The 68,419-nt window shown below is 42.6% G+C and overlaps 2 protein-coding genes across 2 annotated transcripts; both read right to left on the reverse strand.

Moving 5' to 3' along the window:
• Positions 1-10,241: 10,241 nt before the first annotated feature.
• On the reverse strand, positions 10,242-12,467 carry LOC124012320 (transcription factor Sox-19a-like). The gene is made up of 2 exons (XM_046325841.1): positions 11,501-12,467; positions 10,242-11,213 (listed from the first exon to the last, which is right to left on the reverse strand). Exons 1-2 carry the CDS (start codon positions 12,154-12,156, stop codon positions 10,934-10,936), a joined length of 936 nt encoding a protein of 311 aa, XP_046181797.1. The 5' UTR covers positions 12,157-12,467; the 3' UTR covers positions 10,242-10,933.
• A 5,986-nt stretch (positions 12,468-18,453) lies between these two features.
• On the reverse strand, positions 18,454-50,162 carry LOC124040560 (eukaryotic initiation factor 4A-I-like). Its single transcript, XM_046357710.1, has 11 exons — positions 50,061-50,162; positions 48,754-48,811; positions 48,394-48,526; positions 47,778-47,917; positions 43,390-43,558; positions 43,113-43,222; positions 33,274-33,417; positions 32,218-32,355; positions 20,298-20,387; positions 19,807-19,886; positions 18,454-19,487 (listed from the first exon to the last, which is right to left on the reverse strand). The coding sequence occupies exons 1-11, from the start codon at positions 50,081-50,083 to the stop codon at positions 19,343-19,345; spliced, it is 1,230 nt and encodes a 409-aa protein (XP_046213666.1). The 5' UTR covers positions 50,084-50,162; the 3' UTR covers positions 18,454-19,342.
• Positions 50,163-68,419: the final 18,257 nt, after the last annotated feature.

Below are 68,419 nucleotides of genomic sequence, written 5' to 3' on the forward strand. Positions count from 1 at the left end.
AACGACATGCCACTGTTTTTGAGTAAGGCCAGTGTGTCCATGTATGCGGATGACTCAATACTATACACATCAGCTACTATAGTGACTGAAATGACTGCAACACTTAACAAAGAGCTGCAGTTAGTTTCAGAATGGGTAGCAAGGAATAAGTTAGTCCTAAATATTTCCAAAACTTAAAGAATTGTATTTGGGACAAATCATTCACTAAACCCTAAACCTCAACTACATCTCACAATGAATAATGTGGACATTGAGCTAGTTGAGGTGACTAAACTGCTTAGAGTAACCCTGGATTGTATATCTCCATGGTCAAACATATTGATACAACAGTAGCTAAGATGGGGAGAAATCTGTCCATAATAAAGCACTGCTCTGCCTTCCTCTTAACAACACTATCAACAAGGCAGGTCCTACAGACCCTGGTTTTGTCGCACCTGGACTACTGTTCAGGACTACTGTTCAGTCAAGTGCCACAAAGAGGAACTTGGGGAAATTGCAGGTGGCTTAGAACAGGGAAGCACGGCTAGCCCTTAAAAGTACACAGAGAGCTAACATTAATGAAGTGCATGTCAATCTCTCATGACTCAAAGTGGAAAAGAGATTGACTTCCTCATTATTTGTCTTTGTAAAAGCTGAAGGTACCGAGCTGTCTTTTTAAAATACTAGCACACAGCTCGGACACCCATGCATAGTCCCCAAGTCCAGACTTTGGGAGGTGCACAGTACTACATTGAGCCATGACTACATGTAACTCTATTTCACATCAGGTAACTGATGCACGCAGTGAAATCAGATTTTAAAAGTAGGTAAAAATACACCTCATGGAACAGCGGGACTGTGAAGTAACACAAACATAGGCACAGACACATGCATACACACACATGATAACATACACACTATACACACACGTACACATGGATTTTGCGCTGTAGATATGTGGTTATGATGGGATAATGGGCCCGAGGGCACACACTAGTGTGTTGAGAATTCTGTAATACATGTGTTGTAATGTTTTCATAAATTTAATACATTTCTGCAAAGAAACCACTACAAAAGGACACCAATAATAAGAAGAGACTTGCTTGGGCCAAGAAACATGCAATGGGCATTAGAAATCTGTCCTTTGGTCTGATGAGTCCAAATTAGAGATTTGTGGTTCCAACCGTCGTGTCTTTGTGAGACGCAGAGTAGGTGAATGGATGATCTCCAATGTGTGGTTCCCACCATGAAGCATGGAGGAGGAGGTGTGATGGTGTGGGGGTGCTTTTTGCTGGTAACAATGTCTGTGATTAATTTAGAAATCAAGGCACACTTAACCAGCATGGCTACCACAGCATTCTGCAGCAATACGCCATCCCATCTGGTTTGCGCTTAGTGGGGCTTTCATTTGTTTTTCAACAGGACAATGATCCAACACACCTAAATGTTGTGTAATGGATATTTAACTAAGAAGGAGAGTGATGGACTGCTGCATCAGATGATCTGGCCTCCACAATCATACAAAAATATTTCCCAAGCTTTAAACATCCCAAGGAGCACTGTGCAAGCGATAATATTGAAATGGAAGGAGTATCAGACCACTGCAAATCTACCAACACCTGGCCGTCCCTCTAACCTTTCAGCTCATACAAGGAGAAGACTGATCAGCGATGCAGTCAAGAGGCCCATGATCACTCTGGATGAACTGCAGAGATCTACAGCTGAGGTGGGACACTCTGTCCATAGGACAACAATCAGTCGTATACTGCACAAATCTGGCCTTTATGGAAGAGTGGCAAGAAGAAAGCCATTTCTTAAAGATATCCATAAAAAGTGTCGTTTAAAGTTTGCCACAAGCCACCTGGGAGACACACCAAACATGTGGAAGAAGGTGCTCTGGTCAGATGAAACCAAAATTGAACTTTTTGGCAACAATGCAAATCGTTATGTTTGGCGTAAAAGCAACACAGCTCATCACCCTGAACACATCATCCCCACTGTCAAACATGGTGGTGGCAGCATCATGGTTTGGTCCTGCTTTTCTTCAGCAGGGACAGGGAAGATGGGTAGAATTGATGGGAAGATGGATGGAGCCAAATACAGGACCATTCTGGAAGAAAACCTGATGGAGTCTGCAAAAGACCTGAGACTGGGACGGAGATTTGTCTTCCAACAAGACAATGATCCAAAACATAAAGCAAAATCTACAATGGAATGGTTCAAAATAAACATATCCAGGTGTTAGAATGGCCAAGTCAAAGTCCAGACCTGAATCCAATCGAGAATCTGTGGAAAGAACTGAAAACTGCTAATTTTCAGCCATTCTCAAACCTTAAGCAAAATTCTGGAGAAATTAGTGTTCAAAAAGCTAAATTAATTGTTAAGTGCCAACTGTATTTCTGAAATATTCCAATCTGTTTTTCGGGCCCACCACAGCACAGAGACCGCCTTAGTTAAAGTGGTAAATTATCTTAGAGCCAACACAGATGCCAAACAGCTCTCTGTCCTTGTTCTTTTGGATTAAACCTTTTCATACATGATTTCCAAATATCTCTAATGGTTGCCCCAGTGTGAGTTGTTTTATGCACGTGATGTCAGAATGCAGTCACAGTTCCAAAATGTGATTATTACGCACAGGACAGTTGACACGTGCTGCCTGCTAATTATCTATAGGCTATGTTTCAACTTGTCAATTTCAAATGATTTTCTAACAGATTGTATTTTCTAACAACACTTTGATTTGAGGTGTGTTGCACCTCCTCATTAATTCACATAGAAGTAGCCCAATTCAGCGCTGCGGACAATTTATGTTTGTGAATAAAGGGAAGTGAATGATCGCAGCCGGCACACCCCCTCCAACAGACCAAACGCATCTTGTCTCCTTTTATTATCTTTGGGTGACGGGAAAAATAAACATGACGGCGCTAATTCCTACCCATCGTCCGATTACTTTCGATTTCTAGAAAGTGTTTTACTCAATTATTTCGATCAATGTTGAGCTCACCCGTGATGTGATTAATTATAAATAGTCATTGCTATTAGCTAATTCATATTGTGGTTTCTGTCAGCCTAGAGTTATCTAAATATGACCGCTTGTGTTACGTCAATCTTTCCCCAGTTAGCGCTAAGACTAATGTACAGTATCTACATTTTCCGGTATGGATGATTGTGTATGCTGTTGCTACTTCTCTGAATGTCTTAACATTGCATCCACAAATGAACTGGTCACATTCAGGACGTAACTTTGTATGGACTGTATTTGTGCAAAAGGTTTATGTGAAAAAAAACTGTCTAGCTGAAATGCTGACTCTTGCGTCAATCGAAAATGGACGTTCTAAATATGCATTCTAATCAAACCAGTTTGAGTTTACGCTGCAGGGACCACTGTAGAATGATCATACCAGTTTGTTGGTATGTATGAAAAGGTTAAGTGCTGCATTCGACACTGTTGACCATGATGTCCTTCTGGACAGACTGGAAAGGTGGGTTGGACTCTCAGGTCCAGTTCTAAATTGGTTTAAGACTTATTTAACCTGTCAAGAGTTTGTCACCCTTTGTGAACATAACTCAGAGAAAATACATCTGTTCCACAAGTTTCCATTTTGGGTCCAATACTGTTAAGTTTATATATGTTAGCCCTTGGCAACGTGATCAGAAAGCACAGAATTGATTTTCACAACTTTACATTTGTGTCACCAGAGGATTTATCTCCACGGATAAATTATTAGATTCTAATAGTGATTTAAATACTTAGATGGCTTCCTCATACTAAATCAAGACAATACTGAGGTACTTATTTTTGGAGTCAAACCATAAGAGAGAGAATCTGGCCGCACATTTTAATTCATAGGTAATAAAGATAAACACCGGGTAAAAAAACAAGGTAAAATTTTAGATTCTAACGCAATTTCGAGTCACATATTAGGAATGTGACCAAAATAGCTTTTTATTATCTGAGGAACATTGCTAAGGTGCAGCCGTTTCTCTCTCAGGCTGATACTGTCACACCCTGATCGGTTTCTCCTGTCTTTGTGCTTGTCTCCACCCCCTCCAGGTGTCTCCCATCTCCCCCCATTATCCCCTACCTGTATTGTCTGTTTGTCTGTTGCCAGTTTGTCTTGTTCCGTTAAGTCCTACCAGCACGTTCCCGTGTTCCCTGTGCTGGGAGAACACCATGACCAAGTATTTGATACATTGCTGAAACAATTCCCAAAATTCCCAACTAGGCAGCAAGCCACAAAAGTAATCTCCCAGACTCTAAGCAACCCCGCCACCAGTGGCACCTCTTCCCAGCTTATCCCGGTACCTCATGAACCTTGCTTACCTCCTCCGGAGCTCTACCCTGTAGATTCTGGAACCTGTCGGGCGTATCTCTCCCAGTGCGCCCTCATCTTCGAGCTGTAGCTTTCTTCGTTCCCCTCGGACCACTTGAAGATAACTTATTTGATAACTCTGATCCACGGAGAACACTCCCTGGGCTACGGTGGTGTGGGAGCAACAGTCCACCGTTATCCTCAGTCTGGAGGGGTTTGTGGGGGATGTACGTGAAGTGTAAGATTCTCAGTTGTCCGGAAGAAAGGCTGCTCATAAGCTGCTCCAACTATGTCTAGACTCCCGTAAAGTGGCAAACGATACAGTGGATTTTCGCACGTTGCTGGCTGAGAGTGCCTGGAACCCGGAAGCCCTATTCGAAGCGTTCCTTTGCGGATTATGGAAGGTGATTTAAAGACAAGCTCGCAGCCCAGGAGGTATGATCAGTAGTTGTGTGGATGTGGTCAGTACAGTGCCTTGCGAAAGTATTTGGCCCCCTTGAACTTTGTGACCTTTTGCCACATTTCAGGCTTCAAACATAAAGATATAAAACTATTTTTGTGTGAAGAATCAACAACAAGTGGGACACAATCATGAAGTGGAACAACATTTATTGGATATTTCAAACTTTTTTAATAAATCAAAAACTGAAAAATTGGGCGTGCAAAATTATTCAGCCCCTTTACTTTCAGTGCAGCAAACTCTCTCCAGAAGTTCAGTGAGGATCTCTGAATGATCCAATGTTGACCTAAATGACTAATGATGATAAATACAATCCACCTGTGTGTAATCAAGTCTCCGTATAAATGCACCTGCACTGTGATAGTCTCAGAGGTCCGTTAAAAGCGCAGAGAGCATCATGAAGAACAAGGAACACACCAGGCAGGTCCGAGATACTGTTGTGAAGAAGTTTAAAGCCGGATTTGGATACAAAAATATTTCCCAAGCTTTAAACATCCCAAGGAGCACTGTGCAAGCGATAATATTGAAATGGAAGGAGTATCAGACCACTGCAAATCTAAACTTTCAGCTCATACAAGGAGAAGACTGATCAGAGATGCAGCCAAGAGACCCATGATCACTCTGGATGAACTGCAGAGATCTACAGCTGAGGTGGGACACTCTGTCCATAGGACAACAATCAGTCATATATTGCACAAATCTGGCCTTTATGAAAGAGAGGCAAGAAGAAAGCCATTTCTTAAAGATATCCATAAAAAGTGTTGTTTAAAGTTTGCCACAAGGGAGACACACCAAACATATGGAAGAAGGTGCTCTGGTCAGATGAAACCAAAATTGAACTTTTTGGCAACAATGCAAAACGTTATGTTTGGCGTAAAAGCAACACAGCTCATCACCCTGAACACACCATCCCCACTGTCAAACATGGTGGTGGCAGCATCATGGTTTGGGCCTGCTTTTCTTCAGCAGGGACAGGGAAGATGGTTAAAATTGATGGGAAGATGGATGGAGCCAAATACAGGACCATTCTGGAAGAAAACCTGATGGAGTCTTCAAAAGACCTGAGACTGGGACGGAGATTTGTCTTCCAACAAGACAATGATCCAAAACATAAAGCAAAATCTACAATGGAATGGTTCAAAAATAAACATATCCAGGTGTTAGAATGGCCAAGTCAAAGTCCAGACCTGAATCCAATCGAGAATCTGTGGAAAGAACTGAAAACTGCTGTTCACAAATGCTCTCCATCCAACCTCACTGAGCTCGAGCTGTTTTGCAAGGAGGAATGGGAAAAAAATTCAGTCTCTCGATGTGCAAAACTGATAGAGACATACCCCAAGCGACTTACAGCTGTAATCACAGCAAAAGGTGGCGCTACAAAGTATTAACTTAAAGGGGCTGAATATTTTTGCACGCCCAATTTTTCAGTTTTTGATTTGTTAAAAAAGTTTGAAATATCCAATAAATGTGGTTCCACTTCATGATTGTGTCCCATTTGTTGTTGATTCTTCACAAAAAAATACAGTTTTGTATCTTTATGTTTGAAGCCTGAAATGTGGCAAAAGGTCGCAAAGTTCAAGGGGGCCGAAAACTTTTGCAAGGCACTGTATCTAATCAATTTTAGAATATGGCTGTAAGGTAACAAAATGTGGAAAAAGGGGCCTGAATACTTTCCCAACGCACTGTATACATTTTTCTAGTCCTAGAGACAATCTGAGAATTCATATGAGAACTACATTTATGGGCTAATACAAGACAAGCATGCAATACTTTCATGGTCCTACTATGAATGCATTGAAACCCCCTGCAGGACCACTGGGGTGTTCCAGAAAACAGGATCATTATGTCGATCTGGTTCATTTAGAAAGCTGAACTTGAATATGGGTTTTGGTTGTCAAGTAACCCATACCATGTACATTTTACACATCTGTATTGCTCAAAAATATGAATTCATTTCAGGGTCATCTGGCCAACTCAATGATCTTGCATTCTGAAACAGACAGACCACATACCAACTCAGCACTGATGAGAAACACTGAGTACAATAGTAGAGAAATAACAGGCAAAACAAATGCAGGATTTTATTAGTTGTGGTCAGTAGCCGTGTGGTCAATAGTTGTGGTGAGTAGTTGTGTGGTTGTCGGTGTGGTCAGTAGTTGTGTGGTTGTTGTTGTGGTCAGTAGATGTGTGGTCAGTAGTTGTGGTCTGTGGCTGTGGTCAGTAGTTCTGTTGCTGGTTCTTTGGGCCCTATAGTATGGACGTGATCAGCAGTTGTGTTGTGGTCAGTAGTTGTGTTGTGGTCAGTGGTTGTAGTCAGTAGTTGTGTGGTTGTCGTCAGTTGTTGCGGTCTGTAGTTTGTCAGTAGTTGTGTGTCACTGGTCAGTTGTTGTGTGGTTGTGGTCAGTATTTGGGTGGTTCTGATGCTACTTTTCTGGCCCCTACATTATGGACATGGTCAGTAGTTGTGGTCAGTTGTTGTGGTTAGTAGATGTGGTTGTGGGCAGTAGTTGTGTGGTTGTGGGCAGTAGTTCTGTATTTAAATAGTTTTGTCGACAGTATTTGTGTGGTTCAGCAGTTGCGTTGTTCAGTAGTTGTGTGGTTATTGTCAGTAAACAAGCACACCATTCCAGACCGGTCTGCCTGTTTTACAGTTTGAATTGTTCTTCTAGCTAAAATGGTTGAAGACTTGTAGTGACCAGAATTTACCCATTCTAGTCTTTGGCTCCTGAAATGCATTGGGATTCATGCAAATATCGTAATAGTGTGAAAAGTATTATTAGTAGTATCAAAAAACATTTAAGCACACTGGCCAGTGGTGGTCTGGACATTTGACAGTTGTTTTGGTGTTGGTAACTTTGGCGGTTTTGGCAGCAGAATAATATTATTATTAAGTATGAACAGTTCGTAATGTTGTGCTTTGCGTTAAGCAAGCACACCTAATTATTTCAGGCCACTAATTCAGCTGATTGGCAAGGTGTGCATCAACAAGCCCAAGTTGGAGATGTGCTGCCACAAGTAGGATCCAAAACTGGTGGCTGACTTGTTGGTGGCCCTTCTGCCGAGAACTGTGCTGGCGAGCACCAACCAACCATTCAGCATAAGGAAATGTGTGTAAGGAGAAGCTGGACGATTACATTGTGGAGGCTGTCCCCGGTAACATTTTACCTCATTTTACCTCAAGTTACCAGTTTCATGTACAGCTTCTATATGCGTTCTCATTGTGCTGGAAGATTATTATCTATTGGAAAGTCTGGTAATAACTTTGTTTGAGCAGATCCCTACTCATCAGCCACTATTAATGGTCATAAATGTTATTTCTTCTTCTCTCTTCCTTTCATGGCTCCTTTCTTCTGTCTTTTATCTCTATCCTATCATTTTCTTTTTATCCTTATGTTCCATTTTTTCTCAACATTTCTCTCTTTTCCCCTTGCTCTCTTCTGTCTTTATCCTCTCACTTTCCCCTCTGTCCTACTTTCTGTCCATTTTCTCTCTTTCTATATTTTCTCAGTCTTTATCCTCTCACTTTCCCCTCTGTCCTACTTTCTGTCCATCCATTTTCTACATTTTTATATTTTTTCTCTGTCTTTATCCTCTCACTTTCCCCTCTGTCCTACTTTCTGTCCATTTTCTCTCTTTCTATATTTTCTCAGTCTTTATCCTCTCACTTTCCCCTCTGTCCTACTTTCTGTCCATCCATTTTCTATATTTTTTCTCTGTCTTTATCCTCTCACTTTCCCCTCTGTCCTACTTTCTGTCCATACATTTTCTACATTTTTTCTCTTTCTTTTTCATCCTCTTTTGCTATTGTTTCTCCTCTCTCGCTTTACCTTTCTCTCTATCCTCTCAATTTCTTCATCTCTCTTTCCCCCTTCTTTCTCTTCTCTCCTTCCCCTCTACCTCCATTCTCTTTATCCTATTTCTAACTTTCTCTATTCTCTCGCATTCTCTTTTTCTCTTTTAATACCCATTTCTTCAGCAATTCCACACCTTTTTTTTCAGGGAATATATCTTTTCCATTTTTTTTCATATGCACAGCACCTTTTGATTAAGTTTTTTGGGGTATGTTTTGTGTGCGCACAGGCTTGCTTAAGTTTGTGTGATTCTTGAGATTGTTGAGGCTTGAGCTTTTTATTGATCTAATTCAATGTTGCATTATGTCAGTACCATAAAGCATTCGTTTTTTGGTCACTTCAACCAAAAAAAGGGATGACAAAGACCATAGTATCATGGTAATAATACATTGTAAACAACTACCATGCTTTCCTGTTTACATGCTGCTAGTACTATAACACATGCAGTCACTCCACCTGTGGTAGTACCAATCAACAAAATACATTGCTTTTTGGTCACTAGCATGACAGGAACATACTATGGTATTTGCACCATGAAAAATAAGAAAGGTCCATGGTATTCTTTTCCATTGTACTACCATGGTACATGTTTGTCAGGGCTGTCTAGTTCTTAACCGTACATCCCACACACACGTTAGGTTGTGCTTTAGCATCAGTTTGAGAGGCTCACAGATCAATGCTAAGCTATCAATTGCCTGTAATAAAATTGTTGAATTGTGCTGTGTAGGCCTCTATTTGACATCTACAAAAGACTGTTGGGTGGGATGAAGGTGTTTTGTTGAGATACAAGAAGACAGTGTCTTAGTCATTTAACTGGAGGGGGTAGTTAGTCTGACAGGGGTATCCCTTGGCAACAACAACATGTGGAAGACAGCCTTTTGCTAAGAGATTTCTTCAACCAGAAAAGTGGACCGCCCTTCCTTCCTCCTAAGGAGATTATAGCTTGCAAATGCAGGTACTCTCACTCTATCCGTTAGTTTACATGTTCCGACTTGCCCTAATCAGAAAAGACCCCACCTCAAAAACAATATGAACTTTGTGAAATTGTTTCGGTAGAAACGTTTGTTGAGTTCCGTAAATATCCATCCATGGCCTGCCCTATGACATTCCCTAGCCTAGCTTGACTAGTCAGTCAGTGATAGCAGACCTTATTTCCATGAGAATGGTGAGGGGCAGGGAAAGGGTTAAGCCTGGACTGTGGGATAAGGAAGAATAGGCATTCAATGCAACGCTAATTTTCTGCCCCGTGGGACACACCAAGAAAAGAGGACAAAGCCCAGCATAAGGCATGCTGAGAACCACGGTATACTGTGTGCACCTGCATGCTCTAAAGCAGTGAGGGGAACAATGAGATTTACCGAAACGGGCAATTATGCTCTGAAGTCCACTCTCCTTTTCTGTTGGCAAAGAAGCGGGCAAAGGTCTGGAGAAAGTGAGATATTATCGGTGGATGTAGACCTATATAGGACTTTTACTTATGCCAGATTTTCTCAAGCTACAAATAAATAAAAGCAATGTATATGAAAATCTGTCTCAATTTTAATCCTAAAGCTTAGCTACATTTTATGTAAATGGTGTTTGTTTAGGAATTTGTAATAGAAAAATTGTGACGGTAAGAAAATAGAAAAATGATAAAACAAATCTTTATTTCTTTTGTTTTTACATTATTATCGTCAAGTGACTTGAAATAACAATACCCTTACTATAAGGGCATTAATAAAAACATTATTCAATACATTTCACAACTCTGAACCTTAGAAAGCAGCATTGATTTAAACTAAACGATAACAAAATCCTCAAACATTTGTTCAGTTTTGCTTCAAAAAGTTGTGAAATGAAAAAACCAACTGCTGTTAACTTGAATATAAATCAAAGTGTATAGACCCATTTAGATGTACATTTGTTTTCTGAACAGACAGAATAGGCAGTTTGAGAGAAAAACTTGGGATTGTCAGCGTCGAAGCCATTTTGTTCAGAATTCATCAAAATAAAGTCCTCTTCAACTTTTTGAGATCCCATTTCAGTCCTAAAAACTATTTTCATATGAGGGGGTTTAGAGAAAGGCCAGAATGGGACAATATCTGGGGTTTGCAATAACTCATAACCATTGAGGCGTTCCAACTAAAATGTACACTGAAATCAATCAATGACATCATCTTGCCACAAAATAGTGTTTGTGTCAGTGACCGATCTTTGTATTCACATTTTGCATCTTTGTATTAAAATTACGTTTTTCTTTCTTCAGTCCCTACACATTTACTAACCACATCAGTCTACCACCAGTCAATCCCAGCAGACCAAGTGAGATCAGGTTGTGGGTAAGAGTGAATTCAAAGGTGGGTGAGTGGAGCTGACCCTCCCAGGTAATGCTGCTGGATGTTAGCTGCCGAGGCAGAGTACCCCCTCTGGGCATCTGAGGCATCTCCCCCAGGCATGTACATGCTGATCATGTCTCTGAGATGGTCCCCCTGGACCTGGGGACCACGCTGGGCCTGGTGGTGGTTGTGGGTCCCCGTAGGGGAGGGGGACATGCTGTGGCCATCAGACTGCTGCTTCACCATGGACATCACTGGGCTGACCTGCTGGGGGCTGCTGCTGTAGGACATGGGGCTGGATGACAGAGATTGGAGAGTGAGTTACTAATCAATTTAGGCAAATAAATGAGAGGAACTATTGGACTTGAAAAAGTCACAAAATAACAGAAAACAAACCTACAACCTACATTAACAAGGTGTGAATAGGCTACCAGCATCCTTAAAACAACCTGGTCATTGGTTTGGTTGTTCCAACATATCAATGACTGTTGATTAGCAACAGTTTAGGCCTATAGCTCCCATTGGAAAGGAAATATAGAAAACACAGCAATTCCATTCACTGACAAAACCATCTAAATTCACCTGTATGCGTTAGCACCATTCATGTAGGCCTGCGCCTGGGCCACGCTGGACTGATACTGAAGTGCTGACAGGTCATAGCGGTGAAGTTGCTGGCTGTAGCCGAGCGCCTCGCTCTGCATCGCCGCTGTGTAGCCCCCGGTGTGGCCCCAGCCATAACTGTCGATTCTGGGGTTTCCACCTTGTCCCTGAGCCGTGGACGCACTCAGCAGGTGGTTACCAGCCGACATCTGATACTGCGCGGCTAGAGTATTGTTCTTCGGCATTAGTTTGGTTTTACGACGGGGTTTGTATTTATAGTCTGGATAATCCTTCATGTGCACCGCGCGGAGGCGCTTGGCCTCGTCAATGAAGGGCCTTTTCTCTGCGTCTGTCAGAGATTTCCACGCGACACCCAGTCGTTTGGATATCTCAGAATTGTGCATTTTGGGATTCTCCTGGGCCATTTTCCGTCGCTCACCGCGAGACCATACCATGAAGGCATTCATGGGCCGCTTGACTTTGTCCATCGGGTCGGGTTGGATTGCCGGTGGTTTGGATCCTGTGTGGCCGCCCCCGTGCCCCCCTCCTCCATTGGCAGGTGGCATCCCTGTTCCAAGATGATGCGAGGGACCAGAGGACTTGAGTTGGTGTTCCATAATGTTATACATATTTACCATAAACGAAATATACAATTTGTGAACAAAGTTTTAAAAGTACGCCTGCTGTCCTCGCAGTGGTTGACCAAACTTCCTTGGTAAAAAGTCGGTGAAAATGTCAACCAAGCATCCCAAGCATTAGTTGAAAACAATACAATTAAAATGTCAGCGATGTAAATAAAGTCGTAGCAAAAACATCCTGCTACCAACTCACGATTCAGATGCAGACCTTTAGGCTACTCTGAGAATTGAGATCAAGAGATACTGCTGTAGAGTTCCTTCTTGAAATCAGAACTCCCTCTCCCACTGGTAGCTTGGTGATTATAAAACGTATTCTCCAGTAAATCCGCTCTTAACTTCCCTCCCTTCCTCCACCCTACTAATTTACATCACTATAGAAGGGGTGCGGTGAATTTGGAATGCACTTGAGTGAATATGAAAAGAGGAGGAATCGCTGAGGGAGGGAAGGAGGGGGGCAGGGGGGATCCCTCACCCACCTCTCTCTTTCCAATAGCAAAGACAAACTTTAGTTTGTTACATGTATGATATAGTTCATGTTTATTTCCATAACATTGGCCACCACAGAGACATGTTTAATGCAAGGGAGGTAGGAAGGAAGGATGTGGAAGGGGTTCACCTCACCCAGTCTCTCTCCAATAAAAACTTTTAAACTATTTTAAATGTTCAGATGTATTATTTTTATTTACTGAAGATATAGAATCATTTGGTTTCCGATTTTTTGGGGGGCCTAATATTGACCACCAAACTAATGACACTTGTTGACAATAATCCAAGTTTAGGCTTTTCAAATAAATGTCATATAAGAATGAAATCTGTAGTGTTTTTGAATGACCTAATATATGACAATATTACATTCCATTGTGGAGTGCCTGGTAGACCTATGTTTTCAGAGAGAAAGGATGTCAACAAAACAGGATCCATTTCCCAATGTAGCCCATGATCTATGCCCCCTCTACACAGTAGCAGCTCCCTGCTGTTCTAAAATCAGGCTAGGCGTGATATTACTCGTAGCTACCCATTGACACCCTTTTCTAGATTACATGGTCATCACTTTACATCTCCATTGTTGGTTAGGTGTTCACCCATAGCCATCCATCAGTAAATAACAAGACTACTGGGCCGGCATCATAACCGAGTGCTAACTGGCACCTAGTTAGCACTCATCATAACTGAGTGCTAACTGGCACCTAGTTTAGCACTCATCATAACTGAGTGCTAACTGGCACCTAGTTCACTTCAAACTGAGTAGAGTGATACAAGCAAATAGCTTGATTACAATAGCTAAAAATAGACCACAATGTGCACAATAATCCCAGTCCCCCTCAGCTACGGGGAGATTTGGTTGGTTGAGAGGTCAATCTGTTGATTTGGACTTGTCTAAAAGTCCACAGAAATAGACACATTATTTTCCTAGCCACCGTGCTTTGCTTGCTGTTTGGGGTTTTAGGCTTGGGTTTCTGTATAGCACTTTCAGCTGATGTAAAAAGGGCGTTATAAATCAATTTGATTGATTTGGAAAAGGAATAGTTCCAATCGCCACAGTAATACAGCCATTATGCAATTTATTTGGACTGATTCCAATGACCAAGACAATGCAGCCATTATCCAATTCATTTGACTTTATTTGTACTTATGGAGTGAGTGTTCGTCTCCTATTGTGCCAGGGTCATTCTTATTGTGAGCATAATATAGGGGAAGTAGAGGAAACACATTTATGTCTCCTGGTGTTGTGATGGTGACAATCAATTCAGCATTAAAGTGGACAAATAAAAGACAGACAGGGAGGTTTGAAAGCCTCGAGCATTATATACAAGAAAAAAAATGATTGGTAATGACAGATTTGAGGCAATGAAAATCAAGGCAAGGAAAATGAAGTGAAGAGGTTGAGGAGAAGAAAGAGTGAAGAAAGAGAGGGAGGCAAAAAAACAGAGTTGCACAAAGAAAGGGTTGGTGATGGGGGGTTGGTGGTAAGGAGAGAAAGTCCTCAGAGACAAGCAGATTGAAAGCCGCTCTATTCATCGCTCTCTCCTCCGGCTCTTCTCATGTAAATGTCCCTGCAGTCTCCCAGCTATCCGTCACAGGGCAGGGGGACCCAGGCAGTGCCCTTTACGAGCCTCCCGCACACACAATTGCCCTGCCAACAATTGGGGTGCCAGTGGGGGGTGGGCGGTCACGGTTGGGAGGCCAATCCTAGTGAGAGAAATACTGGAGGATGGATACCGGAGGGGAGAGAAATTAGAGGAATGGCCACCGACATTGAGCCAGAGAAGCATACATTGGTTTAGGTTGATTGTGTTAAATAACATAAGGAAAAGCAATGAAATTACAAGAGAAACAGTGTGAGAAATACAAGAGGCTGCTTTGACGTCATTCTCAAGTGTAAAAAACGTTTTGGGTGAAGAATTGTTTCTTATTGAGAAAGAAATAGGACGCCGACATGCTTTTATTTCCTAATAACTGATTCATTTAAAGACTTGCTCAATTGACACGCAGAGATATTTAGAGGGGGCTACCATGCAGTGGTGCTGCTTGACTCAGCAATCCTATACTAGACATTTAGATCTTTAGAGGGGGATACCAGTCTTGGGTGCCTTCCATGCAGCGGTGCTGCTTGACTCAGCAACCCTATACTAGACATTTAGATCTTTACATTTACATTTACATTTAAGTCATTTAGCAGATGCTCTTATCCAGAGCGACTTACAAATTGGTGCATTCACCTTATGACATCCAGTGGAACAGCCACTTTACAATAGTGCATCTAAATCTTTTAAGGGGGGGGGGGGTAGAAGGATTACTTTATCCTATCCTAGGTATTCCTTAAAGAGGTGGGGTTTCAGGTGTCTCCGGAAGGTGGTGATTGACTCCACTGTCCTGGCGTCGTGAAGGAGTTTGTTCCACCATTGGGGGGCCAGAGCAGCGAACAGTTTTGACTGAGCTGAGCGGGAACTGTACTTCCTTAGTGGTAGGGAGGCGAGCAGGCCAGAGGTGGATGAACGCAGTGCCCTTGTTTGGGTGTAGGGCCTGATCAGAGCCTGGAGGTACTGAGGTGCCGTTCCCCTCACAGCTCCGTAGGCAAGCACCATGGTCTTGTAGCGGATGTGAGCTTCAACTGTAAACCAGTGGAGAGAGCGGAGGAGCGGGGTGACGTGAGAGAACTTGGGAAGGTTGAACACCAGACGGGCTGCGGCGTTCTGGATGAGTTGTAGGGGTTTAATGGCACAGGCAGGGAGCCCAGCCAACAGCGAGTTGCAGTAATCCAGACGGGAGATGACAAATGCCTGGATTAGGACCTGCGCCGCTTCCTGTGTGAGGCAGGGTCGTACTCTGCGGATGTTGTAGAGCATGAACCTACAGGAACGGGCCACCGCCTTGATGTTAGTTGAGAACGACAGGGTGTTGTCCAGGATCACGCCAAGGTTCTTAGCGCTCTGGGAGGAGGACACAATGGAGTTGTCAACCGAGGGGGCTACCAGTCTTGGGTGCCTTCCATGCAGCGGTGCTGCTTGACTCAGCAATGCTATACTAGACATTTAGATCTTTAGAGGGGGCTACCAGTCTTGGGTGCCTTCCATGCAGTGGTGTTGCTTGACTCAGCAATCCTATACTAGACATTTAGATTTAAAGAAATACAGATCACTTTTTGTTTAAATGCACCCACAAGAGTTAGAAAAGTTTTGTACAATGTGTACATTGTTTTACTCGTTACTGTGGAGTCATGAAGTGGATCAAGTTAAAAATAATCCCATGTAATCATGTTTTTTCAGATATGCTATTGGGAGTACATTTCAGTCATTTATATAATCTTTGTGTGTGTCTTTATGTTTAGTTTATTAGGATCCCCATTAGCTGTTGCACATGCAGCAGCTACTTTTCCTGTGTCCTGAAACAACTACTCTTTAGGCTATAGCCCCCTCGAAAGATATCTGTGTGTCAATTGAGCAAGTCTTAAATGATTCAGTTATTAGGGAATAAAAGCATCTCGGCATCCTAGCATTTAAACAAAAAGTGATCTGTATTTCTTCAAATCTAAATATCACTAGTATAGGATTGCTGAGTCAAGCAGCACCACCGCATGGAAGGCACCAAAGACTGGTAGCCCCCTCTAAATGTCTAGTATAGCATTGCTGAGTCAAGCAGCACCGCTGCATGGAAGGCACCCAAGACTGGTAGCCCCCTCTAAATGTCTAGTATAGCATTGCTGAGTCAAGCAGCACCACTGCATGGAAGGCACCCAAGACTGGTAGCCCCCTCTAAATGTCTAGTATAGCATTGCTGAGTCAAGCAGCACCACTGCATGGAAGGCACCCAAGACTGGTAGCCCCCTCTAAATGTCTAGTATAGCATTGCTGAGTCAAGCAGCACCACTGCATGGAAGGCACCAAAGACCGGAAAGTATTTGGAATCCATCTGGTGGTAGATAATGGTATAACAACCCAGCCATTATGTAATATATTATTTTTTCTCTGACAGGAAATGTCAAACTAACATTCTACCCCTAAAATGGGACTGGTCAAGCATAATGCATTTGCCAAATATCAACAATAAATGTTCAATTTACACAAAATGTGATTAGTAGTCTGTACTATGCTCAACTCTAATAAATGAAACACCTTATTTACATAAGCATTCATACTCTTTGCTATGAGACTCATAACTGAGCTCAGGTGCATCTGGTTTCCAATGATCATCCTTGAGATGTTTCTACAACTTGGTGTCCAGCTGTGGTAAATTCAATTGATTGGACATGATTTGGAAAGGCACACACCTGAGAGTGCATGTCAGAGCAAAAACCAAGCCATGAGATCGAAGGAATTGTACGTAGAGTTCCGAGAGAGGATTGTGTCAAGGTACAGATTTGGGGAAGGGTACCAAAACATTTCTGCAGCATTGAAGGTTCCCAAAAACATAGTGGCCTCCATTATTCTTAAATGGAAGTAGTTTTGTTACCACCAAGACTCTTCCTAGAGCTGGCCACCCGGTCAAATGGGGGAGAAGGGCCTTGGTCAGGGAGGTGACCAAGAACCTGATGGTCACGCTGACAGAGCTCCAGACTTCCTCCTTGGAAATGTTAGAACCTTCCAGAAGGACAACCATCTCTCCAGTACTCCACCAATCAGGCCTTTATGGTAGAGTGGCCAGACAGAAGCCACTCTTCAGTAAAAGGCATAACAGCCCGCTTGGAGATGGCCAAAAGGCATCTAAAGGACTCAGACAATGATTCCCTGGTCTGATGAAACCAAGATAGAACTTTTTGGCCTGAATGCTAAGCATTACGTCTGGAGGAAACCTGGCACCATCCCTACGGTGAAGCACGGTGGTGCCACCATCATGTTGTGGGGATGTTTTTCAGCAGCAGGGACTGGGAGACTAGTCAGGATCGAGGGAAAAGTGAACGGAGCAAAGTACAAAGATCCTGTTAAGGTTGACCTTACAACAGGATAACGACCCTAAGCACACAGCCAAGACAATGCATGAGCGGCTTCGGGACAAGCCTCAATGTCCTTGAGCGGCCCAGCCAGAGCCCGGACTTGAACCCAATCAAACATTTCTGGAGACCTGAAAATAGCTGTGCAGCGACACTCCCCATCCAACCTGACAGAGCTTGAGAGGATATGCAGAGAAGAACAAGAAACTCCCCAAATACAGGTGGGCCAGGCTTGTAGCATCATACCCAAGAAGAAAGGCTAATCACTGCCAAAGGTGCTTCAACGAAGTATTGAGTAAAGGGTCTGAATATTTATGCAAGTGTTTTTTTTTTTGTAAAGCATTTGCAGAAATTTCTGAACCTATTTTTGCTGTCATGGGATAGTGTGTAGATTGAAGGGAAAAAAATATTTAATCAATTTTAGAATAAGCCTGTAACGTAACAATGTGGAAAAGGGGTCTGAATACTTTCAACGCACTGTATACATTTGTCTAGTCCTAGAGACAATCCAAGAATTCATATGAGAACTACATTTATGGGCTAATACAAGACAAGCATGCAATACTTTCATGGTCCTACTATGAATGCATTGAAACCCCCTGCAGGACCACTGGGGTGTTCCAGAAAACAGGATCATTATGTCGATCTGGTTCATTTAGAAAGCTGAACTTGAATATGGGTTTTGGTTGTCAAGTAACCCATACCATGTACATTTTACACATCTGTATTGCTCAAAAATATGAATTCATTTCAGGGTCATCTGGCCAACTCAATGATCTTGCATTCTGAAACAGACAGACCACATACCAACTCAGCACTGATGAGAAACACTGAGTACAATAGGAGATAAATAACTGGCAAAACAAATGCAGGATTTTATTTGGTAACTTTATTGAAGTCATTCCCCTCCCCCAATTTGTAAAATGAAACCAAACGAATGAATAAAAAAGGGGTGGAAAATAAATAGTTTGTACTGGATGTTGATTTGCCTATAGGGTTTGTCGAGTCCAAATATCTTTGCGACCAAAAAAACCTCCCAATACCCTCTGTACACAGTCATGCTCTGCCCCCAAAATGTCAATGAACGTTTAGAACAAGGGTTCAATGTCAACCCGTGTGAAATGTCAATTATACTACACACTAGAAATATCTACCAACATGTTTGGAACACCACTAAGTGTATTCAAATAATTGCTGTACTTCCAAGGGGGCACATGGAACAAAAATAAAACGATCAAACAGATTAACAATGTCATCCCTTGTTTCTGTTTAAAAACACTCCTGCAGAAAAACTACTGCATATCAGCAATGAATAGTGATACAATATAACTTCGATGCAAATAAAGAATGGAACTGAATGATGCAATCCCCATCCCCCAAGAAGTCACCATTGCCTATTGAAATGGAGTCGCAAGGGTCCTTGTAGACCACAAGGATATCAAGTCTGCTGCTAATACAAACATAGCAAATCTCATCTGTGGCCAAGTAAAATACAATTCTTGATTTTTTATTAAGCAAGGCGATCCATAGAAAAACAAATGAGTGGGGCTGAGCTGAGGGACCGCAGAGGGCATGGAAGAGGAGGAAAACAGGAGTTCCCCTAACCCATTTAAGAGCGCAAAATTGGGATACGTGGGAGGCTTGTTTAGGTGGGTGATAGGTAGGAAACGGGAGATGTTAGAGAATGGGGGGGTAGTGGGATGATGATAGTCTGTAGAGTGTTAAGGTATCACCAGCAGGCAGGGTGCCAGGGGTAGTCTAGATCAGGTCAGCCACATTCATGGGCATCTCTTCTACTGTGGTGTTGTAGAACGTCTCAATGTCCCGGAGTGTGCGCTTGTCCTCTTCAGTCACCATGTTGATGGCAACACCCTTCCTGCCGAAACGGCCTCCTCGCCCGATCCTGGCACACAACAATTAAAGACCAGATTAATACGAACCCTGCCGATCGGAATCTAGAATCAAAACGGTAGGGAAATAAATACGATTTGAATTAACAAACCAGGAGGAACGAGACCAGGACATTATAGAACAAGTCAGAAAAAGTAGGATATTGGTTTGTGGTTAGCTAGTTACATTTCAAAGATGTATGAAATGGAGGATGTCAGAAAAGCAGAAAATTCACACCCCAATATGAACCACGTTGATTGCCATAATAAAAACAGTGACATAAGTTATTCCTATGGAGCTTTGTTTTTAATATAATTCAGGGTCCCTCCTACCTGTGAATGTAGTTCTCACGATTGGTTGGCAGGTCATAGTTGATAACCAGAGACACCTGCTGGACATCAATTCCTCGGGCCTGAAAGCAACAACATGATCAGCACCCCTGCACTGACCTCTAGCTGCCATTGCTTTATTACCCTGAACCCTGGTGCAGGCTAGCTTGGTTCCATGTGAATCCGCTAGTAAACGTGTAGCACTAGCAACGCCAAAGGTTATGGGTTCGATTCCAGAGATAACATACAACAAATGTGCCACTTGACTGAAACTTAGGCATTACTGAGAATAGGCTAATTCCATAGATCATAGAGATCACTTACACATTTAATATCACTGTAAAGGAAGTCACTTTGAATAAAAGGGTTTGCCAAGTTGATTAACATAATAAGAAAAAATGATATTTATTACGTTCAACGAATGAAAAGATTCCGGCCACAGTGTGCTCTGCCCAGGTAGTAGGGTGCTGCTTCGTCTCCTGAACTCAACTCACCAGCAGATCTGTGGTGATGAGAACACGGCTGGAGCCAGAGCGGAACTCCCTCATGATTAGGTCCCTCTCCTTCTGGTCCATGTCACCGTGCTGGGGAGGAAGGAAGGTGTCACATTTGACATTTAGTAGACTCTTATGCAGACCCACTTATAGTCAAACAAGACAGTCAGCCTGGATCTGTGAACACCACAAGCACTTCATTTCACATTACGGAAATCAAAAACCAAGAAATGCTGATCTAACCAGATCGACAGTATGTTTTCCCGCACAAATAGAGGCACTAAGAAGCAATGGAGAAACGTAAGATTCTGCAGATAATGTAAATTAATGCTGCCACCTCAATACAATTTATAACCTCTACGGGATCGGTGACACCCCCACGGGACAGTTGAGCTAACGTGCGCTAATGTGATTTGCATGAGGTTGTAAGTAACAAGAACATTTCCCAGGACATAGAGACATCTAATATGGGCAGAAAGCTTAAATTCTTGTTAACCTAACTACACTGTCCAATTTATGGTTGCTATTACAGTGAAAGAATACCATGCTATTGTTTGAGAGCACAGTTATGAACTTAAATTTATCAATAAACTAATTAGGAACATTTTTAAAAAGCTAGCCTTAGCTTTCCTGACTGAGTATATCGGTTACAGACTTTCCTGAAAAGTTGCATATCGCAGTGGCTATTCGATGCGAATGCAGAACGCCACAGGATGTTTTTGTGCTGGTCAAGGGCAGTCAGGTCTGGAGAGAACCAAGGGCTAGATCTGCTCTTAGTTGTAAATTGTTTGAACAGGGCATGCTTATTTAACCTGTTTGGGGTAGGGGGTAGCATTTTCACTTTTGGATAAATAGCATGCCAAACTGAACTGCCTCCTACTCTGTCCCAGATCCTAATATATGCATATTATTATTAGTATTGGATAGAAAACACTGAAGTTTCTAAAACTGTTTGAATCATGTTTGACTATAACATAACTTATTTAGCAGGCGAAACCCAAAGGACAAACCATTCAGATTTTTATTTTTAAGTCAGTCTTTTCAATATCTTTTCATGGGGAATCCAGAATTCTAATCAACTTTCGTGCAGTTCCTACCGCTTCCAATGGAAGTCACCAGTTTGTAGAAATTGGTTGAGGTTTTTTCTTTGTGTAATGAAGAAGTACCATAGCTCAGAACAAACGTCACTTCATGTGTACCTTTTGACAGAGGCGCGTAACCAGAAAAGTAGCGTCAGTTTGTTTTGCTCCTGTCTTGAACACAGATCATCCAGTCTTCAATTTGATCAATTATATACACGTTTAGAAATACCTAAAGCTGTATTACAAAAGTCATTTGAAATGTTTTGGCAAAGTTTACAGGTAACTTTTGAGATATTTTGTAGCGACGTTGTGTAAGTTGTAAGCAGTGTTTTTCTGGATCAAACGCGCCAAATAAATGGACATTTTTATATATATATATATATATGACGGAATTAATCAAACAAAATAACCATTTGTGATGTTTATGGGACATATAGGGGTGCCAACAAAAGAAGCTCATGAAAGGTAAGGAATGATTTATATTTTATTACTGCGTTTTGTGTCTCGCCTGCAGAGTTGACATACTACTCTCATTGTTTACTGTTGTGCTATCACCAGATAATAGCATCTTATGCTTTCACAGAAAATACTTTTTGAAATCTGACATGTAGGCTGGATTCACCACGAGTGTAGCTTTAATTTGCTATCTTGCATGTGTAATTTAATGAAAGTTTGATTTTTATAGAAATGTACTTGAATGCAGTTTCCCTGGCTATTGGCCATGTGGGACGCAAGCATCCCATCTACCCCAGAGAGGTTAAGATGGCGAGGAAAGCACTTTTAAAGAGCAACCAGGCATCCTCTACTGACGGGATGAGGTCAATATCCTTCCAGGATACCCGGACCAGGTCGATTAGAAAGGCCTGCTCACTGAAGTGTTTTAGGGAGCGTTTGACAGTGATGAAGGGTGGTCGTTTTACCGCGGACCCATAACACACGCAGGCAATGAGGCAGTGATTGCTGAGATCCTGGTTGAAGACAGCAGTGTATTTAGAGGGCAAGATGGTCAGGATGATACCTAAGAGGGTGCCCATGGTTACAGATTTAGGGTTGTACCTGGTAGGTTCCTTGATAATTTGTGTGAGATTGAGGGCATCTAGCTTAGATTGTAGGAGTGATAAGCATGTCCCAGTTTAGGTCACCTAACAGTACAAACTCTGAAGATAGATGGGGGGGGGGGGCAATCAATTCACATATGGTGTCCAGGGAACACCTGGGGGCTGAGGGGGGGTCTATAATAACAAGCGGCAACGGTGAGAGACTTGTTTCTGGAAAGGTGGATTTTTAAAAGTAGAAGCTCAAATTGTTTGGGCACAGACCTTGTAACGGTTTTGACTTGAGGTTATTATTTATAGGGGTGCCAGGTAGGTTGTGCCTACCAGAGAAAACATTGGTTTCTCCTTTTAGTTTGGGTGGGAATGAGTCCCATCTGGTCCGTCAAGTCTACACCAATACAAAGGACGTATGTAAAAGTCAGGATGGAAATAAACTTTTCATAAACCCTTAAAACATTGAAAAGAACTTCAAAAACAATTATATTCTGTTGCGTGGGTTGTATTAGCAACAACAATGATTACACACATATATAATAATATCACAATGAGTTCTGGTTCCTCCAGAAATGTCCTGTACCACGGGCCTAAAAAGAGTCCTGCCCGGTAAAGGAGTTCAGTGAACTCAAGTGACTTTTGTCACGCGATGTTTGTCCGTTCGTTCCGTGTAGCGTAAACCCAGTATTAAACATACAATCAATATAACAATTACTTTACCACAGAACCTTAAAGCGGATCAACTCTTAATTAAGTCCTCAACTACCACTAACTACACAAATCACAGTATACATCACATCCAAACAAATGAAATACCGTATACAAAAAGGTGGTAGTCAGTCGGTCAGTCAGACAATCCAATCCGCCAATAGATCTCCAGCGGAGAAAGGCCACGAAGAACGGAGGGGTGTAGTCCAGGGACGCAAAGAGTGGATCCGATCCTGGGTAAACTCTTAGGCTACAAAACACACGTTTAACGGCAACAAAACAAACGGAATAGAGAAGCTTCGGGAACTGAGGGTTGAACACATCCTCATGCACGTCTCCATCACAACCCCACTTTTGCGCAGCTGATACTGGCTATTTAATTGGGAATTAAAGGGAAAGCGCCCTATTGGAAGGAGCTGCACTGAGACGGTTCAGAAAAATTCAGGGCCGTCACACACCCCCTCCCCTGGAAAAAGCCGACCATTGCCCTGGAAGGCACATCTTGGTCGGGGAAACCGAGAAAGGTCTCCTCATCGCTTTCCTCTACAAAAATATTCATTACTTTTTGGAGCTCACGCTCCTCAGCTGAGGAGTCACAGGCCTTAAGGTGCGAGACTTCTGGGTCTGGGAATCCGAGAAAAGTATCCTCACTATCCTCTTCAAAGATATCCAGGACCTTGCGGCGCTCAATCGCCTCCAATTCCTCAGCCGAGGGGTAACAGGCCTTAAGGCGTGAGACATGGACGATGCGCATATCTTCACCTGTGTCCTCTTTCACCACTCGGTAGTTCAAAGGGCCCATCTGCTCCACAATCCTATATGGTCCTTGCCATTTAGGAGCGAGCTTGGCCGAGAAGAATTGTTCAGCTTTCGAGTAAGGATGAGAGCGAAGCCACACCCGACCACGAAGCTGGAACTGCATGTCTCGTCTGTTCTTATCATAATTTCTCTTCTGCTTGAGTCGAGCCTGGATCATGTTCTTTGAGACAAGAGCTCTCAAGTCATGGAGATGGCCTACCTGGTCATAGCAAGCAGCGTCTGGAGTAAGCTGCTGGGGCTGTAGCACCATATCCAAGGGTCCTCGGAGAGGACGACTTAGGTTCAGCTCTGCAGGTGTGACTCCAGTGGACTCTTGCACAGCAGAATTCAGGGCAAATCGAAACTCATGAAGGTGCTTGTCCCAGTGTTTGTGCTGGGTCCCTACATAGGAAGCAATCATTGTCTTCAAGGTTCGATTTACTCTCTCAGTGGGATTGGTCTGTGGGTGATAGGCCGTGGTCAACTTCTGCCTCAGGTTCCATCTTTGGCAGGTCTCCTCAAAGAGATCAGAGACAAATTGGGAACCTCGATCAGACAGGATGTAATCAGGCACTCCCCAGCGAGTCAGGATCTCTTTCGTAAGGATGTTAGAGACGGTCCTTGCTGTGGCCTGACGCAGGGAAAAGAGTTCCACCCACTTTGAATAGTAATCAACAAAAACAAGTATGTACACATTCTGATTGGAGCTTCTAGGAAATGGACCCATCAAATCCACTCCTAACATTTCCCAAGGTCAGGTAACCACCGTTTGCTGCAACTTGCCAGCAGGCTTTCTACCTTCTGGTTTGTACATTTGACAAACCTGACAATTTCGGATGTGTGACTTCACATCCATGCTCAGATGTGGCCAGTAGAGTAACGCTTGCAACCGCTTGTAGGTTTTGAACCTGCCCAAATGACCAGCTAATGGGTCTTCATGGAAATGTTGAAGCAGTTGTAGGCGTAGAGTGTCCGGTATGTACATTTGGTAGAGTGTTCTGTGAGGTAGTTGTACGACTCGGTAGACTTTATCTTCAATGATGGTCAGCTTTGTGGTAGGATTGACCATCTTTTCTCCATCTTCCAGGATAGTCTGGTACAAAGCCTGTACTTCTGGATCATCCTGTTGAGCTTTCCATATTGCCTCATCAGAGATGGGAAAGTCTGTTTTGGGCGAGTCTCGACTGCTTGACAGGACAGTAGCACATGTAAGATCAGGGCCACCGTTATCACAAGTAGGAGCTCTGGACAAGGCATCTGGAACAGTGTTGTATTTTCCTTTCCTGTATTCCACTGCAAATGTGAACTCTTGCAACCGTAGAGCCCATCTTATGAGTCTGGTGCTTGGTTTGTTGGTCTTGAACACCCACACAAGGGAGGAATGGTCAGTGACCACAGTGAAGTGTCTACCCTCCAAGTAGTACCTCCACTTTTCCAAAGCCCAGACAACTGCAAGGCACTCTTGCTCGGTTGTGGAGTAGTTCCGTTCTGCTCCATTCAATGTCCGACTGGCGAACGCTAGCACTTCTTCAGTGCCAAGTCCAGTCTGTTGGACTAGGACAGCACCAAGTCCAACATCACTTGCATCAGTGTAAACAACAAAAGGGCAATCAAAGTTGGGATGACCTAAAATGGGAGGTGTATGCACACATGACTGTAAGTCGCTTTGGATAAAAGCGTCTGCTAAATGGCATATATATGTCGTTTCAGGGTTTCAAAGGAGGTCTGGCACTCTGCCGTCCATTGGAATTTCGCTCCTTTTCGCTTCAACGCGTTGAGGGGTTCTGCCACCTGGGAGAAGTTCGACACAAACCGATGGTACCATCCAGCCATACCAAGGAACCGTTGAAGGGCTTTGAGTGTGGTTGGCACAGGGAAGTCTTGTACAGACTTTGTCTTTTCAGGATCCACATGAATGCTGTCGAAAGACACAATATGGCCAAGGAACTTCAGGGAGGTTTGGCAGAAGTTGCTCTTCTTCATATTTAAGGTCAGACCAGCTTCTCTTAGCTTGTCCAACACTGCTTGAAGATCTTGAAAGTGTCTTTCTCTGTTCTGAGAGTAGATAATTATATCGTCCAGGTAGACGAAACAGATCTTCCCTTTGAGCTCACCTAACGCAATCTCCATGAGTCTTTGGAAAGTGGCAGGGGCATTCTTTAATCCAAAGGGCATCACCTTAAAGGAAAACAAGCCCTCGGCACAGACAAACGCAGTCTTGTCCTTGCTTTCCTGGTCCATCTCAACCTGCCAATAACCACTATTGAGGTCAAGGGTAGTGAACACAACAGCGCCAGACAATGACTCCAGGATCTCATGGATGGTGGGAAGAGGATAGGCATCAGTCTGGGAAACATTGTTGGTCTTCCTATAGTCCACACAAAATCTAAGACCACCAGTCTTTTTTGGGATGAGGACAACAGGAGCAGCCCAGGGAGAGGAACGTTCTATTATATCTTGGGTTAACATATCATTTATGAGTCCCTTTTGGATGATTAGCTTCGCTGGGGACAAACGATATGGCTTTTGCTTGATCGGCATTTCCTGTGTAAGGAATATTTTGTGCTTCAGGAGCCTGGTGTGTCCCAGCTTTGAAGTACATACATCAGCATTATTCTGCAGCTGTTCCAACAGCCGTAACTCCTCTGGCTGTTCCAGCTGAGCTCTTCTCACAGCCTGTAAAAGGAGATCGTCAGAAGGATTATCAAGGGTTAGTGGTACCGGAGCAATGGCAGAGAAGACTGCCACATTTGAACCCCAATCATGTAACTTTTAGCTTCTGATTGGTGCGGTATTAACTGAAAGGATTGGGATGTCGATGGGGGGGCGTAGGCAGTGACTCTTGGGGTTTCAGCTCTGGTTAAAGCACACAGAGAAGGATGGTCATTGCTGCGAAGAGAGTTAGGTGTGTTGGCCTGTTGTGATTTGTGGTTTCTGGAAGGGTTTACTTGATACGGTCTTGGACATGTAGCTGAAGAATGTCCCTTTTGGCTACATCTCCAACAGAACATGAGAGAGGTCTTGGCTGGAGACTCTGGCTGTAGTTGGTCTGTCTTGGGCAACTGTTTGGGTGTCTGTTTCTTTCTCTGGTCATATTGCTGTTGGCATTCTCTGTCCTTCTCAAACTGCTGTCCCAAGCGAACCAGTCCATCGACAGTGATGACTGTAGCATTGCCTTGTCTTGGCTGTTCAGAGGTGCCAGCTTGGCCCTCAGTGGTCTGAACAGAAGTGGACACCAGAGAAACTCTGTGTAAGGAGTTGTGCCTAATGGAGGCCATGTCCACAGACACGTCATCCAACATTTTAACACAATTAGAGAGTTCTCTCTGCAAGTGGCCTACAGTGTTAACCATGGGAGAAAAAACAGAATTAACGTCCTTGAGGACCTCAGTGTGGTGATGTTGCAGGCGCCATTGGAGAGTGGCAGTGAGTTGGTTTCGTTGGTAGTCAAACTGCCTGTCCAGGGCACCAGTAATTTCCCGTCTTCCACTCTCACTGAGCTCTGTCAGCGTGCGGGTTAGAGTGCTCAGTGAGTTTCTGAATTCCATGGCACTCTGTTGTTGCTCTTCCCTCAGACATTTGAAATTATGGTGGATAAGAGTTTGGAGATGTTGTTGAGTCCGACGAATATCAAGGATGTCACCTTGAAGTTGTAAGACTACAACCTCTGGAGATAAACCAGACAATGGAGGAAGGTTGGGTGTCAGAGGGAGGGCTAGCTCAGTACTTCCACACAGATCCATGTCAATAAGTGAGTAACTGGTTAGACCTCCTGTGGCCTGTGGCTCAGACAGAGCATTCAGATTCCCAGGGCTCTGGCCCAAATCAACTCCATTATCTCCATTCACATTATGATTTGTATTGTCAGCTTGATGGTCAGAATGGCCCTGTGTATTCCCATTGACAGGTATGACATGGATGAGCACATTATCTTGGGGTGAATCCATTGTTTTAATTCCACACAAAATATTTGCTTTGGTTAGTTCTCAATGTTGAGCTGTCCCATCTGGGGTGCCATTTTTTATGTAACGGTTTTGACTTGAGGTTATTATTTATAGGGGTGCCAGGTAGGTTGTGCCTACCAGATAAAACATTGGTTTCTCCTTTTAGTTTGGGTGGGAATGAGTCCCATCTGGTCCGTCAAGTCTACACCAATACAAAGGACGTATGTAAAAGTCAGGATGGAAATAAACTTTTCATAAACCCTTAAAACATTGAAAAGAACTTCAAAAACAATTATATTCTGTTGCGTGGGTTGTATTAGCAACAACAATGATTACACACATATATATAATATCACAATGAGTTCTGGTTCCTCCAGAAATGTCCTGTACCTCGGGCCTAAAAAGAGTCCTGCCCGGTAAAGGAGTTCAGTGAACTCAAGTGACTTTTGTCACGCGATGTTTGTCCGTTCGTTCCGTGTAGCGTAAACCCAGTATTAAACATACAATCAATATAACAATTACTTTACCACAGAACCTTAAAGCGGATCAACTCTTAATTAAGTCCTCAACTACCACTAACTACACAAATCACAGTATACATCACATCCAAACAAATGAAATACCGTATACAAAAAGGTGGTAGTCAGTCGGTCAGTCAGACAATCCAATCCGCCAATAGATCTCCAGCGGAGAAAGGCCACGAAGAACGGAGAGGTGTAGTCCAGGGACGCAAAGAGTGGATCCGATAATAATAATAATAATAATATATGCCATTTAGCAGACGCTTTTATCCAAAGCGACTAAAGCGACTTACAGTCATGTGTGCATCCTGGGTAAACTCTCTTAGGCTACAAAACACACGTTTAACGGCAACAAAACAAACGGAATAGAGAAGCTTCGGGAACTGAGGGTTGAACACATCCTCATGCACGTCTCCATCACAACCCCACTTTTGCGCAGCTGATACTGGCTATTTAATTGGGAATTAAAGGGAAAGCGCCCTATTGGAAGGAGCTGCACTGAGACGGTTCAGAAAAATTCAGGGCCGTCACAACCTGGACAGTATGACAGAACTCTGCAGGCCATCTCTGCAGTAGATGTCAACGCCACACCTTTTGGCAGTTCCATCTTGATGGAAAATGTTATAGTTAGGGATGGAATACAGTGTCATCTGTATGTGTGCAGCGCACGCATGTCTACGACTATAACAGTTAGCTATGCTAAGGATAAGACTTCTGGTTGACGGAGAAAGGCTTTCCCAAAAACCTTCCTTAACTAGAAAAATGTGCTGTTTTGTCACAAAACACAATGTGCAACTGGCATGCTGACTGCCGGGATGTCCACCAGAGCTGTTGGCAGAGAACGTAATGTTCATTTCTTTACCATAAGCCACTCCAACGTAGTTTGAGAGAATTTGGCCATACGTCCAACAGGCCTCACAACCAGACCTTGTGTATGGCATTGTGTGGGAGAGAGGTTTGCTGATGTCAATATTGTGAACAGAGTTCCCCACGGTGGGGGGTTATTGTACGGGCAGGCATAAGCTACAGGCAACAAATTGCCTTTTATCGATTGGCAATTTGAATGCACAAAAATACCATGAGATCCTGAGGCACATTTTTTTTTAAAGGTATCTGTAACCTAATCCATATATTAGGGCCTAATGAATATATTTCAATTGACTGATTTTCTCATATGAATTATAACTCGGTAAAATCTTAAATTGTTGCATGTTGCGTTTATATTTTTGTTAAGTATATAAAGGAGGCACATTTTGGTCAATTTTGCCTGAAACTAACCAACATTGAACACACAACTACTGTAATGAAGCAGCTACCAAAACGCCATTTTTCAGACATTTGCCCAAATGCAATTAGCTGGAAACAGTTCTAAACGGCCTACCTAATGTGAGCATTTCCATTCATATGTGACCGAGATTCAAATCTGTTAGAAACTTAAAGGGAATCTAGTAGCAACTACTATGATGAGTTTCTAATATGACCAGGATTGTGCTTTTGGCTTCTGGACAATTAAATAATGTTGATATGAAAACCAATAGAACCAGGGTTGCAAACTGGCGAGGGCCCAAAAAGGTGACACTTTGTTTTACACTGAAAAAAAAAATATCCCTGCTACGGGGGATAAAAATAAAATATCAGCTTTACAATCCTAATTTCTAGTGATTTAGGCTGGATCCCTTCTTGAAATGTAGGTTTTTACATTATTAAACAACAAAGAATACAATCTACATGATCAGTCTGGGTAAAATAAGTGGTTAATGTGAACCTAATTTACAGCTAAAAAATGTAAAGAAAGAAAAATAATGTAAACATTTCCAATGTTATTTGTTGCCTAGACTTTACTGCAAATGACACTCTTGAGAAAGTCTTTAAAAAATGACACCAATATTGCAGTAAGCCATGCCAGCCTTTATAATAGAATGCCTGTGACCACACACACACACACATCTAAATATTGCACTTGGGAAAAAAAATCTTAAAGGAGAAACAGAATTAAACAAACTTATAGTTAGTGGCCACTATAGTAGACATTGATCAAGTGCACAAGGCTAAATAACATTCACTGAGTAAAACATTAAATAATCCCCCCCTTACTCACGTGTTACTGTCAAATTCAACACAATAAAAACAATATCATTGGCCTCCATTGCACATTATTACATTGTTAGTTCGTTAGCTACTTAAAATTTCTCACAGATTACAAGGGTCCACTGAACAACTAACGTTATAACTTGAACGGCAAGGAGTCATATACCAGTTAATACTATAGCGAATTGGTTGGGTTACTAATGTTAGCTCATCTGATGTTGTAAGCTATCGTTAGCGGTCTGACTTTATGAGCAAGCTCATTTTCACGCCATAAACTCAATATTTTGATCAGATAAGTTGGCTAATGTTGCTTAACATTTCTCTGGCTAGCTAACGGAGAAGTCGATGCAGATAGCAAGAGTACTTAACGCTAGCAATTCTTGTTGCGCCACACTTGCACCCTCATCTCAAATGTTACAAATGCCAGTTGTTTATCGGTGACAGTTTATGAAGTAGGCTTCATCACGTTCCCACCAGTCTCAATCATCAGGCGTCTCACCTACCTCTTCGTTATCGTTCATGGGACGCGCTGCTGTAACTGGCAAATTGCCTTTCCACTCTTCCGTTGTCTAGCCATTGCGTGCTGCATTCTCAAAATCAAATCAAATGTATTTATAAAGCCCTTCTCAGATCAGCTGATATCTCAAAGTGCTGTACAGAAACCCAGCCAAAAACCCCAAACAGCAAGCAATGCAGGTGTAGAAGCACGGTGGCTAGGAAAAACTCCCTAGAAAGGTGAAAACCTAGGAAGAAACCTAGAGAGGGACCAGGCTCTGAGGGGTGGCCAGTCCTCTTCTGGCTGTGCCGGGTGGAGATTATAACATAACATGGCCAAGATGTTCAAATGTTCATAGATGACCAGCAGGGTCAAATAATAATAATCACGGTGGTTGTAGAGGGTGCAACAGGTCAGCACCTCAGGAGTAAATGTCAGTTGGCTTTTCATAGCCGATCATTCTGTTATGCGAACGACTAGCGGAGCCTTGGATACAGCCAGTATTACTCCAAACGCGCATCACTCATTCACATATAACCAGTTGTGACCTCTTAGTCAGATCTATATTGAATCACGTAGGTAACTTATTTTGTATTCAAAACAAATTGTTAATTCAAATTAACTGCACGAGGAAGTATTTATAAAATCTTTGCCATTTACTTTTTTAAGGTTGGATTTTTGCAAGGCTACTTTAGAGCAAAATAAGATATCACAATTTAAAGTAAAACATTCAGGTTTTAAACAATTATAGTGCTTCAAGCTCCCAAAGTGGTGGGACACTGAAGGTCAACAGTAGGCAGGCGATAGTCTATGCAGCCGAATGGAAGGCGCGCTTTACAAGTTGAGAAATAAAAATAGCTCCTTTCTAAATTGTGGCCACTAAAGTGAACACGCGATTGTGTTTAGAATTGTTATTTGTTCCACAATGACTGGGCTTACAAAAGCAGGTTTCACTCCAGTAGCCTACAGGCTTTTTGAGGACCTAGTCTTGACAGATGGTAGGTAGGCTATTCTGCTTCTCAAACTAGGCTCTGTATGCTGTGCGTGTGATAAATAAAATGCATGCCGACTAACAAAAATACACGGGACAATTGAATTCCACAAAATTATGCAAATTAACAGACCGATAAGCATGACTGGTCAACTGTATTTCCGGCAGATAACCAATGAGCATCTATCGGTATGACAACACTGTAGGACATGGACAGCGAGCTGGAAGTGCAGGAGCTCTTACCAGGGCAGAGACTGTGAAGTCCCTGGCATGCATCTTCTCAGTCAGCCAGTCCACCTTTCGGCGGGTGTTGATGAAGATCACAGCTTGGGTGATGGTCAGGGTCTCATACAGATCACACAAGGTGTCCAGCTTCCACTCCTAACAAAGGAAAGCGGGTTGAATTGAGTCTGAAGACATGGGAAAACTTCAAGCCTAAGACCTGGTCAAGAAAACCTATTTCAAGCTATCGTGCCAACCCAAATTACACTATCCATGCTATGATATTTTGTTTTAATATTTTCCTTATCCAGCACAGTTCCAGGCTAGTAGCCTGGCTAGTGCAGTAAATATTGTCTCAGCTCAGTAGTGTGAAAGGGGTATCTACACAAAAGGTTGATATTACAGTATTAGCAAACGTCTAAATTATGAAGAGGTTGCTTTTAAGTTAAAGCTGTGGAGAGGGACAAAGACGCCAGCCATCGTGGAGAGCAGTCGACTTCCCCTTCCAAAGAACATTGTTCCTCCAACAGCTTGGGAGACGCCATAAAGAGGCCAAGTGAGAGGATTCACTCTCGCCTACATCTGTCCAAAATAAGCCCAATGTGTTTCAATGGTCTTATTTTGGACCTAAGCCTGTCGCCCGCCTTCGGGACAACTCCCATTGTTAGGGTGGAGACATGAGCATCTCTTAGTTATATACAGATATGGAGACGCAGAGGGAACTTGGGACCCCAACAAACATTTCCAAAGTGCACAAGAGGATATAGCTAAACTCTTCATTAGAATCCCTGTAGCAAGCTCTTTCATACAAAATCAACCATCTTCATAATGAAATACTACAATTTTAAGAAAGGAAAGGCCATTTCTAAATGTCTCATTGATTATCATTGCATGTTAACAGGACAGTTACACAGTGTTGTATTGACCAAATGAGGCTACTTCATGACTTGACTTATTCCCGTTGGTAGAGCAAAGGGCCTCACAAGATTGTAATAACGAGCATATAAAAAGAGCAATACATTCATTATACGGGTGCGCACACACACGCACTATAACATGCATCCATTACAGCAATACCTCTTTCTCCACGTTGATGTAGAACTGGCGGATACCCTCCAGGGTGAGCTCTTCCTTCTTCACCAAGATACGGATGGGCTCACGCATGAACTTCTTGGTGACCTCCAGCACATCCTGAGGCATAGTGGCAGACAGGAGAACCACCTAGAAAACAGGGTTGAGAAAAGGTATTAGCTCTATAGAGCAATCACTTGACAAAGGAATACATGGATCATTGAAGATTACTATGGTGTGCTCAGCTGTTCATCTCCCTCTTGCTAGCTCTTTCTCTAGGAACACTACCAGGGAGGAGGGTTGGGACAAGTACTAGCTAACATTGAGAAAAGCACAGTACATTCTACTTGAAAAAATAATAATTCTATATTCCCAGAGATTATGCTTAATTGACCCTTTGCTATGCCCCGCCCAAGAATGTGGGGAACCAATCGCAACGCTCCAATGGATAGCAACTGCCGTCGAGTCTGACACCTGGGACAAGATCACGTTTAAGTCTCATGAAAGCCAGCGGCAAAAATAGTTAAAAAAATGTATTGTTTAAATGGCTAAATAATTGAACAGTGCAGCAGAAGTTACTACTGTGATTCCTGAAATGCAGAGCATGTTGGGCAGGTAAGAGAGCTGGGCCAGTAACCAGAAAGGTTGGATCAAATCCCCGAGCTGGTAAAAATCTGTCGTCCTGCCCCCGAGCAAGGCAGTTAACCAATTGTTCCCCGGGCACCGATGACATGGATGTCGATTAAGGCAGCCCCCCTGCACCTCTCTGATTCAGAGGGGTTGGGTTAAATGAGGAAGACATTTCAGTTGAATGCATTCAGTTGTTCAACTGATTAGGTATTCCCCTTTCCCGAATCCAAAATTAAAAACTTGTTACAATATTTGCTAGCTCAGCTGTCTAGACAGTCTCATTAGACACCAAACGTTGCTTACGCTAACTAGGCACGTAATACAACTTCTTCTCAATGTGTTAGCTAGCTAAGTTATGAAAACAACTCCCATCTGCTGTACACATCCGGATATGATGAGAGCACTAGTGAATTCAGAGTATTTCAGTGGCTAGCTACACTGCAAAGCAATTGCAACAGTTCACAACATACCCAAGAGTTTCCTGATTAGCATGGGGTAGTCTGTAGGGATGTGCATCTTTCCCTTTCAAGACGATTCGATACGCATCTATACTGAACAAAAATATAAAAACGCAACATGTAAAGTGTTAGTCCCATGTTTTAAGCTGAAATAAAATATCCCAGAAATGCTTCATACGCACAAAAATCAATTCTCAAATTTTGTGCACAAAATTAAAAACAGTATGATCATTACACAACTTGTGCTGGGGACAATAAAACAGCACTCTTAAAATGTGTAGTTTTGTCACACAAGACAATGACACAGATGTCTCAAGTTGAGGGAATGTGCAATTGGCATGCTGACTGCAGGAAGGTCCACCAAAGCGGTTGCCAGAAAATGTAAATGTTTAAAAAAAAAATTTTTTTTTTTACAATAAGCCGCCTTCACAGTTTTAGAGAATTTGGCAGTACGTCCAACCAGCCTCACAACCGCAGACCACGTGTAACAACGCCAGCCCAGGACTTACACATCCTGCTTCTACACCAGTGGGATCGTCTGAGGGGAGTGCTGAATCGTCTGAGGGGAGTGCTGAGGAGTATGTGTCTCTGTAATAAAACTTGTTCGGATTGGCTGGGCCCCACTCCCCATTGGGTGGGCCTGCAGCGCCCCTGCCTAGTCATGTGAAATCCAGAGATTAGGGCTTAATGAATTGATTTAAATTGACTTGATTTCCTTATATGAACTGTAATTCAGCAAAATCATTTAATGTTGCCTTTATATTTGCGTTCAATGTGGATACATGGGATCCAATATGTTTTCACATTAAAACTACTACGTTTCATTAGAGCAGGGATCTGCGGCCCCGGATCAATCTCTTTATTTTTTAACTCAGTCAGGGTCTGAACTTACTGTTGAGCGTTAGAATAGTAGAATACACAATGTGAAATGTAGTTTTTATTTCATTTGCAAATTAGTCTAATTGGCAGTTATCTAAAATTGTAAACATTGTTGAATTACCAACCGGTGAGCCCCTGTCGATTTTGATAGCCACTCTCACTCAGATCCCATATAAAAAAAGGATAACATTTTCTCTGCACCCTGTAGGTCTACAGACCTGCATGCCATTGCAGACTCAAGAGTTCAGATTGTGGCCCCAACCCCATCAAAGTTGCCCATCCCTGGATTAGAGGAATGAATTGATGCACTAACATTTGCTGTAGATCTAACCCCATTTTGACGACTGGTCAGTCAATAGGCTGTTGGTCGACCGAGATGTCTTTAGTCGCCTGTCTGAGTGGACTGATCCATTGTAGAGGCTGTGTGGATGGAACAGTCCATCATTAAGACACGTGCTATTGAAAATGAATATGGTTATATTACATAAAAAACAATGGGGCGCTTTCTCCCTCGTTGGATAGCGGTCGCCGTCCGTGGTTCTGAAACATCAGTGAACTATTGAATTGGCGCCTTTTCCTAGACCATGTTGCTATGTGCATAACAGCAAAAGTTAATCAGCATATTGGTGTTGAGAACGATACGGAACAATTAGGAGACGAGAAAATAGCTCGCCTTAATTGTCCAAGAAAAGTGAGGAGGAAACCAACTTAATTAGGTCAATAATTAATAGCCTAATTTCTAAAATGTGCCTGGCTTTATAAATCATCCATATACATCTACAGAAATAAGACAGATCCTGCTTCTGTTGCCAGTTTGTTTAATAGCCTGATTCCGTGAGCATTTAGCCTCACGCAACCACACGATCTCCAGATTGCTCCCGAGTGGTACAGTATCTCAAGGCTAGAGGTGTCACCTTAGACCCTGGTTCGATCCTGTGGGAGATTATATACATGATTTGATAACAAAAGAGAAAGGTACACTTATGGGTTCATTCCTTGTTCTGGTAAAATGCATTTTCTATTGTATAGGGCAGGAAGCAGTTAAAGGCCATGGGGGTAGGGAACACTAAAAATGCAGACACATAGACGCTTAAGACCAGCTGGACATACAAAGGTCAGAGGTTGTCTAAGGACGGGGTCAGCCAAATGACTAACGCCAAATGACTAACTGATGGATTGCAGGCATCAGTCACATCACAGGGGAAACACAAGTCTGTTTGATCTTAGATAACCATATGAAGTGAAGGCGACCAGGGCAGCTGAACACACTAAAAACTAGAGACACACACAAAAGGGACACAGGGTTAATTACAGGGTCTGAGCACAGGCCACAGGAAGGGGGGTGTATTAAAAGTCTATCATTGAATTCAAAGTTCTTGGACGTGTCATTTTTGAACTGATTAGCCACTACAATCCCGGGCTGTACTACAACTGGTTGTGATCGGGAGTCTCAGAGTGGCGCACAATGAGGGTTTGGCCGGGGTAGCACATAAAATAGAATAGCCAATATGGTATTAGAATGTATTTAAGTGTCATTTACACTGTTCCAAATGGTCAGAAACATATTAGCTGTTGATCTCCTTGTTAATTACTATTATGATCATTATAATATCTAATGTCATCATTAGTAGGCTTAGTATAATAGCCTTCATTAACCGTGACTTACTCAGGATTATATAGGCTACTGTTTCATTCAATAATTTGTTCATGTCATCACACAGCATACAAGTCATTCATGATTGGAAACCCACATCAAGCATTTTAGTTTGATAATCAAATAAAGCAAACCTTGAATAATTAGCTTACACTAAAACCGTCCCATTTCGAAAATTGCATTCTGCAATGAACGCAAATGTTTAGTCTGAGGTAACAAAGGCTTTACAAAAAAATGTTAGACTCCGGTACGCTTAATTTATTTAGTGGTTTACAATGTTCCAAACGGTCAGAAAAATTATATTGTAAACTAACAGCAACAGTTTTGCAACACATTTATTTTCCACTCTATACCGAACAAAAATATAAAACAACTTCAAAGACTACTGAATAGCAGTTCATATAGGGAAATTAGTCACCTGAAATAAAATTCCTTAAGCCCTAATCTATGGATTTCACATGACTGGGCAGGGGGAGCAGCAATGGGTGGGCATAGGCCCCTTGGCAGCCAGGCCCAGCCAATCAGAATAAGTTTGTCCCCACAAAAGGGCTTTATTAGACAGAAATACTCAATGACCCCGTAGGTGAAGAAGCTGGAAGTGGAAGTCCTGGGCTGGCGTGGCAACATGAGGTCTGCGGTCGGAAGTACTGCCAAATTCTCTAAAACAACGTTGGATGTAGCTTATGGTCGAGAAATGAACATTACATTTTTGCTCCTTACCTTTTTCTTGATCTCCAGTATTTTCCACAATGAGTCAAATTTATTCCACACATCTGAATTCTCCTTCACCTCCTGAGCAACCAGTAAACATTCCCATATTGAGTTCACCCGTCATGTCCTCTGCATCCACTTAGCTGTCACGTATCCAGTGTTTGTTATAACCAAGTTATTGATGTGATGATATGCTACAAGTCAGACCCCATCGGTCATGTGCATGAGACGCATATACGCGTTACGCAAAGAGAGTAAGGGTTGAGAGAGTATCCCAAATGCACACTCCCTCAACTTGAGACATCTGTGGCATTATGACAAAACTGCACATTTTAAAGTGGCCTTTTGTCCCCAGCAGAAAGTGCACCTGTGTAATGATCATGCTTTTTGATTTAAACCCCCCCGATTGCTGAGGAATTGAAAAATTGTATGGTTCAAATAGGATGAGGAAAAAGGAATGGCAAATAAGTTTGGCTGCAAAACCGATTGGCAAACATACTGTAAATTGAGAAATGTGACTAAACTGAATAAAATAAGAAACTACACTATGAAAAGAAAATGTAATTTACGGTGCTCCAGTATAATTTTGGAGGAAGAAGGCAAACTCGATCATTCATTGAATCAGATGTCTCATTCCTTACATAACCCACTAATATTGCTAATTAGTTTAATGATAGTTTGCTAATCTTGCCAATGAAAAAAAGGCATGACGTGCCAGCAAAAAAACACTGACACTTCACATACAAGTATATCTGACCAAATTTGTTAAGACAAGCATTGTAATTTTGAATTCTGTAATGCGAGTGTGGAAGAGGTGACTAAATTGTTGTCTATCAACAATGACAAGCTACCGGGGTCTGATAATCTGGATGAAAAATATACTGTGGATAATAGGGGACATTATTGCCAGATCTTAAATTTCAGCCTACTAGAAAGTATGGGCACTCAGGCCTGGAGGGAGGCTAAAGTAATGCAGACACCCAAGAATAGTAAAGCCCGCTTTACTGACTCAAAGAGCAGACCAATCAGCCTGTTACCAATACAGTGTAAACTTTAGGGGGAAAAAAATTGTGTTTGACCAGTTACAAAGCTATTTTATTGTAAACAAATTGACTTTCAGCACGCTTATAGGGAAGGGCATTCAACAAGGACGGCACTTACACAAATGACTGATTGGCTGAGAGAAATGGATGATTACGAGATTGAGGGAGCTGTTTTTTAGACTTCAGTGCGGTTTTTGACCTTATCGATCAGTCTGCTGCTGGAAAGACTTGTGGTAAGGCTGTACAACCCATGCGATATGGTGGATAAAGCATTACCTGTCTAACAGAACAGAGGGTGTTATTTAATGGAAGCCTCTCCAACATAATGCAGGTAGAATTAGGAATTCCCCAGGGCAGCTGTCTAGGCCCCTTTTTTCAATCTTTACTAACGACATGCCACTGGCTTTGAGTAAAGCCCGTGTGTATGTATATATGCGGATGACTCAACACTATACGCATCAGCTACTACAGTGAGCAAAATCACTGCAACACTCAAAGAGCTGCAGTTAGTTTCAGAATGGGTGGCAAGGAATACTTTTGTCCTAAATATTCCAAAAACTAAAAGCTTGGTATTAGGGAGAAATCATTCACTAAACCTCAACTAAATCTTGTCATAAATAATGTGGAAACTGAGCAAGTTGCAGTGACTAAACTGCTTGAGTAGACCTGGATTGTAAACTCATTGTCAAAACATGTTGATACAACAGTAGCTAAGATGGTGAGAAGTCTGTCAATAATAAAAAGCTCCTCTGCCTAATTAACACTATCAACGAGGCAGGTTCTACAGGCCCTAGTTGTCGCACCTAGCCTACTTTTCAGTCGTGTGGTCAGGTGCCACAAAAAGGGACCTCTGAAAATTACAATTGGCTCAAAACAGGGCAGCACAACTGGCCCTAAAATGTACATGAGAGATAACAATAATATGCATGTAAATCTCATGGCTGAAGAGACCGACTTACACACTACTTGTTTTGTAAGAAGTGTTGACCTGCTGAACGCACAGAGTTGTCCGTTTAAACTACTAGGACACAGCTGACCCATACAAAACCCACAAGACATAAGAGGTCTCTTCACAATCCCCAAGTCAAGAACAGAATATGGGAGGCACACAGTACTACGTAGAGCCATGGATACATGGAACTCTATTCCACATAAGGTAACCGATGCAAGCAGTAGAATCAGATTTAAAAACGACTGACAAGAATACACCTTATTGAACAGCAGGGACTGAAGAGACACATACTTACACATGGATTTGTGTTGTACATGTGTGGTAGGGAGTATTGGCCTGGGGGAACACAACGAGCTATGAAATGTAATCTCTTAAATTGTACTACCGTAATGTTGCTGGACCCAGCTAATAGGGATCCTTAATTACAAAAACAAACGTGACTGGGGAACTATGCAAACTTCATAATGTAAAATAATGTGACCGGTGAAATTAAAATACCATCTGCTTTATCTGCACATGTTGGCTGCAGGTAATTCCTTAAATAGCTACAAATATTCATATGTATTGAAAAACCATCCCGTGGCCATTTCCAAATACCCCGGTACATACAGTATACTGCCCAAACCTAGTGGTAAGCCTAGCTAACTCTGGAAAGTGGTTTAATCTTTGAAACAGAAATTTGAAGTGTTTTTAATAACCATTTTGCTTCAGCTGGCCACATGCTTGAAATAAGTCTCTGAAAATTTATCTCATTCAACTGGAGGGAGTCCTTTAGTCACCTCAGAACAGATTGTAGAGAATGATGCTCTAATAGACTCAAATACCTTATTTGAATTTCAACCATTTGATGTCTCCGATGTATTAAGTGCCTTGCTAAAGATCTGGGGCTGATTCACTTCACCTCTTCTTACTACAGCTATCTGCCCCACTGTTGAACCTTTAAAACCTCTTAGAGCTAGGGTCTATTTTCCTGACTGGCGTGCCCAAAGTAAACTGCCTGTTTGTTGCTCAGGCCCAGAAGCCAGGATATGCATATAACTGGTAGCATTGGATAGAAAACAAGTTTTGAAGTTTCTAGAAATGTTAAAATAATGTCTGAGACTACAACACAATTCATATGGCAGGCAAAAGTCCAAAGAAAAACCAACCTGATTTTTTGTGTGTTTTGTTTTTTAGCTCCCAGGCTCTTAATGGAAAGCTTTGGGTTCTATGTAATTCCAGCTCCCAGATTGCAATTCATATGGCTTCCACTAGATGTCAGTCTGTTCATTGTTTCAGGCTTGTCTCTGCAAAAACAAGCAAGAATTTTGAGATTTTGTACAGACTCCCAATTCAAAATATGTCTGTTGGCGCGCGGTGAAAGAGAACACTGGCTTACTAATTTTACTTTTCTATTGAACATACTTCTTTCCGTATGAAATATTATAGTCTATTTAAATTTTAGGATACCTGAGGATTATATAGGAACGTAGTTTGACTTGTTTGAACAAAGTTTAGCGGTAGCTTTTTGGACTCCTTTGTCTGCATGTTGAATGAGTGGATTACTGAAATCGATGGATTACTGACTTCTTGGGATATAAAGAAGGATTTTATCTAACAAAACGACCATTCATGTTGTAACTGGGACCCTGGGGATTGCAAACAGAGGAAGATTTTCAAAAGTAACTGATTAATTTAAATCGCTATTTGTGATTTTTATGAAGCCTGTGCTGGTTGAAAAATATGTGGGGCGCAGTCCTCAAACAATCACATGGTATGCTTTCGCTGTAAAGCCTATTGTAAATCTAGCAACGCTGTTAGATTAAGAATTTAAGCTTTTAAATGATACTTGTATGTTTAATATGATTATTTATTTGAATTGCGCGCCCTCCAATTTCACCGGATGTTGTCGACTGGTGTCCCGTCCCGCTGACGGGATGCCTATCCCTAAGAAGTTTAACCTGTATTTTTAACTTTACAATTGCTACCGGTGTTATCCCTAAGAATTGGGAAGTTGCACATCCTCCCCCCACATAAAGGGAGGCTTCGATAATTACCACCCATCTCCAAGTTAAAGCATGTTGCCTAGCCAAGGTATTAGAATCCTTGACAAACTCTCAGCTAAGGTGTTCAACTTCTCACTAATATAAATATGCACCAGTTTGATTTTAGATATGGACATCGTATGTTTTCAGCCACTGAAACGGGCATGGACAAGGAGTCTTGCAATTGGCTGAAGAGCCATCTGACCGACAGGACACAATGTATGCCTTCTGATGCTGTCTAGTTTCCTGGATATTACGAAAGGTGTACTGCAGAAGTTGGTATTGAGACCTGTTCTCTTTACTGTTTATATAAATAATATTGGTCTATCTATTAAATCCTGTAATATTCATCTGTATGCAATACGTTTTTGTATGCTATTGATCTGACTTAACCAAGCTATGTTAGAGCTGCAATCTGATTTTGTTGCATTACAGAAAGCCCTGGATTTAAAACTTGTAGTTAATGCAGGCAAAACTAAATACATGTTCTCTAACTCACTGAAAAATGTCTCAGATGGGCTAGTCTTTCATTGGATAGCTCTCATTGAGCGGGTTCCTGCCTATAAATATCTGTCCGTTTGGATTGATAAAGATCTAACGAACAAAATATACTGACGACCTAGTTAAAAAGCTAAGATTTAATGAGGGCTTTAAAACATTTTTGATCTTGCCTCTCCATTAACAGCAGGAAGCAGATTGTGCAGTCAACTTTCCTGACTATGGTGACACCATTTACCAGAATGCAGCAGCCACTACTCTCAAACCATTGGATGCAGTCTACCATAGAGCCCTATGGTTAATTACAGGTGACAGTTTTAATATTCATCACTACATCCGAAGGTCAGCTGGACCTCACTAAAGGTCTGTAGACCACTTCATTACTCCCACAAGCTTCCAACATAACTCACTTGACTGTTGAAATACAAAAATATGAGCTACCACACTCATTCACAGGGTTAGTTAACTCGAGGTCCCACTCTTCTCCACAAAATTAGGTAAATCCGTATTTAGTTAACGCGCCACAGTTATGGAATACCTTACAAAACAAATTACACCTGGATTCCCTGGTGCCCACGGGGTAGTTTAAAACGGTTTAATGAAGTGTGCAATTATTTCAATTGACGATTCTAACCTGATGTAATGTATTTTTTTTATTTTATTATTATTATTTTTTACCTTTATTTAACCAGGCAAGTCAGTTAAGAACAAATTCTTATTTTCAATGACGGCCTAGGAACAGTGGGTTAACTGCCTGTTCAGGGGCAGAACGACCTTGTCAGCGCGGGGGTTTGAACTTGCAACCTTCCGGTTACTAGTCCAACGCTCTAACCACTAGGCTACCCTGCCGCCCCAGTTTATATTTTTGTTGCAAATGAGACATGACAATGGTCTCAATTGGGCTACATTGAATAAATAAAAGTAAATAAAAATTGCAAAAGCTTCAGGTAGAGCATAACTTCCTAACGTACTGTTAGACACAATCTGTCTTCATACCTGTGTGCTAGTGCCAAGCTTTTGGAAAATCTCGTAGATCTGGTCTTTGAAACCCCGGCTCAACATTTCATCAGCTTCGTCAAGGACAAACATCTTGATGTACTTAGCAGCTGAGGGGGGAAGATGAGCACTTGGTTTAGACAAAACTTGAACACAAAATGAAATGTCAATACTCTTCAGTAAACAAAAACATACAGCTGTAAACAATGTCGAGAAACGTTTGACAAACGGTTGTTAGCTGAACAAATCTGGTAAAAAAAAGACGGACATCACTCACAGAGGAACTTGCGGTTCAACATGTCGAACACGCGGCCTGGTGTTCCAACCACTATGTTGGGAGCCTCAGCCTGGAGCTTTGTCACCTCGTTACGGACGTTGGTTCCTCCAATACAGGCATGGCACGAGGCTCCCATGTAGTCGCCGAGGGCCAGGATCACCTTCTGGATCTGTTGAAGAAGGGGAAGTCAAACTCAAAGCCAGCAGTTGTCACAAAATACTTTTACAGTAACACAGCCTAGACTAGGGAGCAAGCAGAAGCACAGTGGCCAAGGAAAGCTTCCTTTGGCACGTATTTGTTTACATGTCCATGGTCTCTTAGCAGGGCAAACCCATTTGTGGTTTTTGGTATATCATTCAAATCAATCACAGCATGTTTTGGACTCATTGGGCAGGTATTACCCGATTTAAGAACAATACAAAATGTTGAAAGTTCAATTTATATTTTATAAAACTAACATTGAAAATGATGCTGTCACTGCTTCCTGATAAAACATTGATAAAATAGCCCAATGTCAAATCACAGCTTGAAAGTGTCCAAATCAATAACCAATATGCAGAAACAGTTTGTGATATTTGTATTTATTATAGATCCCCTGAATGAGTCCAAAAACATGCGGTGGTTGATTTTGATGACACCAGAAATCACCAAATTGGGTTTGCCCTACCTACTAAGAGAACATGGACATGTAAACAAATATGTACCAATGGAAGCTTTCCTTGGCGACTGTGCTTCCGCTTGCTCCCTAGTCTATGGCTGTGTTACTGTAAAAGTACTTTGTGACAACTGCAAAATTATGGGGATCCATAATAAATACAAATATATCAAACTGTTTCTGCATATTAAGGCAGATATATATCTATATTTCACAACACATTAAGTGTGCCCCAAAAGGCCACTACTCTACTACCACACAAAATCCATATGAACATGTGTATAGAGCATAGGTTGTCATGTGTATGGATCTTCACAGTCCCCACTGTTCAATAAGGTGTGAAAAACTAAATGTACTATCTACACATACAGTGGGGAGAACAAGTATTTGATAACCTGCAAAATCGGCAGTGTTTCCTACTTACAAATCATGTAGAGGTCTGTAATTTTTATCATAGGTACACTTCAACTGTGAGAGACGGGATCAAAAACAAAAATCCATAAAATCACATTTTATGATTTTTAAGTAATACATTTGCATTTTATTGCATGACATAAGTATTTGATACATCAGAAAAGCAGAACTTAATATCTGGTACAGAAACCTGTTTGTAATTAGAGATCATACGTTTCCTGTAGTTTTTGACCAGGTTTGCACACACTGCAGCAGGGATTTTGGCCAACTCCCCCATACAGACCTTCTCCAGATCCTTCAGGTTTTTGGGCTGTCGCTGGGCAACACGGACTTTCAGCTCCCGCCAAAGATTTTCTATTGCGTTTCTATTGCGTTCAGGTCTGGAGACTGGCTAGGCCACTCGAGATGCTTCTTACGGAGCCACCCCTTAGTTGCCCTGGCTGTGTGTTTCGGGTCGTTGTCATGCTGGAAGACCCAGCCACGACCCATCTTCAATGCTCTTACTGAGGGAAGGAGGTTGTTGGCAAAGATCTCTCGATACATCCTCCCCTCAATACGGTGCGGTGCAGTCATCCTGTCCCCTTTGCGGAAAAGCATCCCAAAAGAATTAAGTTTCCACCTCCATGCTTCACGGTTGGGATGGTGTTCTTGGGGTTGAACTCATCCTTCTTCTTCCTCCAAACACAACGAGTGGAGTTTACACCAAAAATATATATTTTTGTCTCATCAGACCACATGACCTTCTCCCATTCCTCCTCTGGATCATCCAGATGGTCATTGGCAAACTTCAGACGGGCCTGGACATGCGCTGGCTTGAGCAGGGGGACCTTGCGTGCGCTGCAGGATTTTAATCCATGACTGCATAGTGTGTTACTTATGGCTTTCTTTGAGACTGTGGTCCCAGCTCTCTTCAGGTCATTGACCAGGTCCTGCCGTGTAGTTCTGGGCTGATCCCTCACCTTCCTCATGATGCCCCACGAGGTGAGATCTTGCATGGAGCCCCAGACCGAGGGTGATTGACCGTCATCTTGGGACTTCTTCCATTTTCTAAGAATTGCACCAACAGTTGTTGCCTTCTCATCAAGCTGCTTGCCTAATTGTCCTGTAGCCCATCCCAGCCTTGTACAGGTCTATAATTTAACCCTGATGTCCTTACACAGCTCTCTGGTCTTGGCCATTACGGAGAGGTTGGAGTCTGTTTGATTGAGTGTGTGGACAGGTGTCTTTTATACAGGTAACAAGTTCAAACAGGTGCAGTTAATACAGGTAATGAGTGGAGAACAGGAGGGCTTCTTAAAGGAAAACTAACAGGTCTGTGAGAGCCGGAATTCTTACTGGTTGGTAGGTGATCGAATACTTATGTCATGCAATAAAATGCAAATTAATTACTTACAAATCATACAATGTGATTTTCTGGATTTTTGTAAGTAGCAAAACCTGCTAAATCGGCAGTGTATCAAATCTCCCCACTGTACATGTGCAACAATAGTGATATTACTTGCATTTTTTCTTCTTCTGATGAGCACTATAAAACATGCCCACACAACAAAAACACGCGTTTTGACAAGTGGCAATAAATAACTAATTGATGAGGGAGGGGTATTTTCACATCACAGGTTAGAGGACAATCAGCAAAACATGGCTACATTGAGACGCGGGTCACAGAAACAGAAAAGCAACACGGTCAATCACTCAAATAGATTATCATGTTGAAATCAATTGTGCTCGAGATGAGGTTACACATTCTGTTCAAACTAACAGCTCAAAAACCTGAGGAATCTGTTTCATTTAAACTATACCATTCAAAGGCCACACGGAAACCTGGAATAATAACCTAGAAATGGTTGGTTAGATGAGAACTTGTAGAAGGCTTAAGATCTGCGTTTTGGAACGTTGGACGTTTATTTCAGGAGGCTGCCATCATGGAAAAGCGAACAAACCACTTTTCCTGGTAGCTTCAACTAATCACAACGCAGCATAGGATAGCAACACTTACAACTGTTGGCTGCTATTTAAAGCCAGGTGTATGCTACATGACTTTCAAAACCCTAACACCGCTGAGCCTCTCACATTAAAAACTACCGTCCTTCCTGTAGTGTTTAGCCAACGTAGTGGTGCACACTAAACGACGTGGCACAGATGGGGGTCACACACTACAAGATTCTTGACTTGGTTGTGAGAATTCTCGACACCACGTCGTCTCACGAAAACAATCTTGTGATTAGATTTAACATAGCTACAACGAGCTGTGGCTCAAAGCAGACTCAAACGTTCTCATTCAGACATTCACGCGTCCCATACAGAGTTGAAATATCTAGCCAACATTGTCAATTGAACAACATTGCTTGTGAACTTCAGGTGTAACAATGACAATTTGGCTTTTTATTTTACCTTTATTTAACTAGGCAAGTCAGTTAAGAACAAATTCTTATTTTCAATGACGGCCTAGGAACAGTGGGTTAACTGCCTGTTCAGGGGCAGAACGACAGTGAAAATACAAGCTTGTGTAAGGCAGTAAAATCTGTCCACATTAGGGAAATTAGCACAATATAAAGTAATCAAAATGTACATTTCAGATGTTACGTTGCCCACTCTATTGATCACAAATTGAACCATTCAGAGAGTTTAAAAGGACACTTCAAGATTTTTCAGAGTATTCTTTCTTCATACTGGATGCAGACGTAAAAATGGTATCCATGAGTTCATCTGACTCTGGGGAAGTAGATAAAGCCCCTCACTGCCAAAATCCCAAAGTATCCCTTTGAAAATGCTCTCAAACAATTTAACCAGGCGCTCTAGAGTCTCCATAGTGTTAGTGCAGTAGGCTGAACATTTGACTTCCCTATTCTAAGTCACATTTTAAGTACTTCCATGTTCAAGATAATTTTAGCATACGTGTTCATTAGTTTGCTAGTCGTCATCGGACAAGCAACGGTACTTTTGTAACTCAAGAGTTTGAGCCCTTAACATGTTGCTCACTGCACAGGCAGGCAGTTGGGAAGAATCTCTCTCATCCTGACAGACACAAGACTCAGTCCCACTCAAACACACCACCTTGCCCAGTGACAGGGGTGGCACATTACAGCATCAGGCTACAGGGTTTGATTCACACTATAGAGCAGAGCGAAGCCAAGCTGTACTGTGCTGGCTATTCATCCACCATAGGTTGCTAGAACACTGCTGGAAAGGCCCACGTGATATCAAAAATATCAGATCCAGCATGGTACGTTTGAGTTGGCACGACAGTGTGTAAAGGGTACAGAAGTTGCATTTAATGCGGACAGTTTTTTAGGGCAATTTAAGTGTGTGTGTAACCTGCCTGCTGAGCCAGCTCTCGGGTGGGGGCGAGGACCAGGGCCTGGGTACCCTTCAGCTCGATATCAATCTGCTGGAGGATGGAGATGGCGAACGTGGCGGTCTTCCCTGTGCCGGACTGGGCCTGTGCAATGACATCATAACCTGGTGGGGAATGAAGGGTGGTATTCATTAGTGGACACCATAACAAAACACTAATACCAAGTGTTTCTTATTGGACAAATTCAGACTGGTCCTTCCCAGTTTCATCCCAGTTGGTTCCTAGTGAATATGATCATGGATAAATTTGATAGGCATTTGGTTCACTGTTTAGACTCATGATTGAGAAAGTCTCCAAACCTGACATGTAGGATACGATGGAATAAATAAAAGCCTGTGTACTATGATCAAGGAAACCTAATGTTCCACATAGGAATGAAGAGGATTAATTAAGTATAGAAGCAACTTCCGTCAGCGACAACTTAGGCTAGATATTGACAGAAAAAGACCACAAAAATCAACACTATTGATATTAAAGTTACACCCATCTTCATAAGTTGATGGAAACGAACAAACATGCAGAGGTCTCCCACACACAATATCCTGTGTGTGAGAGTTGATTTTAGGAAACTTGAACTTACCCTTGATACAAGGGAGGATGGCCCGCTGCTGAATGGCAGATGGTTTCTCAAAACCATAGGCATAGATTCCTCTCAGGAGAGTCTCACGCAGGGCCATCTCATCAAAGCTGTCCACAATCTCATTCCAGTTACTCTGTGGAGAGAGAAAAATACCAGACCACGGTTAGTGTATATAGTACCCAGATACTGTAGTCCTTACACAGACTCCCAGTATTGTTTAACTACCAGAGGAGAGATGGAAAATGCTTCTTCACCTTCACCCCATTGGACTACATGCCTTTCAACTATTCAACAATTTAACTGGTCCTTCATCCAACTTTTGACAAACTTGCCTGACACAAACAAAACATTTAACTTTACCTCAATGATGCCATCTGGCTCCATGCCCTCAGGGCCATTATCTCTGTTGGAGAGGTCTCTGGGGGGAAAACGTCCACATGTCAATACTAGATGATTGCATGCGTTTCATAACACATTAGCAGATTCTAATGATATCACGAACAAAAACATTTCTAACCAGAAATGTATCAGGGGTCTAATGCCAGAGTTTGTGATTGTAATGGGATGACATGCCTGTATTCATCTAGAAGGGGTTTGATGCCAGAGAGAGTGATTGTCATGGGCATGACATGAAGTGGCAATGACTGCATCGAGGGCCCCCCCATGTATAATAAACTCGCATAAGATGGTGGTGCTGGCTACCAACGATGCAGAAGTTGGGGCACACACAACCAAGTTTGTGATGCCACTCAATTAACAAAAATATATATATATTTCATTAAGTCTTCCCAGTGCAGACGACTCGAACACGCTCATGCAGTAACTTGCACTCAGAGAGATTTTGAATAATGGTGGACAACACATTGGTGGGGGTTCTCTGGCTGGTTAGTCCCGAGTGGAACTGTAAATGATTACACTACTAACCTTGGCTAACAAGCAAAACGACACTTTCAACAGGGATAGCTAACCATATTAACTGGAAGGAGCAGTCACTCAACCGGATGGCCCATCTGATAGAAAATCCTTCACTGTTGCAATAAAGAAAAAAAATACAAATAACGCACCGCCACCAGGCCGAGCGACCCTTTACCCGAAAAGCATGTGGTCGTAGCGCACAAGGTTAGCGGAAAGGGTTGCACCACCAAAACAACAAGCGCCTACGCATAATATTACGGTTAAGAATTGTATCTAGCGAGACACCAGCTACCGTAGTTAACGTCTGTTCACTCAACGTGACCTGGGCACCATGGCGGGGCTCGCTGGGGAGACAGGCCACCATTTTCCCGCAACCCCTGTCTGGTGTTCGCCTGCCAAATAACTAGTTAGCCATCTTAGCCGATGTTAGCAGCTCGCCTTCACCCAGCATTACTGAAGTAACGTTCGTGGGCTGGCCAGCAGATCAGTGTTTACAATAACACAGGGCACAATAACGTGGAACATGTACTACGGGCTTGCAGTTAGACCTGGCCAGCTAGCTAGTGGCTCCAATACGGCCACCACTAGCTAGTTTACAGTTGCTAACGTCAGTTAGCACTAAAGCGACAACACAAGGAAAACATTCATGTTTCATTTGATAAAGGAATTGCGGGGCTGACCGCGTTATTTCATCTAGCCATATGTGTAACTGGTTATAATAAAACAATGGAACAATTTGCAGGTTTCTTTACCTCTCTTCATAATCTGCCGACATTATCACAAAGGGCGAATACGCCGCGAAAAAGTGTTATATACCACAACGTGGTCTGGGAAGCTCAGGTTGTGATTGCTGAAGGGGACTATCATTCACGCCAGAGTCATATTGTGACATGTTATTGGCTATCTAAGAAGTCACTGAACGTATGGTCTCCGCCTTTATTTGACCATAATAGGAGCGACAAGGAGGACTCAACATTTGGTTCCTCCCCAGCAACAACACCATTGGAAGCAGAGACCCAAATAAATGAATAATTCTATGATTAGAACCAGCATAACGAACAAATGCCTTCATTGGATTTGTTGATTATGAGGCATAATACAACACACTATTTGAACTCCACTAGCCATTACCTTATAACAAGATAGACAATTAGAAACAATGTTTCATAACATGTATACAAATAAATCCGTGAAAATAAATTCAGGGAAAATAAATTCATTTCTGCAAGACTGCAAATGTATCTAGCCGTATAATGCACTAAAGGAGCCTGATGTTACTCTTAGTCCAAGGACCTTACATGTTCTAAAGCTTCTTCGGGATCAGTGTCCCTTCCACTGGAAGGTTGAGCTAACGTAGGCTAATGCGATTAGCATGAGGTTGTAAGTAACAAGAACATTTCCCAGGACATAGACATCTGATATTGGCAGAAAGTTTACATTCTTGTTAATCTAACTGCACAGTCCAATTTACAGTAGCTATTACAGTGAAATAATACCATGCTATTGTTTGAGGAGAGAGCACAATTTTTAACATTAAAAGTTATTAATAAACAAATTTGGCACATTTGGGCAGTCTTGACACAAAATTATGAACAGAAATGCAATGGTTATTCGGATCAGTCTGAAACTTTGCACATACACTGATGTCATCTAGTGGCCCAAATCTAAATTGCACCCGGGCTGGAATAATACATTATGGCCTTTCTCTTGCATTTCAAAGATGATGGTACAAAAAAATACAAAAGAATGGTTCTTTATTATCTTTTACCAGATCTATTGTGTAATATTCTACTACATTCCGTTAACATTTCCATAAACTTCAAAGTGTTTCCTTTCAAATGGAACCAAGAATATGCATATCCTTGCTTCAGGGCCTGAGCTACAGGCAGTTAGATTTGGGTATGTCCTTTTAGGTGAAAATTGAAAAGGGGCTAATCCTTAAGAGTGCAAATTGGCTCTGGAAGCCAAAACATAAAAATATCCTAAACGTGAATCGATTCTCAATTGCGGTTCTACTATCATACCACATCAAAATAATTTCACAAATGCAAAATACACACTTAATTGCAGCCGACAATATTTTTCAGTGACAACACGTTTGTGGCGTCTGTCTTCCGTTTATACACTGGTGTTCGGAGACGCTTATAGCTAGCACAGGTCTTCCATCTGTTTTATGTAAACAAGCGCTGTAACATGGAAATATGGCCTTGTGGGAGCCTAACCTTATAAATGTGTGTTCACCATGGAAGACAGACGCCAGAAACGTGTTGTCACTGATAAATACTGTTGGCTGCAACTGTTTAAAACACTGTAGAGTAAGTGTGTAAGCTTATTTTGTTCTTCGTGACTTATGTAGTCACATGTTACAAGGTTACATAATAGGATGCACTGTTACAGCAGCTGACAGAGTCCTAGCCTAGTTTATTTAGGTGGTAGTGACTTATGTAGTCACATGTTACAAGGTTACATAATAGGATGCATTGTTACAGCAGCTGACAGAGTCCTAGCCTAGTTTATTTAGGTGGTAGTGACTTATGTAGTCACATGTTACAAGGTTACATAATAGGATGCATTGTTACAGCAGCTGACAGAGTCCTAGCCTAGTTTATTTAGGTGGTAGTGACTTATGTAGTCACATGTTACAAGGTTACATAATAGGATGCATTGTTACAGCAGCTGACAGAGTCCACCCATCTCACATGTGAGGCCATGTGCTAAACAGAGTGAGTAGTTTAGTAAATAACCAAAGATTTCAAGACAAAGTGATGAAAGTTGTAGAGAGTACACTTTATCTAGAACTTGACCTATATCCTAGTCTGACTTTGGTGCAGGTGTTCTTCACATTACCGTCTCTGGTAAACACACTATATCAAATACAATCTATGTTTATTTGTCACATGCACAGGGTACAGAAAGTGTAAACATTACAGTGAAATGGCCATTTAAAAAATAGTAAGCGTCCAGATAAATATTGCATACATCTTTTATAATTATTAGATTATTCTTACACAGACACACTTGTCTAAATTGATGGGTCATGTAATCATCTGAAGTGGAGTATTTTGATTAGACATAGCTAACTAAACAATGAACCTAATGGTGCTTTCAAGACAGCTGGGAACTTGGAAAAATACGAGGTCAGAGATTTCAGTTCCCAGTTCCTTGTTGTTTTGAACACGGTAATAATTACAACCCATACTGATTGTCATAGCTAGCCACCATGCACAAATCTGCAGGTAGCTAAAGCTGACCAACTAGGTTCAATGTTAGCTAGGTTCAATGTTGCAAATGGCTTTCTGAGATACAAATAATCTTACTACACATATCATACATGTAACACTTGCTAGCTAACAGTAAGCTTTAATGTCCAATGAAAATGACTTTGACTAAATTAGAAACGTATAATATCGAAAATGTAGCTAGCCAGACTCTTACCCGTATCCATGGCTGAAAGCTTCTCCCTCTGTTATGGATGCCATGGTTGCCTTTAGTTTGACGATCTAATCCAGAGAGGTGTTTTATACAACAGCCTTTCTGTGTTCTCTATTCGACTCCCTCCACATATTTGTAATCAAACGGCATAATCTCCTTAGCTATCATATTCTGCTTCCACCGAGCATTACACTGATTTCAGAACTCTGTCAACTTCTTCCGCGACACCACTGTTGATCACCGTTTCTTCCCCATCACTGTGAACAGAAGTCTCTTCAATGTCTGGGTCAATGAAAGTGTTTTTGCCGGTGAGACAAAACCGCGACTTGTCAGTTAAGAGCACTTTTTGCCAGTCCTGTCTGGTTCAGCAACGGTGGGTATGTGCCCATAGGCGACATTGTTGCCAGTTATGTCTGGTGAGGACCTGCCTTACAACAGGCCTATAAGTCCTCAGTCAAGCCTCTCTCAGCCTATCGCGGACAGTGTGAACACTGATGGAGGGATTGTGCGTTCCTGGTGTAACTCCGGCAGTTGTTGTTGCCATCATGTACCTGTCCCACAGGTGTGATGTTCGGAGGTACCGATCCTGTGCGGGTGAAGTTACACGTGGTCTGCCACGTTCCACAGGTGCATGTTCATTAATGGTTTATGGTTCATTGAACAAGCATGGGAAACAGTGTTTAAACCCTTTACAGTGAAGATCTGTGAAGTTATTTGGATTTTTAGTAATTATCTTTGAAAGACAGGGTCCTGAAAAAGGCACATTTATTTTTTTGCTGAGTCTAGAACATCCACCTTCATTCTGTCTGGAGAAGACTAAGTTCAAGATTTTCCACCCCTACGTGAACATTTTATCTGCTGTATAGCACAGAAGGGCATGGAGGAGATGGGGTGACCGGCCTCTGAGAAGTGATGTGCAATAGGGAATGTGGGGTAATTTCTCCTTACAGCTCTCTTGTGTCCAATAATATGCGTTCTTATCTGTCTACTGGTTTTACCCTCATATTGCTTATTGCAAGGACAGGAGATACGGTCTAGGAAGCTAGAAGAGCTGTATGTGAGGAACTGTTTGCTAAATATGCTCAATTTTTATAGGAATCCCTACATGTCGCATAACTATGGCAGGGGTACAAGCCAGTCACCTTGTCCAGTCTTCTGCCATTTATTTTCAGGGGGACATGAGTGTCAACCCGAATAATTAAGTCCCTGACATTCCTGGCCTTGTAATGTGAAAAGAGAGGAGGGTCAGAGAAAATATTTTGGCAAGTAGGATCAGCCATTTCAATGCTGCTTTATCACTCCCTTGATATCATCACTCAAAGGAAAATATATAGTGGTACACATTCATGTTTTTGGATTTCTTTACTTTTATCCTTTCAGGTTAACCTCTCATCAATGGTACATTCTTTACGGAGAGCATCATCAAGCCATTATTTAGGGTATGAGCTTGCCTCAAAATATGTTCATAGTCTCATTTCAAAAGTCTGTTTTATGTGCTTCAGTCTCAGAAATTGTGTGTACGGGAATCCCTTCTTCAGAAATGCGGGATACACACTAGAGGTATGTAGGATACTGTTATTGTCTATAGGCTTTGCATACAAAGTAGTGGACAAGGACAAGAGATCAAGGAAGGTTCTCGCCCTGACTAATCTCGGCTGTGAACTTGAACTTGAACCATATCATTAAGGTAAGCGAGAAAATCATCGAACACATTGAGGGACCATTCGTAATGAGAAACACCTTATCAATATATATTTTGAGAAATGGTTAGGGTTATTGTGCCAAGCTGTTTTTATTAAAGGCACAGTCATTTTAGTGTATGTAAACGTCTGACCCACTGGAATTGTGATCGAGTGGAATAAGTGATATAATCTGTTGGAAAAATTCTGTGTCATGCACAAAGTAGATATCCTAATCGACTTGCCAAAACTATAGTTTGTTAACAAGACATTTGTGGAGAGGTTGAAAAATACGATTTAATAATTCCAACTTAAGTGTATGTAAACTTCCGACTTCAACTGTAAATAGCGGGTGTTTACAGCGTGTCATGTGGGAGAATTATTGGTGCCACTCCAGGGTTTTTAAAAGGGTGTGTGCCGTCTCAGGCCAGTTTCTAAACCTATTGCGCCCACTTGGGATTTGACTTTGGTTTTGGATGTGCTGTGTGAGGCCCTATTTGAATCAATAGACACTGCAACATACACTATGGATCCTCTCCTACAACACTGCACTGCTCGTGGCTTTGGTCTTGACTAAATGTATGATTGAGGTCAGGGCTTTATGATGGCCACTCCAATACCTTGACTTTGTTGTCCTTAAGCCATTTTGCCGAAACTTTGGAAGTATGCTTGGGGTCATTGTCCATTTGGAAGACCCATTTGCGACCAAGCTTTAAGTTCTTGACTCATGTCTTGAGATGTTGCTTCAATATACCCACATCGTTTCCCAACCTCATGATGCCATCTATTTTGTGAAGCACACCAGTCCCTCCTGCAGCAAAGCACCCCCACAACACGATGCTGCCATCCCTGTGCTTCACGGTTGGGATGGTGTTATTCGTATACATAACAATGGTTATTATGGCCAAGCAGTTCTATTTTTGTTTCATCAGACCAGAGGACATTTCTCCAAAAAGTACGATCTTTGTCCCCAAGTGCAGTTGCAAACTGTGGTCTGGCTTTTTTATGGTGGTTTTGGAGCAGCAACCTACACCGATGTCCACCCCTCTGTCGTCAGGACCCAGTGGGATTCGGTTCTTGCTCCCGGGAGCGTATGACGGAACAGTTGCCGGGTGCCAGGGGTTCCTACTCCAGCTGGAGCTCTACCTGGCAGCTGTTCAGCCGGCCCCTTCAGGACACGAGAGAGTGAGCGCCCTCATCTCCTGCCTGACTGGAAAAGCGTCCCTGGAGTGGGCCAACACCATCTGGGGAAGGGAAGGCCCGACTCTGGATGACTACGAGGACTTCTCCCCGTTGTTGACCATCCACCTGAAGGGAGAGCGGCGGGAGAGCGATTGTTCCATCTGAGACAGGGGATGAGGAGCGCTCCAGAGTTCGCACTGGACTTCAGAACTCTAGCAGCTGGTGCGGGATGGAGTGAGCGGGCCCTGATCGACCACTACAGGTGTAGTTTACGAGAGGACGTTCGTAGGGAGCTAGCCTGCAGGGACACCACTCTCAACCTTGACCAGCTGGTGGACTTGTCTATCCGGCTGGATAACCTGCCGATTTGGCACTCGCCTTCTGTAAAAAGAAGGCAACTCAATTACCACCCCATCGACAGGGGGATTGTGCGATAGATCTCTTGGTAGAAGCTGCACTTCCCCTCTGTCACAGGAGGAGACGGTGGCTATGGAGACATATGTCACCGAATCTCTGGGACAGGGATACATTCAGCCTTCCATCTCACCTGTCTCCTCGAGTTTCTTTTTTTCGTGAAGAAGAAGGATGGAGGTTTGCACCCATGTATTGATTATCGAGGTTTAAATAAGATCACGGTAAAATACAGCTACCCGCTACCGCTCATAGCCAGTATGACCGGAGTCATTAACACGGGGCGTGCTTCTTCACAAAATTGGACCTCAGGAGCGCTAACAACCTGGTGCGTATCCAGGCTGGAGATGAGTGGAAGACAGCATTTAGCACCACTTCTGGGCATTATGAGTACCTCGTCATGCCGTACGGGTTAATGCATGCTCCATCAGTCTTCCAATCCCTTGTAGATGAGATTTTCAGGGACCTGCACAGGCAGGGTGTAGTGGTGTATATAGATGACATTCTAATATACTCCGCTACACGTGCCGAGCATGTGTCCCTGGTACGCAGGGTGCTTGGTAGACTGTTGGAACATGACCCGTAAGTCAAGGCTGAGAAATGTCTGTTCTTCCAACAGTCCTTCTCCTTCCTAGGGAACCGCTTTTTAGCATCAGGGGTAGAGATGGAGATTGACCACATTTCAGCCGTACGTAATTGGCCGAATCCAACCACAGTAAAGGAGGTACAGCGTTTTTTAGGGTTTGCCAACTACTACCAGAGATTTATCCAGGGTTTTGGTCAGGTAGTGGCTCCCGTGCTGGCTCATCCTGATCCCTCCTTAGCGTTCATAGTTGATGTGGACGCGTCCGAGGCAGGGATAGGGGATGTGCTGTCTCAGCGCTCGGGTACGCCACTAAAGCTCCGCCCCTGTGCATTCTTTTCGAAGAAGCTCAGCCCGGCGGAGCGAAACTATGATGTGGGAGACCGGGAGTTGTTGGCTGTTGTCAAGGCTCTGAAAGCGTGGAGACATTGGCTTGAGGGGGCTAGACACCATTTTCTCATTTGGACTGACCACCGCAATCTGGAGTACATTCGAGCAGCGGGGAGACTGAACCCTCGCCAGGTAAGGTGAGCCATGTTTTTCACCGGTTTTGTTTTCACCCTTTCCTACAAACCAGGTTCCCAGAACGTTAAAGCAGATGCACTGTTCTGGCTGTATGATACAGAGGAGCGGTCCACGGATCCCAATCCCATTATTCCAGCTTCTCGACTGATGGCACCGGTGGTATGGGAGGTGGACGCGGACATCGAGTGGGCGTCACGTGCAGAGCCCACTCCCCCTGAGTGTCCAGCTGGGCGTCTGTACGTTCCGTTAGATGTCCGTGATCGTTTGATCTGTTGGACTCACACGTCACCCTCCTCTGATCATCCTGGCATCGGTCGGACGGTGCACTGCCTTGCTGGGAAGTACTGATGGCCCAGTTTAGCTAAGGATGTGAGGGTTTATGTTTCCTCCTGTTCGGTATGCGCACAGTGCAAGGCACCTAGACACCTACCCAGAGGGAAATTACAACCCCTACCCGTTCCACAACGACCGTGGTCACACCTATCTGTGGATTTCGTGACGGATCTTCCCCCGTCGCGGGGTAACACCACGATCCTGGTCATTGTGGATCGGTTCTCTCCTGCCATCTTCTTCTTTTGCCCAGTCTCCCTACGGCTCTACAAACTGCGGAGGCCCTGTCACCCACGTATTCCGGCACTATGGGGTACCTGAGGATATAGTTTCTGATCAGGGTCCCCAATTCACGTCTAGAGTCTGGAGGGCGTTTATGGAATGCCTGGGGGTCTCGGTCAGCCTTACCTCAGGTTTTCACTCCGAGAGTAACGGGCAGGTGGAAAGAGTCAACCAGGATGTGGGTAGGTTTCTGCGGTCCTATTGCCAGGACCGGCCGGGGGAGTGGGTGGTTTACATCCCCTGGGCGGCGATGGCCCAAAACTCCCTCTACCACTCCTCTACCAACCTATCACCATTTCAGTGTGTGCTGGTCTATCAGCCGGTCCTGGCACCATGGCATCAGAGCCAGATCGAGGCTCCTGCGGTGGATGAATGGTTTTGGCACTCAGAGGAGACATGGAACGCTGCTCATGTGCGGCTACAATGGGCCGTCAAGAGGCAAAAGGCGAGTGCCGACCGCCACCGCAGTGAGGCCCCGGTGTATGCACCGGAGGATCGGGTCTGGCTCTCGACCCGAAACCTGCCCCTTCACCTGCCCTGCCGGAAGCTGGGTCCGTGGTTTGTGGGGCCATTTAAAGTCCTGAGGAGACTGAACAAGGTTTGTTATAGGTTACAACTCCCCCCTGATTATCACATTAACCCCTCGTTCCATGTGTCTCTCCTCAGGCCGGTGGTGGCTGGTCCGCTCCAGTCGTCTGAGGTGCGGGAGTTTCCTCCGCCCCCTCTGGACATCGAGGGGGTCCCGGCGTATAACGTACCAGCCATCATGGACTCAAGGCGTCGGGTGAGGGGCCATCAGTACCTCATGGAGTGGGAGGGTTACGGCCCGGAGGAGAGATGCTGGGTACCTTTGGAGGACATCCTAGATCCTTCATTGCTACAGGAGTTTCACCGTTTCCACCCGAATCGCCCTGTTTCCCGGAGGGTACTGTTACGACTTCCGCCGAAGTTGGCCCTTCTCCTTGTTCGGATGGTGTTCAGAGGTCGACATCACCGGCTTTCTAGTCACCACCGATCCATGTTTCAGTTTTGTTTTGTTTTGTCTGTATTACACACCTGGTTTCAATTCCCATATCATGTTCCTTATTTAGCCCTCTGGCATACATTTCTGTTCTGTCCATGATTGTTGGTGTCTTAGTGGTTGTTGATTGTGCTAGTGTGTATGTATGTTCCTATTTGGAATTTGTGCTTGACTTTTTGAGTAAACTCAGTTGTGTTGCTCAAAACCTGTGTCCTGCGCCTGACTCCGCTACATCTCTGCACCCAATTGCCAAGACTGATTGGTTCTGTATGAGGTGACCTGAAGAGATATCCTTCAATTTCTCAATGGTGTTGATGCTTTGCCTCCAGTCATTGCTGACATCTGCCAGGGAGTTCTGAATGTCCTTTATATCCCCCAGGGCCTTATGGAGCTGAATGAGGCCTGTACGTATGAGGCCTTGTCTAACTGGGAGTGGATGGCAGCCTGGAGAGTGGGGACAGATAATTTTAAACAGTTCAGATAGGGCTTTACATTAACCAAAGGCCAGTACATATTCACAGAATCCAATGCTTCTACTAAAATTCCAGATCTGAATGGGTGACCAATAAATCATTGGATTTATGTCAGTTGCTAGGTCTTAGCAAGTGAATGCCTGCTTTTCTCATGATTATGCTAGCTAGCAATGGCTCCATACCAGTGGAGGCTGGTGGGAGGAGCTATAGGAGGACGGGCTCATTGTAATGCCTGGAATTGAATAAATGGAAGATAGCATCAGGCTACAACGTTAGAGTTACACTTGTAGAAAACTCTTATTAACAGTGACTTGGACAATAGCTTCCAAAAACGTATAATAAATAAGAAAAAAGCTTGTTACCTAGCCAGAAAAGTAAGACATTTTAACTTACCCACCGCCATGGCAAATGGACTTCTTTGTTGGACATGCTCAATCAGGACATGCACAAGCAGATTGGCTGTCATCTCAGCTGTTTACAGATAGCATTAGACAACCAGCTAGGAATCGTAGCTCAGACTTCAATGTCTCTCTGGTTGATAACGTTAACTAGTTGGGTCAAATACATTTATAGCCAGATATGAGTATTTCTGGCATAGTTATAAATGGCTAGCTTGCTAAATAACTGGCTAGGTAGCTAATGTCATAATTTTTAGGACCTAGATGTGATCGCTGACCGGAAAATAAATTATTGGTAATGTCAGCTAACAGGATGGCCACTTCACTCCGGGAGACCTGTAACTTACATGTCAATTGTATATCCAAGGTGTACAGGTCTCCCGGAATGAAGAGGATACTAGCAGGGGGAATGCAACGCTAACAAGCAAGCCTGTAGCTAGTTAACGTGTCGCGTTTCCGAATGTCGCAAGTCTGTAAATAGCGAGTGGCTCCCGAGTGGCTCCCGAGTGGCTCGCGAGTGGCTCCCGAGTGGCTCCTGAGTGGCGCAGCTGTCTAAGGCACTGCATCTCAGTACTAGAGGCATCACTAAAGGCCCTGGTTCGATCCTGGGCTGTATCACAATCGGGTTGCCCACAATTGGCCCAGCATTGTCCGTGCTAGGGGAGAGTTTGACAGCTGTTTTGCACTGTTTCGCTGTGACTTTAGTCATCAATCTAGCAAGAGGGCTATTTTATTAGTGTTTCCCCCCCTAGAAAGCTTGGCTTTCACCTGAAATTGTTTATTTATGTCTGAGAAAAAAAAAACTTTTCAAGCTATATGATCTAGTACCCAATAAAAGTATAATAAAATATATACTGTACAAATATGATGACATGATAAAAAAATGTGAATGAATAAGCCTTTTCATACTTTATAATATGTCCATATACTGTTATAATCTGTTTTAGGAAAATCTACCCAGAATATTTCTATATATTTCTATATTACTTTACCAAACATATCATGGCATTAGTGATAATTAAAAGCTGTTAAATTTGTGAACTTGTGAACATTTGGGCCATTTAAACATTGTGCGTCCCTCCTATAGACAAGGGGAGAAAAGTAAAAAGCTAGATTTTGTCATTCTGGGCATTTGCAAGGTGTCTGCCTCTGACATTAAACAAATGTTTGACTTCCACACAAAATGACTTATTGACTTATTTTAGGTTTAAGAAAGTATGTAGGTCACATTCTTTATCGTAAAGCTATGATAGTTATGCATTTAGATCTGCCTGCTCGGGACAAATTCAGTGATTGCTTTGCCATGTCTGTGCCATGTAGCAGTCGAGCTGGATACATATTTTAAGTATAGGCCCTTTGACGCAATGTTGCAGTGAAGTGATATTCATCAATGTAATGATGTACCCGATCACCAGAGGGAGGCAAATACAAGTTTATTCAACAGTGAACTGGATTGCTGTCTTCTGACTTATAAAACGGTGGGAAATCAATCAAATAAGTAATGTAAACATATACACTACCGTTCAAAAGTTTGGGGTCACTTAGAAATGTTGTTGTTTTTGGAAGAAAAGCAAATTTTTTGTCCATTAAAGTAACATCAAATTGATCAGAAATACAGTGTAGACATTGTTCATCTTGTAAATGACTATTGTAGCAGGAAACGGCTGACTTTGTATGGAATATCTGCATAGGCCCATTATCAGCAACCATCACTCCTGTGTTCCAATGGCACCTTGTGTGAGCTAGGCTAATTGATCATTAGAAAACCATTTTGCAATTATGTTAGCACAGCTAAAAACTGTTGTTCTGATTAAAGAAGCAATAAAACTGGCCTTCTTTAGACTAGTTGAGTATCTGGAACATTAGCATTTGTGGGTTCGATTGCAGGCTCAAAATGGCCAGAAACAAAGAACATTCTTCTGAAACTTGTCAGACTATTCTTGTTCTGATAAATGAATACTATTCAATGCGAGAAACTGGCAAGAAACTGAAGATCTTGTATAACGTCGTGTACTACTCCCTTCACAGAACAGCGCAAACTGTCTCTAACCAGAATAGAAAGCGGAATGGGAGGCCCCAGTGCACAACTGAGCAAGAGGACAAGTACATAGTTTGAGAAACAGACGCCTCACAAGTCCTCAACTGGCAGCTTCATTAAATAGTACCCGCAAAACACCAGTCTCAATGTCAACAGTGAGGAGGTGACTCTGGAATGCTGGTATTCTAGGCAAAGTCCCTCTGTCCAGTCCTCTGTCCAATGTCTGTGTCTTTTATTTTAATTGGTCCGTCTGAGATATGGCTAATTCTTTGCAACTCTGCCTAGAAGGCCAGCATCCCGGTGTCGCCTCTTCACTGTTGACGTTAAGACTGGTTTCAGAACAAGAATAGACTGATGAATTTCAGAAGAAATGTATTTGTTTCTGGCCATTTTGAGCCTGAAATCAAACCCACGAATGCTGATGCTCCAGATACTCAACTAGTCTAAAGAAGTACAGTTGTATTGCTTCTTTAATCAGAACTGTCACGCCCCGACCTGAGTATTCTTTGTTTTCTTTATATATTTTGGTTAGGTCAGGGTGTGACATGGGTGATGTGTTTTGTCACTGTCTAGGGTTTTTTGTAGGTTTATGGGGTTGTTTACCACCTAGGTGTTTTTGTATGTCTATGGTTGCCTAGATTGGTCCTCAATTAGAGGCAGCTGTTTATCGTTGTCTCTGATTGGGAACCATATTTAGGCAGCCATCTTCTTTGGGTATTTCGTGGGTTATTGTCTATGTGATGTTGCATGTTAGCACTCAGTTTTGATTTTGTTATTTTGTTGTTTGGTTAGGGTACTTTGTGTTTTTCATCTTTCATTAAAAATATGTATTCACATCACGCTGCGCTTTGGTCTCCTCAATACGACGATCGTGATAAAAATAACAATTTTCAGCTGTGCTAACATAATTGCAAAAGGGTTTTCATTTTTAAATGTTAAACTTGGATTAGCTAACACAACGTGCCAAGAGTGTTGGTTGCTGATAATGGGCCTCTGTTCGCCTATGTAGATATTCCATAAAAAATCTAACATTTCCAGCTACTACAGTAATTTACGACATTAACAATGTCTACACTGTATTCATTTTAATGGACCAAAAACATTTGCTTTCTCAAAACAAGGACATTTCTAAGTGATCCCAAACTTTTGAACGGTACTGTAATTTAAAAACAAAAATAAGTAATTCTGTAATTCTGAAGGATTCCTTTACTAATGATTATGGTATCTAGCTAGCATAATTAATGTTAGCTGGATAGGTGGCTAGCAAGTACCTCTATGGTCAACGTTTAACGTTGTTAGCTAGACACAAACAGAATGATATGTACAAAAAGATCGACTTTTAGAACGACATTGAAGATCGACATTAAGTTGCGCCGAATGTCATGCCTTTCAACGGAGTGGCAACACAAGGCTCCATGCGGTTGAAGGCTCCGTTGTTGCGAGACACTCTGCGATGTCTTCAGTCTAGCCTCATCATAGACCGGAAGTTTCCAAACCACAGAAGATTAAAATATTGATGACTTTTTAGGATAGCTAACATGTTAACAACTTGTAAACGATTACCCATTTCTATAAGTAAGTTCTACTTATAGGAATACTTATAGTAATGATAAATAATACACATTGGCTTTTGAGGCGATTCTATTATATGACTGTTGCTTCCTGTTTAAGTTTATTGTTATGGTAATGTCATTTGTTTTTGATTGTAATTATTAGGTGGAGGTCGCTAGCTACAATGGTATCTTCAACCTAGCCTAGCTTTTAGCTAGCTAGCTGCTCTGCAGTTCAAGTTTACCGTAACGTTACAGAAACACGTTGAGGTAACTAAACAAAAAATAACTGATTATCACCTGAAACTATATATGTATCCTGTCTTTTAGAAGTCAAATGGACATCTTACAACGTATTCACCCTCCTAAGGTATTGTAATATAATTATGTTGTAGCACCATTAACATGCAAGTGTGGTAAGAATAAGGTTTGGGGTATGACTTTTCTTTAGGAAGCAAAGCAACTCCCTTTCATTGATCATATGCCAAGTATTCTCATTCTTCCACCCATCTTACACAATGGAACTACAAAATGTGTTTTTAAAACAAGACTATAAGTAGGAATTTGCTTTCTTTGTTTTTTTCAACCTCCTTTTCATGTCAAAATGTTACATGTGAAAAATAATTTCACAATAATTATGCCATTCAGTTTCGGTCACAAAAGGTAATATGTGAATTGCCCACAAGGTGGCAGTATTTTCCCTATTGAAGTGACTGCTCTGCTGCTCTCTGTCATCCACTGCTGAGTCACGACCGCACATTATCCCGTTTCTACTTGTGCTCAATTTTCCATGAAAGACAGAGGCCCAGTCCCAAATGGGACCCTACTCCCTAAACCAGATCTGGGCAATTATTCTCCATGGAGGGCCACATTAGAATATACTTTTGCCACCGTGGGCCAGAATCATATTACAGGATTATACATCATGTGTATGACTGTGTTGACAGATATATCTACTGTAAATCACATCCAGATATGCTACTTATTTTACTTTTTTAACATGCACAGAAATAAACCACATCCATGTTCTCCTTTTGGTAGGTATTTTCATTATTAAACATGCAATGAACTACACAGAGGGAAGAGTATTCTGTGCAATCAGCACCACGGACAGAACTCTTGTTTACGGGTATGCACAAAAACACAAGAAAGAGCTCAACATTGCATTTAAAATACTCAATCAGTGTGAGGAGTGAAGTCTCTGATGGGCATTGCCTAGAGCAGTGAAGTCAGGTATAGTTTCTGACGTCTCTATGTGCAGGATTGCTGAGAGGTGAGAGTCAGTAAGAAATGATCTGTGCCTTGACTTGTTATATTTCATCACTGAAAATGTCTGTTCTCATACATAGGTTGATCCAAACAGTACAAACAACTTCTGAGCATGACTCCTAATCTTTGGAAAGTTTTGTTCATTGAGAGATGCTTAGAACCTCGTCAGTGACACTGTTTTGAATAGTTCTCCAATCACAGCATCCGATTGAAGATCGATAAGCTCAAGTTGTAGGTCAATTGGCGCGTTATCCACATTGAAGGTGAAAGGAGAGGAAACCAACCGCATGTCATTTTCCAACACTTTGAAATCCTCATAACTACGAGAAAACTCACTGTTCAAAACACGCAGCAGTGATGTATACTTCTCCCGCTGGTCATCTGATAGGGAACAGACTAGTAGTGTCATCTGATAGGGAACAGACTAGTAGTGTCATCTGATAGGGAACAGACTAGTAGTGTCATCTGATAGGGAACAGACTAGTAGTGTCATCTGATAGGGAACAGACTAGTAGTGTCATCTGATAGGGAACAGACTAGTAGTGTCATCTGATAGGGAACAGACTAGTAGTGTCATCTGATAGGGAACAGACTAGTAGTGTCATCTGATAGGGAACAGACTAGTAGTGTCATCTGATAGGGAACAGACTAGTAGTGTCATCTGATAGAGAACAGACTAGTAGTGTCATCTGATAGGGAACAGACTAGTAGTGTCATCTGATAGGGAACAGACTAGTAGTGTCATCTGATAGGGAACAGACTAGTAGTGTCATCTGATAGGGAACAGACTAGTAGTGTCATCTGATAGGGAACAGACTAGTAGTGTCATCTGATAGGGAACAGACTAGTAGTGTCATCTGATAGGGAACAGACTAGTAGTGTCATCTGATAGGGAACAGACTAGTAGTGTCTGAAGGTGGGTGAGATTGTTGTCATCTGATAGGGAACAGACTAGTAGTGTCTGAAGGTGGGTGAGATTGTTGTCATCTGATAGGGAACAGACTAGTAGTGTCTGAAGGTGGGTGAGATTGTTGTCATCTGATAGGGAACAGACTAGTAGTGTCTGAAGGTGGGTGAGATTGTTGTCATCTGATAGGGAACAGACTAGTAGTGTCTGAAGGTGGGTGAGATTGTTGTCATCTGATAGGGAACAGACTAGTAGTGCCATCTGATAGGGAACAGACTAGTAGTGTCATCTGATAGGGAACAGACTAGTAGTGTCATCTGATAGGGAACAGACTAGTAGTGTCATCTGATAGGGAACAGACTAGTAGTGTCATCTGATAGGGAACAGACTAGTAGTGTCTGTAGGTCATCTGATAGGGAACAGACTAGTAGTGTCTGTAGGTCATCTGATAGGGAACAGACTAGTAGTGTCAGTAGGTCATCTGATAGGGAACAGACTAGTAGTGTCAATAGGTCATCTGATAGGGAACAGACTAGTAGTGTCGGAAGGTCATCTGATAGGGAACAGACTAGTAGTGTCTGAAGGTGGGTGAGATTGTTGGCTTCTACTTGGCGGGTCAGGAGGAGTCATTTTCCCTTGAAGGCTTTGACAAGGCTGTACATCTGATTAGCAAAAAGGCCCTTCCCTTGTAGTTTGGAATTCAGTTAATTCATGAGGGACATGATGTCCACGGTGAAGGCAAAATCAGCCAACCATTCTTTATCTTGCAGTTGAGGGAAATCCACATATTTTCCTCATTTGCAAAAACTCAACAATCTCCAAATTCAGGTCCCAGACCCTTTTAAGCACCTTCCCCAAACTCCGCCATCTCGCGTTTGTGTGGTAGGGGAGATCTGCATGACCCGACTCTGTCTCTTCCAACAGTGAGACAAATTGCCTGTGGTTTAAAGATGATGCTTTTATCTCCTGGACCGTCGTATGATTGTTTGTGTATCGACCCTCTCTCCTCGGGGTCTCTCTGTCGGTCCGAACGTAAGGCGTTCCTGTAGTGTTCCCCTAGATCTCTGGGGCTTTGAGGGTTGTTTCCTCTTTCACCAGTTGAAGTTTACCACTTTAGTGACTGTATCCACAACATGGCTCATTTTCAGAACACATTTACCCGAGCACCTCCTGATGAATAATGCAATGCAGGAAAATCATTTTCTGATCTGGGTTCAGCTCAGCTTAAAAGGACAACGTTTCTCCCTGTCAAGTTTGAGCACCCATCATTGGTCACACTCGAAAACTTTTGCAACACACTTATTCATCTCCTCCAATAAATCTTTCCCTGTGGTTGTGCTCTTCATTGACTGCACTGAAGCAAGCTCCTCTGTAATGTCAAAGTCTGGGGTTATGCCTCGTAAGAATATCAACAACTGCACCGTGTCACTTGCATCACTGCTCTCAACCAGGGCCAAGAAGAAATAGGTGAAATCCTTTAACTTGTCTTTCAACTGTTGTTCCATATTCTCTGCAATGTCCTCAACAGGCAGTGTCACTGTTCGTCTTGACAGGGAAACATTTTCTTGTCGGGGCAAGGTATTGCTGCAGAGTCAATTACATTCTTGTCAGGTGTGTGCGTACTGGCAGCGAAGTCAGGTGCAGGAGAGCAGAGAGTTGTGAACAGGCGCACACTTTATTGAGGCAGGAGAAACCAACAGACGGACGCAAATGCGTCACAACCTCCAGCCAATATACCAAAGTACAAAATGAGCAAAACAGTCACAATAATTTATGTTTAACAATAAACATCTTCGTGAACAACACGGTATAAGCAAACCAGTCTGGCACGTCAACAATAAACACGTATTACAAACAATTTCACACAAAGACATCAGGGGGAACAGAGGAATATATACATGCAGTGTGATTGGGGAAAGTAAACCAGGTGTGCAGTGAACAAGACAAAACAAATGGAACAATGGAAAAATGGAGAGGCGATGGCTAGAAAGCCGGTGACATCGAATGATCCCGCTAACGGGATGGGTGCGTCAAGAAGTTAAGGTTGCAGTGACACATCCATAACCTGAGTAGAAACCAGATTGCATACCAGAGAGAATACTATAGACATCACAAAAGCCAGCCAGTTGATTATTGACAAGTTTTTCCAACACTTTTGATAAACAGGGCAAAATAGAAATAGGCCTATAACAGTTAGGATCCGTTTGATCTCCCCCTTTAAATAAAGGACGAACCGTGGCTGCCTTCCAAGAAATGGGAACCTCCCCAGAAAGGAGAGACAGGTTAAAAAGGTTGGAGATAGGCTTGGTGATGATAGGGGCAGCAACATTAAAGAAGAAAGGGTGTAAACCATCTGACCCAGATGTTTTTTTTGGAGTCAAGTCTCAGGAGCTCCTTTAGCACCTCGGACTCAGTGGCTGACTGCAGGGAGAAACTTTGTAGCGGGGCAGGGGAAAAAGAGGGAGGAGCATCAGGGCTAGTCACATTAGAAGGGGTGGGAGATGAGAAAATGTTGGACAGGCAAGGAAACATGGCTGAGTCAAATAGGAATGCTGACTTAATGAAGTGGTGATTGAAGAGCTCAGCCATGTGCTTCTTGTCAGTAACAATCACATCATCAACTTTAAGTGAGATGGGCAGCTGTGAGGAGGAGGGTTTATTCTCCAGATCTTTAACCGTTTTCCAGAACTTCTTGGGTTAGACCCACAGAGAGAGGACTGCTCCTTAAAAAGAAGGTCCAAGCATCTTCAACAGAGGGGCTCAAGCTGATTCTATACCATTTTACAGGCCCGTTCATGAAGGAAGGCTTGCTCATTTAAGTTTTTTAGCAAGAGTCTATGACAAATCAGGACAGGTCATTTCACTGAGCAGCCATTACACAGACTGTAAAACAGTGATCACTAAGGTCTTTACAGAAAACACCAGACTGATACCTATCAGGGTTATTTGTGAGGATAACTTTCAGTAGAATAGTTTTTTCTGGGTGTTTGGAGTCATACCTTGTGGAATTGGTAATAATCTGAGAAAGATT

This window comes from Oncorhynchus gorbuscha, linkage group LG01 (genome assembly GCF_021184085.1).
Source record: "Oncorhynchus gorbuscha isolate QuinsamMale2020 ecotype Even-year linkage group LG01, OgorEven_v1.0, whole genome shotgun sequence".
NCBI lineage: Eukaryota > Metazoa > Chordata > Actinopteri > Salmoniformes > Salmonidae > Oncorhynchus > Oncorhynchus gorbuscha.

Excerpts from the sequence above, each read along its gene's own strand:
- LOC124012320 (XM_046325841.1), bottom strand. The coding sequence starts at position 12,156 with ATGGTAAATATGTATAACATTATGGAACACCAACTCAAGTCCTCTGGT. Across the intron at positions 11,214-11,500 it reads AATGGTGCTAACGCATACAG|CCCCATGTCCTACAGCAGCA; the intron begins GTGAATTTAGAT and ends TCTGTCATCCAG.
- LOC124040560 (XM_046357710.1), bottom strand. The coding sequence starts at position 50,083 with ATGTCGGCAGATTATGAAGAGAG. Across the intron at positions 48,812-50,060 it reads TCGGCAGATTATGAAGAGAG|AGACCTCTCCAACAGAGATA; the intron begins GTAAAGAAACCT and ends TTTTCCCCCCAG. Across the intron at positions 43,559-47,777 it reads CCCGAGAGCTGGCTCAGCAG|ATCCAGAAGGTGATCCTGGC; the intron begins GCAGGTTACACA and ends CTTCTTCAACAG.